The following is a 72,089-nucleotide window of genomic DNA, read 5'->3' on the forward strand; positions in this document are numbered from 1 at the left end:
GCCACTCCCACCGGCGTGACAGTACAGCCTTGTCACGCCACCCCGCTGGCGTGACAAGGTCTGATCTTAGAAAAATCATATTTTTTCATACGAACTCGGATGGAGATGAATTTTATACGAAAATTGTATCTCTCAATGAGATCTACAACTTTATAGTTTTGAGTTTTTTCATTTGAAGTCATTAATATGCTAAAATAATTAATTTAAACTTTTGACAGCATATTAAGCACTTTAACTCTATCGGATCATCTCTAACTTGACATGTTTATCATGGTTCTACAAATTAAATTATATATAATATTTGATATATGAAATAATATGAACTAAATAATAATAATTTGATAAGAAATACAATGAGAAATCAAACTATATCATCCTTGTGTATGAAATTTAATGTAACACCCTAGATATTAATTATAGCTATAAGCTAGATCAAGTTTTTTTTTTGAAAGATTAAGATCTTAAAAATATGATAACAGTTTGAAAAAAGTACAAATGTGTAAGTTTTATACTAGTACTTTAGTGGTTTAGATAAAATGAGTATTTTCAGTTGTTCTCCATCCTATATTCCTATGTCCTTCTTTTCACCGTACCTCCTTTGGTCAGCGCAACGCTTATCGATTGCACTGCTTGCTTTGGCTAGACAAGACCATCGCTCAGAATTAAAGAATTAAAAAATTAGAATGTAATCATAGAGTCCATGCCGAATACAAAAATTAGTCAGACTTTCCCACCCAACCAAGACTACGCCGTAGGGCATGGCTAATGGGGATCAAAACAGGTTGATCCGAATAGATGGAAGTAAAATGATGGGGCACGACGATGGGATCAAAACAACCTAATATATGGATGCAAAAGGATGACAAAATTATTGATTGTTTTGTACGCTTATCTGTATATGGGCTTCCAACAACATCAGGGATCGTAAGAAATTCGGCACAAGGTAGTTGAGAAGTCTCCGTGCAGGTGGTGGCAGCAAAATTTTCCTCTATGAGCTAAGAACCCTCGAGTTTTTCTCATGTAATTACGAGCGTATGATGTTGTACATATGCACATGTAACTTCGGAGTTGATTTGTACAAAATAATGTATATGCACGTAATTTGATAGACAATGTGAAAATATGTATAATAAGACTTAGTGATGTATAGTGGTTGAAGAACAAACTGTAGTGGAATAAACAAAATAGCGTGCTACAACAAAGTATTTATAATAAAAAGACAAAATGTAGCAAAACTAGCCACGCTATTAGCGTGGACCAACTCGCAAGTTAAAGCTATAAGTAATAATACCTGGAGTGTTACATTATATTCCGTACTCAATGATGATATAGTTTTATTTCTCATTGTATTTCTTATAGAACTATTATTATTTAGTCCATATTATTTCATATATCAACCATTATATAGAACTTAATTTGTGCCCATGATAAACATGTCAAGTTAGAAACGATCTGATAGAGGTAAAAGTGCTTAATATGCTGTAAAAAGTTTAAATCAATTATTTTATCATCTTAATGACTTTAAATGAAAAACTCAAAACTACAAAGTTGTAGATCTCATTGAGAGTTACAATTTTCGTATAAAATTCATCTCCATTCGAGTTCGTATCAAAAAGATATGAGTTTTCTAAGATCAGACCTTGTCACGCCAGCGGGGTGGCGTGACAAGACTGTACTGTCGCGCCGGTGGGGGTGGCGTGACAAGCTTAATACGTGGAATATGCGCTGGCAGACCCCTTCTGAGACATGGCACACCTTGTCACGCCAATGCATGTGGCGCGACAGTGTGTTTTTGTCACGCCACGCGGACCGGCGCGACCAATAGGATTAGAACTGCAAATATATGTCCGGATGGGTTATTTTTAAAATAAAATTGAAAAATAGGTTAAAAAAAATATTCCTTTGCCGAAACGGGTCTGGTCCCGGCCAGTCCTCAGTGCAATGTCCGCGTCACTTGGCTGCTGCCTGCCTCCTCAACTGCAGTCGACGCCCGTCGGCTTCTTGCGATGGCTCGTAAGCGTCCGGCAGCATCTGGCCGGCATTGATCGACCAGCTGAGCTAGCAACGAAAAAGCTCTAGCACTCATCGAGACGTACAGGAACGCAAGGCAGCAATGCGTGGCAGACGACGGGCACGACGACGGGCACGGAGGCCGGCCAGTGTCGCCGCCGCGAGCGGCGCGCCTTCAACAAGAGTGGTAAAAGTGAGGTTTCCACTACACGCAGAATGATGACGCTGCAGCACAAAAGACGACACTGTCCACAACAACACTGGCTCTAAAAACGAAAATGTGGCCGAAGAATGAGCCCAAAAGGGGGGGTTCTTCACTTCTTCATCAGTGGTAATTGCACTACTAGAAAACAGGCCAAAGGTCCTGGCTAAAGATAGCAGCTACTTTTGCAACCAGTACTGATGCCACGCATCAGTACCGGTTGCAAAAGCAGCTGGTACCTTTGGCCAGCGGCGATCAAATGTATGGGGTTTGGTACCGGGTTAAAGTATTACCCGATACCAAAACCCCAGTATAGGCACCAGTTAGTGCCACCAATCGGTACCAAAAGAACAAAGAGGAATAGATACCGGTTGGTGGCACCAACCGGTGCCCAAAGGGCGGACAATGGCACCGGGTTTTGCCATGACCCGGTGCCGCCACGTGCCCACAACAAACGCACCGGTTGGTAACTTCAACCGGTGTCTATGCCTATTGTTTGGCACCGGTTGTTGAGCACCAACCGGTGCCTTTGAGCCACGCCTATAAATACCCCAACCCCTCCCCCCTCCAAGCTGTCGTAAACTCACTGTTCATGGCAGCTGAGTGAGGGGAGGCGAGACGAATTTTTGTTTTTTTTTCTTCAAAAAAGGTTAGTTATTTTTCTCCATAACTTAGCAATTGGTTTTTAGAAGCAGTTATCACTTAATTTAGTTTATACACGTGATAATTATTTTTAGTTATAGCATTTTATTGTAGTTATATGCGTTATCAATTTATTTGATATGTGAATACTATCAAATTATTGTATTTATATGTTTTATCAATTTATTTGATAAGTGAATATTATCTGTTTATTATAGTTATATGCATTATCAATTATATATTTTAATTCAACTTTTGTATGGAAATATTATCAATTACATATGCAAGGGTGCTTTATTTAGTTCCCTTCAAAATTCCAAAATTTTACAAGATTCCACATTCGAGATGCATGCTGCGCCAATTCGAGACCCGCACCTCAACTAGGCCAGAAGGCCACATGCGTCGTTTTTTGTACAAAAATATAAAGTTCCATATAGAAAATAAAGTTTTTACACAGTCATGCAGTCAGAAGGCCATATGCATCGTTATAATTTTGTAGTTCAGTTTTATTAATAGCGTATTCAATATTAGTTATAAATTAGTAGTATGAATGAACTATTTGTACACTACAATGATGTATATAAATGTATTGTGGACTCAGATGAGTCGGCAATGGATGTACCTGGCCGACCGGCATTCAAAGGAGTTCATTGATGGCGTGCATGAATACATTTGTACACTACAATGATGTATATAAGAGCCCAAGATAACAAGAGCACCAATCAAAAAAGTGGTGTCCGTATAGATGCCACCGACTCTAGTGGCCAAACGAACTCATATTTTGGTTACATTGAAGAGATCTGAGAACTCGACTATGGGCCGTTGAAGATACCTCTATTTCGTTGTCAATGGGTTAAACTCACAGGAAAAGGTGTCGATATCGACGAGTACGGAATGACAACGGTAGACCTCAAAGAGTTTGGCTATCGAGACGAACCATTCGTCCTAGCTAAAAATGTCACTCAAGTTTTCTATGTGCAGGACATGTCTAGCAATCCGAGAAAGGACAAGTCCAGGAATAAATCAAGTTTTGTAGGTGCCGGAGATGAGTCAAATCGCCATATTGTTCTGGCAGGAAAAAGGAAAATTGTGGGAGTCGACGATGTCACAGATGAAGAAGAATACAATAAGGTTGAAGATATGACTCCATTCGCAGTGGAGGTTGACACAAGTATTCTTTTAGCCGAAGAGGAGGTTCCGTACGCACGTCATGATCATAATGAAGGGACGATTGTAAAGCGAACCATCGTTAATATTCCCTTAGTTGAATGATTATGTCTTGTAATATTTCCCGTGAACATGATATTAATAATTATCTATGATTGTTATGGCAATTATCAGATTTATTATGCAATTATCCGCTTTATTGTACATTTAAATCATTTATTATGCAATTATCAGATTTATTATGCATTTAAATTATTTATTATGTAACTAATAGAATTATTATGCATTTATACTATTTATTATGCATTTAAATGATTTATTATGCAATTATCTGATTTATTATGCATTTAAATGATTTATTATGCAATTATTTGATTTATTATGTATTTAAATGATTTATTATGCACTAAAATGATTTATTATGCAATTAACTGATTTATTATGCATTGAAATGATTTATTATGTAATTAAAAGAATTATTATGCAATTATCAGATTTATTATGCATTTAAATGATTTATTATGCAATTATCTGATTTATTATGTATTTAAATGATTTATTATGGACTGAAATAATTTATTATGTAATTAAAAGAATTATTATGCAATTATCAGATTTATTATGCATTTAAATGATTTATTTTGCAATTATCTGATTTATTATGAATTTAAATGATTTATTATGTAATCAAAAGAATTATTATGTAATTATCTGATTTATTATGTATGTAAATAATTTTTTGTGCATTTAAAAGATGTATTATGCAATTTTCAGTAAAACCTATTGGCACCGGTTGATATTTTCAACCGGTGCCAATGTCTTTGGACAAAAGAAAATAGGTGACCTAGAGTCGAACCCGGGCCGCGGCGAATAAATATCTTTGGCAGCTATGTTGTGATTTCAAGTTTCAAGGCGGCAAAACATCTAAAGTACTTCTGAATAGAGCCTAAGGCACCGGTTTTCTGATTCCAACCGGTGCATTAGGCCCTTTTCATTTTCCGCCCGTTGAGGCTTTTGGCACCGGATGATATCTCCATCCGGTGCCTATGGCTCTCCATTGGCACCGGGTGGTCTTCCAACCGGTGCCTTAGGACATTTTTGGCACCGGGTGGTGTTTTCACCCGGTGCCAAAGGCTCGATAGTATAAAAAGTGTGCCATGTTCTCTCTTCTTCCTCACTTCTCCCTTCCACTGCCGGCCCTCTCGACGCCCCCGATCCTCGACGCCGTCGTCGCCCCCTCCGACGATCATCCACCGCCGCCGCCCGGTCGTCCACCACCGCACATCCTCGACGCCGCCGCCGCCCACTCCTCCACCGAAGCGCCTCCTCCTCGACGCCCTCTCCTCGACGCCCCCGCGCGGCTGCGCCCGTACAGGTGCGCCGCCGCCCCTCCACCTTAATGCCGCCGCCACCTCCACCTCAACGCCGCCCGCCCTCTCCGCCTGGAACGACGCGTCCCAGCTGCATTCGACGACCCCGCGCCTCCTCCTCAATGGTGCCGAACCCGCCCTGCGCCGCCGCCCCTTCGCCGCCGTCTACCTCGACGCCGCCGCCCCTACCCTGCGCGCCGCCTCGTCGTCACCGTGAGATCGTCCCCTGCGCGCCACCACCGCCAAGACCCTCGACGCTGACGCCGCCAAGTCATCCCGAGCCACCGGAGCAGCTTCGCCGTCAACTCCGCCGCCGGTGCGCCGCCGCCCGACGTCGAGCCGCTGTTCCTATCCTCCCCGACCTCAACCCCGAGCACCAGAAGGTGCGCTTGGAGTCCCTCTTGTGTATCCCCTACCCAGAACACGCCGCCAAGGCCTATCCTCGCCGGAACATCGCTGGCAATGGAAGCTCTGCTCGAGCTCCGGCGACCAAGGGCATATCTGCAAATAAAAAGGACCCAAGTGTTAGATCTAGGGGCTGAAATGTAAAGATTTCAAAAAACTTTCTAAATTCAAACCTGTGAACTTGTAAAATCGATATCAAATGGAGGAAAAATCAGAAAAATACAAACTCAAATGTTTTGGACTCTCTGAAAAGATTCTACAACTTTGTAAATATCCACTTTGGCTGAAAAATCAAATATTTTTAATTGTATATTAAATGAAAGAATAAATAAGGGATAAATGTTCTAGGAGTTCTACTTGTGAACTATAACTGATTTTTTGATATGTTATGCTCCATGCTAAGAATAGCTCTGGGCAAAATTTGGATCACCAATGGACAGCTCTAGCTAGATGAAAACCCACACCTTGTTAGACCTAGTCATAAACTTAAGGATATTTGTTATAGATATATTTCTTAGAATTATATAGTGAATTATAGAGAATTATAGAACTAGAATTATAGAGAATTATAGAGAATACTTGTTATAGATATATTTCTTAGAATTATATAGTGAATTATAGAACTAGAATTATAGAGAATTATAGAGAATATTTCTTATAGAAATATTTCTTAGAATTCAATTATGGATATTCTTAGAATTGAATTATGGATATAGTTTTTCCTTTAATTACTTTTTCTTTACATATGTATTTCTATGTCAATTATGAGATGTAAATATTTATGTCCTTATTCAATGTAAATGTCAATTATGTAATTCTGAATTCTTAATTCAAATGTGTCAATTATGAGATGTACATGTCCTTATATAGTGAATTTTTGTACTTTCATTTCAACTAACGCAAACACGCGCAAACTCTCGCAGTCTCCTTCGATCACACACCCGACCTCTCGCTTCTTCTCTCACACCCGACTTCTCGCTATCTCCTCTCACACACTCGGTCTCTCGCTCTCTCCCTGCTATAAAACACTTGCTCCTCTCGTTGTCTCCTTGTCACCGACGCTCACACACACGCACACACACACACACTTTCTCTCTCACACACACACTCACTCACTCACACACACACACTCGCTCTCTCTCTCTCCCACTAACACACACAGACACACACACACACTCTCTCTCTCTCTTTCTCTGTCCCTCTAACATACACACACTCTCTCTCTCTCTCTCAAACACGCATATTTGTTCAAAGAATTGAATTCTCCTACTTCATTTAAGGATGGACACATACTCTAACACATTTTTACGGTTTCAGTTAAGGATGGACCCCTTCGGTGATGACGAGGTCGCCGAGCAATACATGTTGGACGCAATAAACGAAGATACGATGGCCAACACCACCCAGCCAATCGCTGAAGAAGATGCTCAGATAGCTGATTTGTTCTTGAATATGTCTGGAGATGCCGATGAAGAAGATGATGACTTTGCGTCGCCGTCCAATCAACAGCAGCATGTTCCAGTACGAATCTTAAAACTATATGCATGGTGACTTCGGTAGATTAGTTTTGCGATTAACATATCTTTTCTGTAATTTAGTCGACCTCCGCATCGACTTCGTTGAGCCAGTCAAAAGGGAGACGCCGGCCAACCAAGAAAATGGAGGGAAGACAGGTCGTCACAGAAAGTGGATGCAGAGGGCTGTCCAAGTGCTCCAGAGGCTGCTAGCACAAAATTTGTCAACCAATGTGGAGTTATTGTTCAGGCAAGAATTCCGATCACCACAAGACTATAGAAAATGAGCAAACCCGAAGAAAAGCAACACGCCATGCCTGCACATCAGAAGGAAATGCTATGGGCAGATGTCAAGGATATGTTCACTCTTCCTAAAGGAGTTGACCAAGAACTTGTGAAGAAATGTGCCTTGAAAAAGATGGCCCTTGCCTTTGCAACTTTCAAGAAGAAGTTGTACATCAATTACATCAAGAAGGATGAGGAGCCGAACTGGGACGATCTTCCTCAGGTTAAACCATACTGGGAGGAGTTCAAACAATACAAACTATCAGAGGAAGCCCAAGAAAAATCCGAACAGGCCAAGGAGAATGCAGCAAATAAGAAGTACAGCCAACACCTTGGGGCTGCCGGGTACAAGAAGTCAGTTAAAAATGGTAGAAGATGGAGCAGGACCTTATGGATAGAGGCATCAGGCCGACGACTTGGGATTGGCCGGATAGATCCAAGTGGTGGTTATTTGCTAATGGCGTGACACTAAACCAGTTGGATGGAAGTTTGGTCGTGCCCGAGCATATGCAAGAAGTGTCCCGCGATCTAGTCGCTGCAATAGATGAGACCCAACAAAGAATATTCCAGCCTCAAAGGGAGAATGATGAGCTGACAAGGGCATTAAAGAATCCGAAACACCCTGGACGAGCTCGCGGCATCGGCATGGTCCCATGGAAAGTTGCTTGGGCCAGAGATTCCTCTTACAAGACTCATCGAAAGAGCAAAGCCGAATAGGAAGAGAAATTTTGTGCCATACAAGAAGAGATGAACAGGAAGAATGCGTCCTTGGAATCTAAGATGGACGCCAGGGTCAATGAGGCAGTGCAGCTAGCTCTGAGCCAAAGGGCCACTGCTGGGTCACACCCGGATATTGTGATAAGCCCGGCCTCTCAGTGACGCAGCAGCTGTGCATCCACGGCGGCGCCCGACGTACAAGAGGAACAGCAACCCCAAATTGAGCCAACGGTGGTACATGACCAGAGGTATCCGGTGGATGATGTCACCATGCCGACACCGTGCGAGCTTCATGTGCGAGCAAGAAATATATCCATTCATGTCGCATACGGGTCAGCCCTGCCCCTGAATCCTTCTACTACAATTCATGGAAGGCCGATACCCCCTGGCTACACCTCCGTCATAGTCGAGCAGATAGTTGGAAACAATAAGGATCTTGAGCTCGACTTCGTTGGAGGGGATGGAGGGAAGACATTGGGAGACGCACTGCACGGGGTCGTTCTATGGCGCAAGGCTGACATCAAACTTACTGCAAGCACAACGGCTCCTATGCAGACCGATCGCCCGTCTCCGCGGCCTCCCTCACCGCCGTCCCCACAACCACCTCCTTCACCACCGTCTCCGCTGGCGCAAAGGGCCACGAGTACTCCAACTCCTCCTGCACCAGAAAAAGGAAAGAAAAAGACAGCATCCCTCCCAGTGGCTGGACCCTCGAAGAAGAAGCAGAAAACGGTTGAAAGAAAATTAACCTACGAGAAAACCGCTGAGGAGTTGGAAGAGGAGACTACTCGATATATAAAAGAAAAATTGAAGCCTAAAGTCCCCCCGCCGACGGAAAAGGTACCTCTAGAACTAGGGAAAAAGCTTCTCGCAAACCTAGACAACCCACCAATACCAAAAAGCTTACCCTCGGACAATGATCGTACTCTAACAAAGGCACACAAGGTGAGAAATCTAAAGAAAAAATATGGCAAGACCATTCCTCAGCTTGGCACACAACAAAAAGAACTCGAGCCCCTATGGGTGCCAGGGTTGCCACTCCTACACCCGACGGACGTACAACTCCAGGCGGACCTACAGGCCATGATATTTCTTTCTGAAACTGGATTAACGCTAGAGGAGGCAACGGGGCAAGTGGAGGCGAAAATCCCTGTCACTCCCGTTCTTACTCCATTCCAGCATGGAAAACCTTTTGTCACTAAGAAAGAGAAGAAAAGTCTAGGCACGCAGATGTTCAATTTGCATAGATGGTACCTGCGAATGTGAATGACGAAGGGAAAATGTTTGGAGTCAAGTATCGTGACCATGATTTCTTCCGCGGGGAGGATGACTGCTGGGTGTACTTCAAAAATTTATATCACATTTACCATCGACAAGCCCTCGACGCCTCTATCATCACCTTTTGGGTTTTGTAAGTATCACTTACCTCTACATTAATACTTTTTGTTAACAAGAACATAATTATATGTGTGCATTATAAAATTTCTATTGTATCGTTTAGATAGGAGACCCAAAGAAGCCGAAAACATGGATGGCACCATCAGATCGGCTTCATGTCTCCTTTGCTAGTCAACTAGAAAGTGCTCAACGAAAATTACAAGGAAACGTGCCAAAACATGTACGATTCGTTGACTAGGCAAAATTACAAATCCTATATATTCATACCATACAACTTTGGGTAAGCCTTAGTCGACTCAATCCTCTGTTATAATACTAAATAAATACTAAGTCGTCTAATGCATGTATGTATATATCCTATCTATATCTGCAGTTATCATTGGATTTTACTCATACTTTCCGTAGAGACCGGCAATCTTATAGTCTTTGACTCAATGAGAAATCCAAAGTCCGCAATCCAACATATTCTAGACCCCTTGAATAGGTAAGTTCAGTTTGCACAATCAAATCTTTTTTCTGTTAATAACAATTCCTGAATATCAAACTTAACTTTGAGCGCAGGGTTTGGAAAAAATTTGTGAAAAATAACAAAGGACGTGGTCAATGGAGGTCCGAACTGAATGTTAACATGGATTATCCGGTATGTTGATTCATAAAGATTTGTCTAGTTAAGTATATAATCCCAAATTGTTCTAAATTGAGTAATTTATTTGTTTCTCCTTAAGTGTGCGAGACAACAATAAGGAACTGATTGGTGCGGGTACTACGTATGCGACTACTTGCACATCATGACTCCATGCGGGAAGGCTACTGATGAAGATACGAGAGTACGTCCAAACCGTCCACTAGTACATTTTCATATTTGTACTAACGCACATGATGTTAATCCTTTTTTTTCTAAATGATAGATGTCTCAAATGGGAGATGAATGTTACTCTACTGATCGGATCAACGTCGTGTGAGAGTAGCTCGCCGGATTCATTTTGAACGAGATCTTGGATCCTAGAGGCGAGTTCTACCACGACGGTCACATCCATAGAGGACTTCCATCGAGCTCCTGAGGGGACCAGTAGTTGGACTACAAACATGACTTATACATTTATAAATATTTTTAAACGTTACGCCTTGATGTTTGTAAATTTGTAAATATATTAGTTCATCTAATTAGCTTAATTATATGCTCGCATTTCACTTTTAGTTAGTTTCAAATATTCTCTGAAAACAAACACGAACGACCAATGAACGTATAGTACTGTAGAGCTTGAGTGCGTTTAGCAATTATAAAAGAATAAACAGTAATAAATATAACAAACAAAACTGGATTCGGGAAAAAAGGGGAAAAGTCATTGGTACCGGTTGGAAAGACCAACCGGTACCAAAGGGGCTGCCACCTTGCATCAGCGTGGCAGCCTCTTTGGTACCGGTTGGTCTTTCCAACCGGTACCAATGGAAGCCTAAGGCACCGGTTGAAAACCCCGGTGTCTAAAGGCGAGGCCATTGGTCTCGGTTTGCGGAAACCGGTTTTTAAAATCGGTGCCCAAGGGTGTTTCCAACCGATTCCCATGGCGTGTTTTCTAGTAGTGTTGATAAACAAAAAGGTTTTTGTACTATGCAAATTAGGGCACCAAAAAGGAGGAGGCAAAGGATAGGAGTGCAGGGTGCAGGGGCGTAGGGCTCTTCTCCCTCACACGCATCGCAAAAACTCACTGTTACCTTTGTTTTTAAACGAACCGGCACAAGATGGTGCCCATTTCATTGATAATGAAGGAATAAATACAAATACATAGTCATGGAAGACTACATACAGGAAAAACAAAGAACACATCCAGAATGAAAGACAACATTAAGGCGCACGACGTCCACCAACATACACTCTTCAAAAGCCGCCGCCGAACTCCCGACGTGACCTCGGGTCAACGGAGAACCTAGAGAAGAAGACCGCACCGCACCAAAAGGCCACCACCGTACGGGACCCATCGCCAAAGTACTGCTGCAGAACCATATTCCACCTGATAGGATGATAACACCAGATCCGGACCTCTCGCAGGCTGCCTCGCAGTCTCGCAAAGGCACAAATGCACGGGGGCCTCGCCACATCCGCAGTTGGACTCCACCTCACTCTCATGGCTTCGAAGAAACTCTGTGCGGGGGGGCCTCGCCATGTGCCCAACCATCCACATAGGCTATATCTGCAAGTGCTCCTCTCTCTCTCTCTCTTTTGATGGAAAGCCTCCTCTTTTTCGTAGCACAAAGCATTAGATGAGCTCATCAGTTGGCCCGGTGACCGAGTTCACGATCGAGGATTTGTTTGTCTGGAACAGACAGACACGAATTGACACAATTGCTTATTGTTAGATTCATAAGTTCAAGGTTTCTGCACAAGATCTCTTCTAGCTATACAAATCGAGTATCGGCTTTACATTCTGAGTAGAATTTACAAGTAGTTTATCCCTGATCTACTTCAAGAGAGAGAAACAGAGGGAGAAAGAGAGAGAGGGGGAAGTGGGAGTTGCAGACCATCGGCGAAGATGGGCGACGCGGGTAGCGGTTGCCTTCGGGATTCCTGTGGGATTGGCCGGGGACGGGAGTGCCGGATCCGGTCGTGGTGGTGGACGTCACGTTGTTGACGGAGCTTCCCGTCGGCTTCGCGCTTCCCGAGATCGGATCGGGATGTGGGAGAGGGAAGTAGCGGCGTTCCAACTTCCGCATCTGTGTCACGACTCCTCTCCCGTTCTTTATAGCGCGGGCGACGGGGGCCCACCAGCCATATGGGCTGGGCACCCCCGATCAGGGCACGTTCAAGAGGTACAACCCGATCTTTGGATCGGGCCTTGGAGATCAACTCCAACATTCTCCCCCTTGATCTCTCATTGTTCTTATTCTTGTTCTGTATCTGAGTTTGGTCCATCTCATTGCAGATAAGTGTATAGGGCGTGCCTCGCCATGATAGTTATTACCATCAGATTAACAGCCACAATCACCTTTCCAGTCTGAAACATAGTCTTATTCTAGGGCCCTCTTTGTCCAGGAGTTATAGGCTAAGTGTTCTCTGAACACATTGGGTTGTAGGCCTTTTGTAAGTGGATCCGCTAACATCTTGCTTGTTCTGACATGTTCTAGACAAATCATTTGATCCTGGACCTGCTCCTTAACAACATCAAACTTAATGTCGATGTGTTTGGCAGCACCACTCGACTTATTATGAGCACAAAATACTGCTGGCTCGTTGTCGCAGTATAATTTCAGTGGTTTTTCTATGTTGTCGACCACTTTCTATCTGGGTACTAATTTCTTAAGCCATGTGACCTGCCCTGAGGCCCCATAACTTTTAGCATACACCGTTGATGATGCTGTGACTGACTGCTTCGAGCTTTTCCACGATATCGCTCCTTTTTGCAAGAGTGAAGATATATCCAGACGTGAATTTTCTATCATTCGCATCTCCTGCAAAGTCTAATTCTGAATATCTTTCTATTTCTAAAGATTCTGATTTTCTATATGTCAGCATAAGACCTGTTGTACCCAGGGTTAACCAAACCGGTGGGAACCGGTCCGGTTTGACCGGTTACCGGTCAAACCAGTCCGGCCCGGTTTAGGTTTGGGCCGGTACCAAATCGGTCCAAATTCAAAAATCAAATTTCAATTCAAAAAAATGAAAAAATACCCAAAAATTTTCAAAAAATACTTCAAGGTGAGACGAATCTAATGGTGTCAAATTTTCTCAAAAATTCGTCCCTTTAGTATAGTTTGCGGGCATATGAAGTTAAATCAAAAAAGAAAAAGAAAAAAATGGGCCGGCCCATTAAGGCCCACCGCATATGGCGACCGGTAAACCGGTCAAACCGGGAAACCACTTTTAAATCATTGGATTTTTTGGTTAAAACACCGGTAACCGGTCAGACCGGACCGGAAAACCGGTCAAACCGGTCGGTATACCGGTCGGAACCGGTTACACATGTACTTTTGAATTTGGATTTGAATTCAACCGGTTTCCGGTCAAACCGGTCCGGTAAACCGCTACCGGAGGTCGGCGGTTTGACCAGACCGGTCGGTTTTGTAAACCCTGGTTGTACCCCTCACATGACGTAAAGCTTTCTTTACCATTTTCCAGTGATCTATGCCTGGATTACTCTGGTATCTGCCAAGTATCCCGGTAACAAAACTCAAGTCAGGGCGTGTGCACACTTGTGCATACTATAAGCTTCTGATAGCTGAAGCATAAGGCACTGCCTTTATCTGCTCGAGCTCATACTGGTTCTTGGGACACTGATGTTTCCCGAAACTGTCGCCCTTGACTATTGGAGCAGGTGTGGACTTGCTCGCATGCATACCGTATTTTTTTAATATCTTTTCTAAGTATGCCTTCTGCGATAATCCTAAAATCCCTTTTCTTCTATCTCGGTGAATCTCAATTCCTAGAGCGAATGAAGCTTCACCAAGTTCTTTCATGTCAAATTTCAAGGTCGAAAATTTCTTTGTCTCCAGTAGTAGATTAACATCACTGTTAGTCATCAGAATGTCATCCACATATAGGATTAAGAAAATGAATTGCAATTATCCTCTTCATTTTCTTTAAATCCAAACTTTCTAATTGTTTCATCAAATTTCAAGTACCACTGCCTTGAGGTTTGCTTCAAGCCATAAATCGATTTCTTCAGGCGGCACCCTAGATTTTCTTTGCTTTCCATGACAAAACTTTTTGGCTGTGCCATGTAGACATTTTCATATAAATCCCCATTCAGGAATGTCGTCTTCACATCCATCTGATATAATTCTAGATCATAATGTGCCACTAAGGCCATGATTATTCTGAAAGAATCTTTACATGAGACCGGGAAAAATGTCTCATTGTAATCTATCCCTTCTCCTTGCATAAAGCCTTTTGCCATAAGTTACACTTCAGATCTTTCTACGTTCCCTTTCGAGTCACATTTTGTCTTGTAGACCCATTTACAGCCTACTATTTTGGCTCCTTTAGGAATTTCTTCTAAGTCCCAAACTTTATTGGCACTCATAGATTTTATTTCATCTTCCATGGATGCAGTCCACTTGGATGAATTCACTCTTCTCATAGCTTCTTCAAAAGAGGTGGGATCATCCTCCATTTGAATTTCTTCGCTATTATAGATTTCATAGTCATCAGAAATAGCTGGTCTTCTAATTCTTTGTGGCCTACTCGAGTCCACTGCAACTGGCATTTCTTGAATAGGAGGCTACTGCTGCTCCACCTCATCCGTGGCAACGGGTCCTATTGGATCTTGAGGAACAGGTTCCTCATTTCCATTTGCTGCCACGTCAGGAGAACTAACAACAAGCGTTGGCACTGCAGTTTTCTGCGCTATCGATGCCACAACAATAGGCAACGAGAAATAAGGCTCTTGAGTCATCGGAGTGGGAATGAATACCCGCTTCTCTTCAAGATCAATTTTTCAGGCTACCACGCTCTCCCTGAACATCTGATCTTCTAAGAAGGCAGCATGTCTTGTTTCTATAAACTTCGTGTGTCTGTCGGGACAGTAGAAGTGATATCCCTTAGACTTTTCTAGATAGCCAATAAAATAGCAACTGACTGTCTTGAGATCTAATTTTCCAATTTTTGGATTAAATACCTTAGTCTCAGCTGAATAGCCCACACACGAAAGTGATTAATCGGGGTTCTCTTCCTGTCCATATTTCATACTTCTGACCATATCCATCAGGGTATGGTTTCTTCTTCTACTACTCCGTTTTGCTGAGGCTTGCCTGATGTTGAATACTGGACAACTATGCCATTTTTCTAAAGAACCTCGCAAAAGGTTCAAGAACTTGGCCATAAGGGGTGTGCCGACCGTAGTACCCCCGGTCGGATCTTACTATCTTAATCTTTAAATCATGTTGATTTTCTACTTCTCTTTTAAATATCTTGAATTTATCCAATGCTTCTGGACATTCTTTAATTGGATAAATGTAGCCATAACGTGAATAATCGTCTGTGAATGTTATGAATGAATCATAATCATCCACAGTAGTGACATGAAAGGGTCCACATACATATGTGTGGATTATTTCTAAAATTTCCACACTACATTTGTTATCTTTCTTTATTCTTAGCAAATTTTCCTTTAATGCAATCGATACATTGTTCTAATTCTGAAGATTCTAATGGCGGAAGAATTGATGCTTTCACTAAGCGCTCTATTCTCCTCCTCGAAATATAGTCTAAACGACAGTACCATAATTTTGACGAGATTGCATCAATTCATTTGTGTTTCTTAGTAACATTCTCATATAAGGAGACATTCTTATTCTCTGGCAGTGATAGCAAATATAACTTGTCTTGTCAACAGGCAAGACCAATGCATTCTTTATTAAACTGTATTGCACACTTGCCATCACCAAAACGACAATCAATAGAGTCATCATCTGATCGTGACACACTAATCATATTCCTTCTGATTTATACTAGGTGGGAAAAGTTTCTTATTGTTCTGATAGTTCTTGTTTATCGCACATGGTAAACAGTTTCTTAACGTTCCTATTTTCTGGCTGAGTGTTCTAATTGACATAAAAAGTCGAATAGTCCTTGGGAATAGACTTGAACACCAACTGAACAACGAAGGGATCTGGAAGAGGAATGTTCATTGTCTTAAGCTTGTTTGCCATGTGGCTTATTTCTAGAATCTATTATCTTATTCCACCACCAGCATATTTCATGGTCATATACTGCTCAACCAAAGTGGCAGCATAAGCTTGGAAGAATCAGTGAACTGACTCTTCACCATTGCTAGATACTCAGTAGCGGTGGCTCATTCTGGAATTGCCATTCTTATACCATCTGAAATGGAATCTCTGATGATCATCAGGCACTTGCGCTTTGAAATATGCCAACGTGCCTGCTGAATTTCCCATTTGGTCCAAGCAATGTCAAGGGCTTTCTGTTGAATAGCCCTTGCATTGTTTGCTTCGTTCTGAGCCCTTACGGGATTTTCTGGAGCTGGCATCATGATGGCTAAATCTATATTAGTCATCGCCAGAGCAATTTGTAACTTCTGAGAACCATTTCCCATAGTTCTGGCAATTTAATTCTGGAATGGCATTCACAGATGACAGCATTGGACCCCAAAATCGAAAATTTGAGTACAATATCAAGATAACAATAACGTCATGTTTAAATTTAACTTTGGTCAAAATTCAAACATACAACATTCTGTGCATTAAGTCTAAATCAATTTTGGGCAGAGATAGAAAAAATACATAAAATTTCTGGACAAGATTATAATATTGTAACATCAACTTTGGTCAGAAATTACAATATCATAATTCACAAAAATTCTGAATTCAAAAACAAAATTCTATATGCCTCCATATTAATTATCCCATTGGTTTAAATTAACATAGAGAGACAAATTAAAATTCTTCGCAGCGGAAACATGTCAAAAATTCTAAAATTCAGAAGCAAAATTTTGTGTCCTTGATTCTAATTAATTTACACTTTGGTGCAAATTCAAAATTCAAGACAACATATTGTCAAATTCAAACTGAAAAAGCTTTTGAATAAAGAAAAAAACTTGATAAATTTTCAGACTTCTTTTTGGCCCATGGCCGATTTTGGCCCGCGGCCTGCCTGGCGCCACTGCCCGCCCCGCGCTTGGGCCTTCGGCCCAGCAGCGGATGGTCGGGCCATCGATTCGGCCCGGCGCGGCAGTCCCTCCTGGGGCCAAAGCGGTCTGTTCTACCGGCGGTTGCCCCCGACTGTCGGATCGAATCCGACGGCTCAGCGCTGATTGCGGGGAAAAAAATGGCGGGGCACCGGCCCCTAACACTAGCCGGGCATTCTTCCCCCCTTCCCTTGTCTGGTCCGGGTCCGTCGGCCGTGCTGCCGCCAGCGACGGTCGCCGGAGCGCAGCCAAGCCAGGACGCCCGGCCTGGAGCGCGACCCCCTTTTTTTTTCTTTTCTTCCCCATCCTCCCCCGTCCTTTCTCGGATCTGAGCGAGCGGCAGCCGCCATGGCCGGCTGGAGGCCGCCGCCGGCCCCCTCGCCGGCGTGCGCGCTCACCCGAGCGGGAGCGCGCCGCCGTCGAGCGGCCTGACGGCGGTGCTCGACCCCGCGCACCAGATCTGCGACGGATCCCGGTGAGCGGCGGCCCGGTCTGGTTCTTTCGCGCCACCGGTCCAGACTTCTGAGCGCGCGGTGATGGCCGGCGTGCGCATTGGCGGGAGGCCCAGGTAAGCCCCGCCGCCACTTTCTTGGCTAGGGTTAGGGTTTGGGGATTTCTAGGGTTAGGGTTCTTGGCGTTCTTGGTCGATAAGAGATCAATTTGGGTTTTTTTTGTTCTCGGGTTCATCGATTCGAGATCGATTGTTCTTCGTTTCTTTGATTGTTACATAAACCGAACCCGATCTATGCACTGGATCGGCGTGATACCAATGTTAGATTCATAAGTTCAAGGTTTCTGCACAAGATCTCTTCTAGCCATAGAAATCGAGTATCAAATTTACATTCTGAGTAGAATATACAAGTAGTTCATCCCTGATCTACTACAAGAGAGAAAAACAGAGGGAGAGAGGGGGAAGTGGGAGGCGCGGACCGTCGGCGGCGATGGGCGACGTGGGTAGCGATCGCCTTCGGGCTTCCTGTGGGATTGGACTGGGACAGGAGTGCCGGATCCGGTCGTGGTGGTGGATGTCACGTTGCTGGTGGAGCTTCCCGTCGGCCTCGCGCTTCCCGAGATCGGATCGGGATGTGGGAGAGGAAAGTAGCGGCGTTCCAACTTCCGCATCTGTGCCACGGCCCCTCTCCCGTTCTTTATAGCGCGGGCGATGGGGGCCCACCATCCATATGGGCTGGACAACCCCGATCAGGGCACGTTCAAGAGGCATGGCCCAATCTTTGGATCGGGCCCTGGAGATCAACTCCAACACTTATATCCGTTCAAGCTTTACTTTCAGGCTGCAATGAAGTGATGCACAGTTGTTTAGCTTCAAATTTTGTTTTGCGTGTCCAGGTGAACACTGCACCACTCATCTCTGCACCGTCTATATAATTGTTCTTGAGCAATTCGTTATATATTAGCTACAAGAAATGAAGAATTCAGAAAAGTTGTTTCATTTCATAAAATAAAATAAAATAGAAGAACTAGATATCGGCGTCCTCTATATATCCAGAAATGGTAATGGATGTACAGTAATGGATGTAAACTCGACAGGAAAACGAAAATGAATATGGAAGGAAATGATGTTGGAGAAGCAAGTAAGAAAAAACATAGTACAAGGCTACAAGCAGTAAAAAACGCGCCCACCGTGGGGCTTGAACCCATTGACCACAAGGTTAAAAGCAGTGCGCTCTACCGACTGAGCTAGACGGACTTTGTGGTATTCAAAGACTTTTATAAGGTACATATTTGCATGAAAATCTTTCTAATAAGGCCTTGCGCTCTTTAACTTTTTTAAAATAGTGAACCCGAACTCCAGCGACCAGCCCCTCGAACATGTCAAGGTGATGAAGAAAATTAGTTAGCTCCTACGGAATACTGATAGTCATTCATCAATCGAATCTAATAGTACACTATCTGGAAAAGAACTCTCATCCTGCTGCACTGTCTGGCCAGAAGCACCTCGTTTTCGACCGCACGTCCAGAGGGAAATGCATGAACCCCATGGGAATCGAATCGGCCTCGTAGAACGATGGAGGCATATCGAGAGCACGTTTGTAGCTAGCTGTGCCGAGCCACGGCACCCCATCCACAGACGACGGCCGGGTCACCACCAACGCGGCGTGCCGGCGTCCGATCCGGCGAGCGCCAGAACGCCTCGCCGTCGGCCCCGCCGTGTGTGTGTATATATATATATATAGGAGACGGTAGAGCCTGATTCTTGTGTACGCGTGGCCGGGGTTAGTTCTGGAGAAGACCGGGTAGGCCTGGTTCTGAAGCAAGCTAGCGATGCATGCGGTGAGTACCGAGTAGGATTTACACAAGCATAAGACACTCCACCGGTTGAAATTTTGGTTTCGCCAACCTGCCAAGATCCTGAGAATCACGCATTACCCATACCCTGCATATTCATTAATCACGCACTCGTCCACCATCCACGAAGGTCGCTATCGTTGAATAGCATCACACACCCATACTGCATCCACTCATTGTAATCAAGTGCCACATATTTTGCATAATCGCAAGAAGTGCTCTGCATAGTGCAAAGAATAGTAAGTGAATTTGGGTGCCTGAGCCACTCAGTTGAAGTGCTCGTGCGCTATTCATATTCCGAATTTGAATAGTACCTGATATTTTGAATAGTGCCGCGAATTTGAATAGTAACTGCTGAATTTGAATAGTGTCGTGAATAGTAACTCGTGATTTTGAATTTGAAATTTAAATTTTCGAATTTTTGTGCTAGTTCCGCGCCGTTCCCCTTGTATATATATATATATATATATATATATATATATATATATATATATATATATATATATATATATATATATATATATATATATATATATATATATATATATATATATATACACCAGCCTGCACCTATGCGGGCCGTTGCAGCGCAACCACACTTTGTACACCACACGGGCAGGCATGGCGGAGGATGTTCCCCGGACGTCGTGTGAGTCGTTCAGCAGGTGCTCCTTCGCCTCGACGGGCGGCAGCATTGCCGGCGCACAGCACATACAAACAGGCCTATGCACCAGGAACACCAATCTCCTGCGCGCGCTAGCTAGTGCCCCAACGAGCCGACGTCGACCATGAGATTCAAAATTCATTAGCTATTTATTGGGCGTAAAAAAGATACTTCACATTGAGTACGCCCAATAAATAGCTAAATTCAGCCATGTGGATTTAGCTATTTATTAAGATACTTCACGTGAAGTATCTTTTTTACGCCCAATAAAAAGCTAAATTCAGCGATGAGGATTAAGTTAGAATAAATATGTCCAATGTGCTTATTATTATAAATTGGAAACAAAAGGAAAAATGATCATTCTTTGAAAGTTAAATAGTTTAGAAAAATATGATATGCAAGTTTGGTCACATGAAATTTAGGAAGAGCTGATCTATTAAATGAAATTTGTAATATTATTAGCATGGCACTAGGTTTGTGTTAGCTGGAGTTGAAGATTTGAGTTTCACTGTTCTAAACTTTTAATGGGGCTTCCTAGGGTGAAGCCTTCAGTAAAAAATTAATTTCGATGTTTTTCCCAGTCTTGTCACTATGTTTTAACCAACTTGACAGGAGAGTGTCCATCGTCATCATTGCCCTATACATTCAGACTCTAGTTTGCATTGTTGATTGATGGTAAAGACATAGATGGTAGAGAACACCAGCCAAACAGGCTAGTTAGACTTAACCATACCATTTTGTAAATATGCATAGCTGAACTAAATTGGGATTCCCCTAAAGTCTGGACTAAATTATAGTTTTGCTAACCAGTTCTCCAATGCCAGTCCCTCCTTGATATTTTGGCAGAAGCACAGGTGCAGTCAAGTAGCTTTGTTCATGATCCTCACACCCTCTCTATTCTAGAAAAACACTCCTCTCAATTCATCAATAGCTTCTACCAATCATCAGATCCAGCATCCTAATTTTTTTTTGGAAAAGAGAAATTTTATTAATTTCAAGAAGTAACATCAAGATGATACAACGACTTGAAACTTTCCCGACCTATGCCAAATGGCACAAAGCCTAAAAAAAAGCCTGAGCCAAATGGACATACTAATGATTGTCAATCATAAGACTAGACCTCCACCCATATGCCCAGGTAAAAAAATCTTTGGCCACCCGCTCCAAGAATCGAGATGCCGCCACAAGCACCTTCTGGATAGTAGGCTGTTGAAAGATAGCCCATGTACGGAGCCAGTGTATAGTCGAGTATATTACCTGCAAAAAAGAAGAGTGTTTATTCTAAAAAAACAACAGCATTTCTGCAGAGCCAAACAGACCATCACAATTCTGCAAGGACTAGTTTTTTTTGTAATTTTTTGATATTTCATTGAGCCAGCTTCCAAAAATATTTGCAATATTGCGGGGTTTGGATAGACCCTATGCTGCATACACCATAGCCCATGTCAACTGTGTAAACCGACAATCAATAAATAGATGTTGTGTCATTTCATTTTATGACAGAAACAACACTATTGATTGCCATGCTAGTTTCATTTCGCAAGATTATCCTTTGTGAGAATTACACTGCTTTTAAGATACCATAGAAATTTTTTAATTTTGAGTGGGATTTTCAGCTTCCAAAGAGTTTTATTTACATTTGGAACATTCTGATTGATTAGACACCGATAGTGTGATTTCACAAAAAAAACACCCGTCGAGTCTAGATTCCACCTAAATTCATCCTCATCGTGTGTAAGGGCAACCATTGCAAGACGTGAAGCCAGATTGTTCCACATCACTAACTTGCTGCCAATTAGATCTCTACGCCAGGTTAGATTGGGAGTAGGTGTACTAAGCACCTCACCCACCATATCCTGTTTTTTTCCTAACTATGTTATACAGTTGAGGATATTGATGTTGTAGAGGTCTATTACCAAGCAAGTATCCTTCCAAAATCTCACTTGTGGTCCATTTTTTTGTGGAATATTCCAAATTTAAGGAACTCCCTCTTAACTTTCATTAGACTTTCCCATAAATGAGAGTCTCCGCTCCTCCTCTGGACTTGCACCAGGGGTTTGGTCCCCAGATATTTGTTGCGTAGAATCTGCTGCCATGTACCATCTGTTGTGATCAGTCGGTATAACCACTTACTGAGCAATGCGATGTTTTTAAGTTCTAAGTTTTGTATCCCTAGTCCTCCTTGTTCTTTCGGTTGGCACAGGATATCCCATTTGGCTAGCTAATATTTCCTTTTGTGTTCATCACTTTGCCAGAAAAAGCGTGATCAAAAGTAATCCAGCTTTTTACAGACCTCTTGTGGGATCTCAAAGAAGGACATCATATACATAGGTAATCTACTAAGAACAGAACTGATGGGAGTTAAATTGCCTCCGGTGGAAAGATCTTTGCCTTTCCAGCTACTGAGACGTTTTTCAAACCGCTCTTTCACTTTCAACCAATCGTTATTTGGCAACCGCCGATAGTGAATCGGGATACCCAAATATCGAATTGGGAAAGCACCTAGATTACATCCAAATAGCTCCTTGTACTGATTTTCGAAGTTTTTTTGCTTCACCGAAACAGAAAATTTCACCCTTGTGAAAATTTATTTTTAATCCTGATAACTGTTCAAAAGCACAAAGAATTAACTTCATGATGTGAGCCTATTCCAGGTTATGTTCTAAGAAAAGATTAGTGTTTATTGTAAGATGGATAAGTCATCATCTACAAGATGTGGCACCACTCCATGCAGCTGGTTCTCTGTTTTTGCTCTATTTATGAAAAATGCGAGCATATCAGCCATAATATTAAATAGTATCGGCAAGAGGATCCCCTTGGCGAAGACCTTTTTTTGTTTTGAAGAAAGGTCCTACTTCGTCATTGACATTGATCGCTATACTCCCGCCAGAAATGAAGGATTTAATCCATCCAATCCACTTGAGTGAAAATCCCTTCATTCTCAGCGTTGGCATTAAGAAATCCCACCGAACTTTGTCATAAGCCTTTTCAAAGTCTATTTTGAAAATAACCCCACTCTGATTTCTGCAGTGAAACTCATGGATTGTTTCCTGAAGAATGACCACCCCTTCTAGTATGTTACGGCCTCGCACAAAGGCAGTTTGCGTGGGGCTGATCAGATGATCTGCCACTAAGTTAATGCGAATAGTCGTGACCTTCGTGAAGATTTTAAATCTTACATTTAGTAAGAAGATGGGTCTGTACTGCTAGATTTTACTTGCATCTTATCTTTTGGGTAGCAGCGTAATGACCCCAAAATTCAAGCTGAACAAAGGAATATCACCACTATGTAAATCATGGAACATTTGCAGCAGATCCCCTTTGATGAGATCCCAAAAATGCTGGTAAAATTCAGTCGGGAAACCATCTGGACCTAGAGCTTTGTTGTGTTCCATGTCGAAAATTGCATTTCGAATCTCCTCTTCAGTGAAAGGAGCCGTAAGAAATTCATTTTCAGATTGACTGGCTTGTGGTATATTATCAATTCTACTATCATCGAAAGAGAAATTATTATCCTTAGAAGGGCCAAATAAATCTTTATAGAATTGAGTAATATAATCTTTGAGATTATTTTGGCCCTCAACCTTAGCTCCATCGTGGTCCGGTGAAAAGATACGTTTCTTACGATGTTTGACATTTGCAACCATCTGAAAGTACCTTGTGTTGTTATCTCCTAGGAGAACATCAGTCACCATAGCCCGTTGATAGAACTTGAGCTCTTCTTCACGTAAGAGCTTAATCAAGCCATCACGTGCATTTTCCAGCTGTTCCCATTCTTCATCGGTTAGTACCCTGGTCTCTGCCAATGTATCCAAGGTCGATACAATCGTCTGAAAATTGTGTTTTTGCAATTTGTACTCCCCATGATTGTGTCTAGCCCAACCCCTTAGGTATTTTCTCAATGCCCCAAGTTTCCGGTTCCAGCGTTGTACTGCATTTTCCCGTTCCCGTTCCCCAGGGGAGGGGGGGGGGGTCTCTAGCCCCTCTACCCTCCATGTTATCTCCAATCAGCACGATTGTAGGTGTTATTTTGGCACAGCCATCGTCGGATGCACAAGCAATAGAACAAGTGCCCACATTCTAGGATGATCGAGCGCTCCCCATCGTGGCCGGCGCGGCACACATCATTGCTTAGTGGTGCTAGAAAGGCCTGCCGCATCCAGAAGAGTGCCCTAGGACGTCACGGCCTGCTCGCGCGGCACTCATGCACTTCTCCAGCACCCACTATCACCCCACTTCAAAATGGCTACCACCACCGGTGGGGGTGAGGGGGTGTTGGATTTAATAGTTGATTTATTTTAGAGATTGAAAGTAATGCTAAAACTATTTATCCTTTGCTCTAAAAATTCTGAGAAAATCATAAAAAATAATTCAACTCTAGGTTATTTAGAGATCTTACTTAGTCCCTTTTTAGTAGTACGAAATATATGGTAGCAGGTTTGAGGAGGAGGATGATGAACGAAAAAAGTCTTACTTATAGTCCCTTGTTAGCAGTAGAGATGGAGGCACCACACCTATTGGGAGGGAATATACTGATTATTTTTAAGGAAAATATAGTGATTATTAATACCTAACCTAGCCATCATTATTTGCTAGAAATAGATATTATCTGATCTACAGCTTGATAATTAAAAACCTTTCGATATAGTTGTACTGTTTCTTATTTATCAAGTAAAGCAAACAAACAAGATCTTGAAGAACGAATACAATCCGTACCTGAGAGATGACTATTCGAACTAATTGACCATAAACAGGATCTTAACTTAGCCTAACCATGATCACTAATCAAATGTAATGTGGAAATCATAAAACTTAGAACTAACCAGAGCCTTGCAATGCCATTGATGTCTCTGTTCTTGCGGATGTGTTGATAGGGTGAAGTAGACTTGAATCTTCACCAGATTTAGAGCTTGTAGCCCTAGTAGGGCAAAATCTTGTGCTCCCCTCCAACGCACTTAGCAATCAGATTTAGGTTGGCTAATCACATTTAGGGTTTTGGATATAAAAAAGCCAGCCACACCCTTCGATTTTTAGTGCTGCGGGTGCTGGGTCTTACCCTTAGTTTGGAAAATAATCTGGGCTTACAGTACAATAATTTGCCTTAATCACATATAGGTGGTAAATCATACTATTAGTTTTTTTATTTCATTAACTGTGAAGATCTCATTCTAAAAATATTTCAAACAATGACACCGAGGACTCCGAACGATACCTTCTTGGGTCCTTGGCCGCATCGAGGTCCGGGTGGCCAGTGCTGAGCTCCCTCACCGTGGTGAAGACGTGACTCGCCGGTGCCGGTGTCACAATCCTCAGCCCCACGATGTCCTCATGCACGGCAGCCCCCTTGCCCCCATAACTGTTAGTTTTCAGCATGTTTTACATTTCACTTTCTTGTTCATGTTTGTAATCCAGTTGTAAACGTTGCATAGTTGGTTTGTTAGCGTGTATAACCACGTGTCTGGACGGAGATGTGCCCAGTCCCGAGTGTGGCCGCGCAAGTTGGGTGTGTGGTTACCGCCACTGCATGGTCGCCATGCATGTCGCTCGGCATAGTGTAAGAACCGGATCGAGTAACGATCGTGTGGTGGCGGGGGACGGCCTCAGGGCCATGTATCCTGCATTGTATAAAGGCAATGAAACAACCAGAAAAGCTGTGCGATTGCGCAATGACATATTGTTTTCGCTTTCCAGTTCATCGCGTGTGTGTGCCTAGTGACCGCGCTCCGGCGATCACCGGCGTTCCAACAGCAGCAGGAGCTCGACGGCCACCGTCGGCTCCAACAATAAGAAGCTACCGCGCGCCTGCCGCCAGGAGGCCGTACCAGTAGCCAGCAGGGCGAGTGAGGCAGCGAGAGCCCCGCCGCAGTGGCCGCGTGGATGAGGTCCCTGAGGACCACCGTACCACCGTCATGAGCGGCTTCTTGGCGTCGACACACACGGTCCGGTTGAGCCACCAAATGCTGATGATGGCGTCGTTGCTGTCGCCGGGGCAGGCCAGCTTCGGGAAGCTGTGGGAGTACCTCGTGGCGACGTTCACCTTACGCCTAGCCGCTACTGCTGCTCTGCCCAGGAATGCTCGCTCTCTCTCTCTCTCATTCGCGACGGCAAACGCAAGGGAGAAGAAGCTCAGTAGTATTCCAGTGATGAACACCGCGGCGACGAACGCCTGTATCTTGGCCTGTTATTCACTGGACTAGGCTCATTCTGAACACACGGGTTGCATCTAGCTTTATAGCCATGGCAGCACACCACCCACGCAACCACTAAGCTGATCACCATGCGCACGAACGCGAGATCCTCGCCGAGCCGCTGCTCTCCATAGGACTCGGTCTCCAGCTTGATTGCGCCCCCTTGTGCATGCTGCATCCCGCCGCCATTGCCGCACGCACGAAGATTTGGCTTTCCCTGCAACTGCCTGCCGCACTAATAGCACGCACCGCCCGCCATGATTCTAGATTGATCCGGACACACAACGCGAGCACACACACGTGCATGCTGCCGTCCTAGCTAACTGACTGGACCTGAAACTACACACACGACATCATGTAGCACATATACTCCCTGGACTCCCATCCTCGATGCACACACGACGGACTTGACATTGGACGCAAACACGAGCACGCACTCGTTCACCAACAAGACTCGACACACACCATGGCGTGGTTTATTCTAACAGCTGTGTGGGTAGGCGGCGCCGGCCGCGCGGCAGATGCTGCAGTCCGGGAAGGAGGCGTATGTGTCTGTTTATCTCGTGACCTCATTCTTATCTCATACATCAGTGCCATGTAAAACTGCGTCAAGAACTGATGGAAGGAAATTTGTCCCAAAAACTGTGTAAAATAAGGAACTTCTGCTGAACTTCATTTACTTTTTATTCTTTTAACCAAACCCTTAAGTTTTCTCAGCCAAGCCAAGAAGTTGGTAACATCTGATGAAATGGCTCTACTTTTCAAGTATAGGAATGAAATGCTTGCTGAAACTCCTCATCAGAAAGATTATGCAGTAGAATATAAGTTATAAGGCCATGATCAGTAGAACTATAAAAACTGAAAACGCCACAGTACAAGGATTCAAGCATCAATGCTCACCTTATCTTAGCTTCAACATCTGATGAATCAACAGACTCCTCCCTTGGTCCAAATGCCAAACTCTCAATGGCGAGTTCATCTGGGTAAGATCTACAACTGATCTCCAGCCATGAAGTCGCCTTTTTGTAAACTTTCACCACCAGCGGGATATAGTATTGATTTGCAGCAACAATGCTAGCATGACCCTGACGATTGTGTCATCTTCATTCTTCATCCTGGTCCTTCATTTCAAGCTGACAATGGTTTGGGCTGCACCCAATTTGAACGGTTTGGTTTCGCTATTTGGGCTCATTTGGTTTAGTGTTAACGGGGCCGAGATACCTATTGGTCTGGTTAGGTTTGCTTTTCTTCCACAATGGGTTGGTTTGGTACGGATTGAGATTTTATTTCGAGTTCATTTGTTGGCTAGTGATCGTTCTGGCCAATTAGTGCAGCTGGACAGGACTGCAGCGCGCACAGACGAATGTGAACATCAGCTGCATGTCTGCACCATGCACAAACATGGCTAGTTGGTGGAGTTAGCTGGTTGTATGATGCATGTGGTCTAGTTTAATTTGGTTTTGAAAGATGATAGTTTGGAATGGTGTGGTGTACTGGTGTGGGATAATATATATTAATAAAATGGTTTGGTGCAGTTAATAACAAGATGGTCTTACAATGTTCAATGCATTATTGAAGTGCTTAAAGGATTGGCATTTGGAACATAAAGTTTTCATTATTACATTGGATAATGCAAAGAATAATAACAAGATGGTTGGTTATTTGAGGACAAATCTTTCGGAAAGGCATCTGCTTCTTGGAAATGGAGCTATGCTTCACATGCGTTGCGGAGCCCATGTTTTGAACCTCATTATCAAAGAAGGATTCAAGATAATTGATTCGGCTACTACTCACATTAGAGAGAGTGTTAAGTATATTTGGAGTTCTCAAGCGCGTAAGCAGATATTTGAGGAGATAATTGTACAAGTTGGTATATCATGTAACAAAAGGCCACCCCTTGACATTCCGACCCTTTGGAAATCTACTTTTATGCTTGAGTGCTCAATGTAGTATAGAACAGATTTTGAAGCTTTGGACACACAAGATCTCAGTTATGTGGACATGCCTTCTATGATGCTACAAATGTGATTTCGGGCTCATTGTACTTGACCGCCCACCTATATTATCATGTGCTCTGGATAGTAAAAGAAAAGATAGAAAAGGAGTCTTCAAATGGAGATCATTTTATTGCAGCAATGGCAGTTAAAATGGAAGAGAAGTTTATGAAGTATTGGGATTTATCCTTGCTGCAGATATGTGTGCCTGTTGTTCTAGATCCTATATTCAAGTTCAATTTCATAGCCTTTCGCTTGGAGGCAAGATTTGGCAACAAAGGTCTCACATACACTGCAAAAGTGAAGTCAGCATTGGAGGATTTATTTTCTGCATATTCATCACAAACACCTGATTCAAACAACAACTATTAGCCACAATCCAATGATGAGAGCATCCATGAAGATGACCCCTTGGCAGACTGGGAACAACACCTTACAACACAAAAAAAGAGCACTGTAAAAAATGAGCTTCAAGTATATTTGCAAGATGACCTTTTTCCTCGGCAAAAGGATTTTGACATTCTACAATGGTGGCGGATGCACTCTGCTAAATACCCTATACTTTCATGTATGGCAAGGGATCTATTTGCAGCACCTGCATCAATAGTAGTTTCTGAGTCTGCGTTATCTACTAGTGGGAGAGTTATTAGCAAATATAGAAGCCGGTTGACAAGCAAGAATGTAGAAGCATTAATTTGCCTCGAGGACCGGTTGAGAGTAGAAGGTAACCTTTTGTTAATTGGTTTTAATAACATGTTTGTTCAAGATTGTAATTCTAAAATATATGTTGACCTCTTAGGCCATTCAAATTTCAAGATTGCAGAAGGTGATAGGAACGATGATGAGGGTCGGTTAGAATAAAAGCTAATAGGTATTTTTTTTCTTGACTCTATTATCACTGTTTGGTTTTTGTCTCGATGAACACTAGATTTGTATGTTGCTCTCGTTAGTATGATTGATACAGGCATGCGTCGATACCACAATGTACTATACATGACTGAGATTTCTTTGGTAGGATGGAATATCCGAATATGATCAAAGTTCTAGTGCCAGCTCAGGAATTTTCCTGCTTTAATTGGTGACTTACCGCCTCTGTGCTTGGTTCCTCTGTCTACAGCTGACTACCAGAATGAAACCGAAGTTGGTGATGCGCTTGCTGAGGCATTCCAAACCGGACTTGTCAAGAGGGATGATCTGTTCATCATAACCAAGGTTATTTGAATTGCAAAGCCCTACTCTCTGTATTCTGGAAATCACCACTTCAGAATTGTGCACGATGGCAACTGATGTTTCTGTTTTTTCATTATACTGAAATATATGTATATGTCTCACTGAATAGAGCATTTTGATTTCCTTCAGGAGTTGGTACAACTTCTAGTGCTCTTGGTGATGATGGTGTGCTTGACATTGATACCACTATCTCATTGGAAACACCATGGCATTGCATATGTATAGACAGGCACTTAGACAGATAGAAGTAGCATTATGCTGGTTTAATCTTCAAAATTGATTGATAGTTGTTGTCTCAGCTCAGAGCCACAAGGTCTGAACTGAAAGAACTCATAGGCTATCTCTGATAAGTAGTTTGCACACAATGTTTGCTTACAGTTAGCAGTTCCCTAAAAAATGAATTGATTACTTCATCATGACTCATGAAGTGGAGTACTAATAATGCAAATTTGTTCAGTATTGTTGTCTGCTGTTGTCTTATTTAGGACATGAGAGAAACCATTGGCTTTCTATGGTGAGTTAATCAGTAGCACTTTTGAAATATGGTAGATCTAGTTCTGACCAAAACTTCTCTGAACATTTCAGATTTTCTTCTTGAATCTGTTATGCGGCAGAGTTCCTTCTCTGCTGCCCTGTTTTGAACATGAGAGAAACCTTGTAGCTGTTAGTTAACCTTGTAGATAATAGTAGGAGCTCTGAGCTCTGATAAGAGCTTGTTTATAATGTATATTCTGCCTTTTTTTCACATTTTTCATAAAATAGAGCTCTGAACTCTGAACAACAATGCAGTTCTAATCATAATTTTCTTTTTTCTTTGACTTACCAGATTTGAAGAAAGAATGGAGGAGAGCTTGTAGTATGAATATTCTTACTTTTACTTGTTTCCATTGTTATTGTCAAAAGATTCAGACTATAGGCTTCAAGCAGTTTTGATGAACTTCTATTGATGTAATGTGTAAGGAACATGTCCCCATTAGGCCATTGTTTGTGATTTTGGTGATTGAGTGACAACATAATTAATGGGACTAATAAGTTTATCAAGTGAATCATATTAGGTCCCAAGGATGAATACAAAGCCCTAGCAAAATAAGAATCAAAGAAAGAACTCAGAGAAATGCTGAATTGGTTGAAGTTTCACATGGAATAGTAACACTGGTTAAACTGATGCATTAAATTGATGCTCAAAAATTGATCTAATGACATGGACTTATGGATATCCTTGTAGATATTTTCATAAGATTTCCATAAATTTCAAGATCATCAAAATCGGAGTTCGGAGCAAAAAGTTATGACCAAAACATGAGAAAACTTATTTCTGTGTGGCACCGGTTACACCAGTGTTCTATCACTGGTTACACCGGTGCTCAAACTTTGGTCAAATGAGTTGATCTTAAGTAGAATCTTGTAGAGCATTTCACAAGATTTCCATAGAGTACAAGATCGTCGAAATCGGAGTTCGGAGTAAAGAGTTATGACCAAAATACGAAGCACTATGAAAGCTGATTTCTGGAAGCACCGGTTCAACTGAGGATCACCGGTTACACCGGTGCTCAAAATTTGTTCAAATGAGATGATCTTTAGTAGAATCTTGTAGATAATTTCACAAGCTTTCCATAAAGTACAAGATCATCGAAATCGGAGTTTGAAGTAAAGAGTTATGGCCAAAATACGAAGCACTGTGAAACTGATTTCTATAAGCACCGGTTAGACCGGTGCTAACAAAAAAAGCACCGGTGCAATCACTATAGTATTGACCAGAGAGCATGTTTTTGGGTCGAGAAAGTTTCTTTAGCACCGGTTAGACTGACGCTATCACCAGATACACTGGTGGTACCATATTTCAGCTGCAGAACTTGTCAGAAAGGGCCAACGGCTAGTTCAAGCTATTAGTGACTGGTTAGACTGGTGACTAGGCACCGGTTAGACCGGTGCTTATGCAGAAATGTCCCCAACGGCAACAAATGGCTACTTAAAGTTTGTGGGCTATATATATGGCTTCCCCCCCGGCTATTTTGGAGTTGCTGGAGTTCCTGGAAGTCACATTCACACCCAAGAACACCTCCAAGCCATCCAAGAGCATAGTGATCAAATCTTTAGTCCTTAGCACAATTTTATGAGTGTTAGTGTTAGGTTAGCTCTTAAGTGAGTGAGAGAGCAAGGTGTTGTGCCTTGTGCTGTGGTTTTAGAGTGAACCAACATTGTATCTCGGTGTGCCGGCCCCTTGGAGCATTGGTGGCTCGCCGGCACGTCAACGACCCTCCGACTTGGTGTGTAGTGGCGTCGACATCCTTGTGCGGGGAACGTGGAGACCCCCACCCTTCTTGGTGAAGCTCCTTAGTGGAAATCGGGATCAAGGTGACCGTGGTGACTCGGTGTCCCCGGGAGAGACTTGATTGCCGAGAAGCAATACTGTTTGTGAGTGCTTCAACAACGTGGATGTAGGTGTGCCTTTGTGGCTAACCGAACCACGGGATAAATCCCCGTGTCAAAGAGTTTGCTTCCTCTCATCCCTCTTTTAAGCTTTCGCATTTACGTATTGCAATCTTTGTGTGCTTTTACTTTCATAGAGTAGTTTCTTGATAGGATTGGGTATAGGTTGCTAAACTCTTTTGGGATGGGAGTTTCACACTAGAAAAACAGTAGTTGCACATTTAGATAGCACGTTTTAGTTTAAGTTTTGTGCAAAGTAGTTGGAGCATAGGTTAAGGTTTTAAGTTGCCTAATTCACCCTCTCCACCTCTTAGGCTAGAGCACCCGATCACTTTCATAATATGATGATCTGATGAAAGCTTCACATTGATCAATCCCAATTTGATTACCTGATGCTTATTGGGTTATCAAAAGAGCTGTACTGTGATGATGTAAAACAGTATCACTTTAGCACTGCCATCATTTTCATTGTAATTTCTGAACTTCAGTTGTCCTGTTTTTCTGTCGAGTATTAAGTTGATGTGCTGAAGGAAGCTTATAGTTCTAGTTCGTCTTTGATGATGTATTTGATCCAATATTTTTCGTAGTAGTATGGAGTGAATTAATTCATACAATCAGGCAGAATCAATATGATTGGTACGGCTGAATTAGCAGTAGATAAACACGTTGGATACAGATATGCCCATGTTTGCGGGATTCTGCGGGTTTTGCCATGGAGGCCGCAAAGACCATGGACCGCAAACCCGCGACATAGTTGAATTAGTGGCCAGCTGCTAACCCACAAAATATATTTTGCGGCGATCTTTGTGGGCTGGCCGCTGGCCACAACCCACCCCGCCTGCAAGCCGAGCAGTTATGATCCAGTTCTCGGACCATTAGCACCTTGAGGTCCCTTTGCACACCATTCTGATCCCACTATCCGCAGGCCTCGGCAAGAACACCTCCACTTCAATTCGCTTGTAAGAGTTATCCTATTGGTACCCTCGTTGTCCTGGATCTCAAAAGGGAACCTTTCCCTTTATTCAGTCGCTTGTGCCAAAAAAAAAAAAATCAAACATTACATTCTTTGCCTTTCACTTACAGTTCTAATCCTATCTCTTTTTTATTTCGTTCTAATCCTATAAAAAACATTACATCACGGAGGAGGTGTGCATCGCCCGGCTGTCGAGCGGAGAGGGAAAAGAGAAGAGCGAAGCACTCGGCACGGTAGGGCTAGGGAGGATGGACACGAGAAGACCGTGCGCCGCCACCGCCCAGGGCACGTGGCAAGGGCAGAGATGACGGGTTCCTTCTTTGGCCCGGCTGTTTGGCCGTCGGTTTCTACTCAGTTTGGTGAAGCCTCTCCGTAGGGTCGGAGATGCCTGCCATGCTAAGATTGCTAGGCGGAAACTAGGGGTACAAATCATTTTGAGAATTTAGTACAAATCCCCCCCCCCCTAAATTTGTACTAGATTCTTAAAATGAGAGCTCGTTTTGAAAATCTAGTATAAAAGTTTCGACTAAAGGGAGACGGTGGACGACATTTCAGAGAACGTCAACGAAGCTGGAGGGCTCGTTGCCGACGAACGCGCAAACCCTCGCTTCGGTGTACACCTTCCCCGGCCGGCAGAGGTAGCCTTTCTCTGGCGCGCAGTGCCAGTCATCGGAGCAGACACAGAGCCCTTCAATGGCGCAGCCTTTCCCCACTATGCTTGGGCTTCCTTTGACGCCCAGCACCTGATCGCTCCACTCGCTCGAAAATATCCCCTCCGGATCGTACCTGTCCTTCACCTTGAGGAACTCGCTGGCCCTGGGGAACCTGGCGATGGCGCCGTCGAAGGCGAAGTTGCGGCTCTTGCCCCAGTGCGGGACGCCGCCGTACTTGAGCAGCCCCATCTGCTCCATCTCGTCGATCAAGTCGGCGTGCGCCCGTGGCGTGCCGCTCGTGTAGCTCCGGTAGTAAGTGAGGTCGATGTCGATGGAGTCCTCAGGCTTCCCGAGGTAGGCGGTGGAGGCCCTGACGTAGCGCATGATCACGCCTGAGATTCCGAGCACACAGAACGCCTGCGGGTTGAGGTCCCGGAGCCTCTGCACGTCGGCGACGAACGCGGCTGCTCGGGAGAGCGGGACGCTGAAGCCGGAGTTGTAGAAGAAGGCCCCCCGGATGCGCGGGTCCCAGGGGCACACGGACTGGAGCCCGTCGTCCTCCGTGCCGTCGAGGCATGTCCCGGACGCCTGGATCCGGTGCTGGTACCCTACCACCGGGTACCCCGTGAAGGAGACGCCGTCGTTAGTCAGGCCGTAGGCCAGCATCTCCATCTGCGCCACCGCCGTCCGCGTTGCCGAGCACCGGGCGGCGTCTGAGCCGTTCTCCTCCAGAAGCTCCTCTACAAACGCATACAACGCAGTAAACTCTCTGTTAGTAAACGTGTGTGCACGACTGCACGGTGCGGGCGGTACGCCGGTGCGCGTGAGCAGTTACCTTGGACCCTGTCGGTGACGAGTTCGGCAATTGAGTAGGGCCGCAAGCCGACTATGTCGTTTTGAGGCCGTTGCCCGGCGCCGAAACGTCCACACGGTCGTCCTGGCGGTAGACCACCTTGCCGTCCTGCGGCAGCCACAGAATGTCGGCGAACTCGTGGAGGTAACCCCACGCGGCCACTTGCTCCGCCAGGTCGGAATCCACTCGGTTCGCGTGTGAGACCGACCGCTTGAACAGTGGCTGCAGAGCAAGAGTAGCCTGCACACGCAAAGCTAGTACGTGTTCGGTGAGTGAAGCTGCGTAGCTTTTTTTATTTTTTTTGGAAGGAGCTGCGTAGTTGTCTAATTATCTCTGTTGTTCAGTCTTTTCGCAGAACATTTCGAATTCATCCACACGGCCTACTACGAAAATTTGAGCTTTACCATTCTGCAGCTAAATCTATACTCGATCATCTGTGTTAGCAAAAATATTGAACTAAAAATACCTGCAAATTTTGTCCATCAATAACTCAATATTACTGGTTGTGATGAAATTGATCCATAAGTGAAGTCTTCGAGACTTTTTGGATCGGATTGAGATTATTTTGTTATTACAATTTAATATTTAAAAGCAGGTTGATGCAAGCTAGGGAGTTGTTTGATCCATGGATTATTTATGGAGGCACCGCACCTGTTGGGAGGAAATACAGTGATCCTAACCTAGCTAGCATTATTACCTGGCAATAGTTGGATGGAGGTAGCTAGTCGAGTACAGTTCCGATAACTCGGCATCAATAGATCGCCATGTTTTCATGGCGCAGTCGGAAGGAGAAGCCAATGATCCTCGCCCTAATGAACGACCGGAAGACATAGAGGAAGACAAACTCTCAGCTAATACAGGGCAAGAAGACGAAGCCCAGTGTGCGGTACGAAGACAAAGAAACATCGAGCGTCAAAAATGCAGAAGGCAAGTAGCATCAGCATCCTCCGCAACGCAATCTGCAATGCGTATTCCAAGAAGCCGCCGAATAGGGTTTTCACACCTCGGTGGCCAACATAATGCATGCCGCACAACTATTTGGGAACCTGCAAGACCCAGCGGTGCAGCAATTCGTGTGACTACTACAGCATATTGATGTCCATCTCAATAAGGAAAACCCAATGTTCTTGCTTTCACGAGGCCAAGGCCAACCATCCGGGAGGAATCGAGAAGAAAGAAATGACGGAAAAGAAAAGGACGTTCTAGATCAAGAAATGGCGGCAGACAGGAATCTAAAACAGTAAACTAAAGAGGAAACCCTAACCCACTGCCCAGTTAAATACTCGGCGGGAGTGTAATTTTTTAAAACAATGGATGCCGAACCGACTCCTTACTCGAACAGATGTAATCCCGAACAATAAGGGATAAATCTAAATCATATAGTCATTTTTCAGGAATCGGTCCCAAAGAAAGAGGCATTTCAAAATTTAGCACAAATATGAGTATGGCACGATCTTTTGGACCCTTTCCCTAAATCTGGGAATTTGGATACAAGGCTTGAGGGCTACTGGGTACGTGTCATCAGAGATTTATTTTTTAAAAATATTTGAAGGATAAGTCGACTTAATTCAAAATTCAAAGTTGCCCCTCAGTCTAATTTTTTGATTCAACCTAAGGCTCGGGGACTACTCCATATGTAGCACGGCTATTCATGGCACCCCATATATGAAGATCTTCTCTGGAGATTTCAAGACTACTCGAGCAAGAGCAACACGTAGCCTCAGTATAACTCTTGAAGTACTCAGAAGGCCTAGGCACATTCTATGCAAAGTCTAGGAACCACTCGATAACGGATTTAGAAGTACTTGAAGACCTGCAACTACTCGGCTATGAAGAGCTCGGAGACTTGTCAGATCTGGGGCCACGAGATACCTTACGTGACAAGGTCCTGTAAAAGATATAGGATAGAGCATGTCTTGTATGAATATATCACGTAACTACTCGCATATAAGGGCGGGCAGAGACCCCCCCTCCCAACGCATTTTACTCCCCGCAGGCAATACAAACCATCACATAGGACTTAGGGTATTACGCAACTCGCGGTCCGAACCTGTCTAAACCCTCGTGTTACATGCACCATCGTGTTCCAGATCTCGGCGATCCCCTACGAACAATCTACTACCTTAAGGTATTCCTAAATAGGCTCGCCGGTAAAACTCCGACAGAGTAGTATCCGGATAACCCCTTAACTATCTGTTGGTTCAATTTTACTATAAAACTATTTCATTTGATTCAATTTACCTTCTAATACGATTCATCTTTTTTCTATTTCTCTACGTACAAGTAGAACATTAATTCAAGATTTTGTAGGGTTGCAGTGGACGTCAGAATGTATTTCAAAATATATATTATGTTTTTTCATTATTAGCTTTTCTATAATTTTGTATTACAACTTTACAAGGGTTAATATTAAATATGATGCTCTATCAAAATAATGATGAAAAATTAGTGACATATTTTTACAAAATGTGTTATGATCTCCGCTATCATCTTGCAAAATTTTAACTCAAGATTTATCTTGTGCATGGATAAATAAAAAAGATTAATCCTATTATGGGTAAATTGGATCAAATAACATAGGGGGCAAATTGAACCAAGAAATTGTTTAGTGGGTTATACGAACTTTGACGCTAGGTGAGAGAAGTAATATGGACCTTTTCCTTGTCATATCTGACCAGCTTGACGATTAAAGGAAAGCTTTCCAATATATAGTTGGACTATTTTGATCAGCTAAACCAAATAAACGAGATCTTGAAGAACCTATACACAATTCGTACCTGAGAGATGACGCCGAGGACTCCGAGCGATACCTTGGCCGCGTCGAGGTCCGGGTGGCCTGTGCCAAGCTCTCTCACCGTGGCGAAGCCCTGGCTCGCCGGTGCTGGCGTCACAATCCTCAGCCCCACGACGTACTCGTGGACGGCGCCCCCTTTGCCCCATAACGAGCTGCCGTGGGCGCCGGTGCCCACGACGCCGCCGATGGTGAGGCCGTACCAGTAGGGCGAGTGAGGCAGCGCGAGCCCTGCCGCGGCGGCTGCGTAGATGAGGTCCCTGAGGAGCATGCCGCTCTCTACCGTCATGAGCCGCTTCTCGGCGTCGATCCGTACGGTGCGGTTGAGCCACCGCGTGCTGATGATGGTTCCGTCGCTGCCGCCCGGGCAGGCCAGCTTGGGGAAGCTGTGAGAGCACCTCGTGGCGATCTTCACCTTACGCTTGGCCGCCACCGCCGCAGCCACGGCCGCCACGAGCTCCTGCTCGCTGCGCGGGTAGGCGACGCTGGCCGCGCGGCAGATGCTGCGGTCCGGGAAGGAGCCATATGCGTTGCTGATGGTGCAGTTGGAGGTGCCGTCGATGCAGGCTACTGGATCACGCGGAGGGCTGGAGCCGGTGAGGCTTATCTGGGAAAGGACGAGGAGCACAAGGATCTGCAGTCCTTCCATTATTGCTAGCGATGATCGAGCTACTAACTCGTGAGGGAAGGAGACAGGGAGACGTAGTGTATATATACATACATTCATACAGGATCGTGGGCAGGAACTTTGCAGCATTTTCGTAACCCGTTTGGCCAGTCGGATTCCACGCGGTTCACGAACGAGATCGACCGCTTGAACAGTGGCTGCAGAGTGCAGAGCCAAGGAGTAACCTGCACATGCAGAGCAAGCACGTGTTCCGTGAGTGAAAGCTGCGTAGTTATTATTATTATTTTTTGAAAGAAGCTGCGTGCTCCCTCTTCCCTTCTTGACCCATCGCTCACAGCCACGGTTCTCTAGCGACCAATAAAAAGGAACGAAGTGAGTAGTTGGTTATCTATGTGCGTAGTCTTTTCCCAGCATATTTCGAGTTTATCGAATGAATTTCATCCACACGACCTACAACGGGATTTTGAGCTTTACAATTCTGCAGCTAAATCTACTCGATTGTCTAGCTCATCAAAAATATTGAACTAAAAATACATGCCAATTTCAATATGGTTAGTGAGGAACATTATAAAAAAATTACTGTAGGAACACTCAGTTTTTTTTTTACAACTGACTGTTCCTACAATATAATTTAAGCTCAATATTTTTTTATATTTGTTACAGAACCTCCTAAACTAAACCAGGTTAAGTGTGCTAACTATCATTTTAAGCGTCAATCAAATTATAGCGCACTTAAAACGGTATAATCGGGCAGTCTGTTGGGTTAAGGATCGAAAACTCGGGAAGTCTCGCACAAAGACGAGTATAGATGATTATGAGCAGACGAAAGTTTTCAGTATTAAATTACAAAGAAGAACTTTACAAGATAAGTTTAAATAAGATAATTAGAGTTTATAATTTGCAGTGGAAATTTAAATAAAAGCTCAGTTTGAAAACAATGATATCTACGAAGTCGGGAGGATGTCACATCGAGCCCACCGACATGAATCCTGGTCAGCTACCACCAGCAGCAGCTAACTGAAAAGATTGTAACAACAAGCCCTGAGTATACTAATACTCAGCAAGACTTACCCGACTAGTGGTATATACTTAGCTGACTCCTAGACATGCAACATTGTTTGGCTCTGGAGTTATTTTTCTCAAAACCTACTAATAGTGAATCCTTTTCAGTATTTTAGCTCAAGTTTAATATACAATTACCATCTAGGTTTGCCTGAGCATCTAGAGCATGCATGTTGTATCACATTATCTTTTCAGAGAATCACAATTATATTTCGCAGCCTCAACATTCCATTCTCACTTCCAAATCTTTACTACGATGCGACGCAGTGACCAAGGCTCTCATATCCGCGAGTCACGGCGAATCGATCCGATTTAACTTTGCAAGGTGGACCTAACTCACACGACATATGCAAGCCACACTGGACCACACATGTCAACTATTCTCATCATTACCACGACATCTGAACCACTCCTGCCAAAACTCGGGTGAAGGGCCCCTCGCTGCGAACTCCCAGAGAACCTAGAGGCGACATACTATCCAACACCCACCATCATCCCACGCCCAGAGTAGAAGGTAGCGATTCAAAGTATCGTTGTAACTCAGGTCTATAGCTTACCAGTTTTGACTACCTCCTACTCCCGACATGTGGTTAGTACTGTTCAATCCTCGGCCAGCAGGGCCAACAAGGGTACGGTCCTCAATCGACACAAGCGGAGACTCACTTTCCATTCAATCCATGCCCATAACCAATTCCTCTCCGCCTGGTCTCCAGTTTCCCTTTCTTTTCTGAATGATTCATTCTCCAGTAACTTTGCCATAAGAACAAAATCTTATATCTCGCGAGTGACAGGAAATTACTCGACTTCTACCGAATCCTAATTAAGCATGGCAGTACTATCGACTTGCACATACTAGTAGAGACACTGAGGTAACCTAGGGATCATGTATCTAGGGTTCCAAGCAATTCATAGCAACTTAATGCACAAGTACTTAATTAAGAACATAGCATAAGTTTAAGACAAGTGTTATGCTCCGGGGCTTGCCTGGGGGTAACACTAAGTTAGTGTTAATACTAGCACGGTCTTGGGCCCTTCCGACCTTGGGCTAGGTCTTCACGAGTTCCTTCCAAATCGTGCTTCGCTGATCATGAGCTTCATGATCCATTTGTAGGCGACGTTCTCGCTATGAGCTCTAAGTGCACATGATATGAGTGAATGCAGATACGATTTTACAATTACAAAGTAACCATTGCCTGAGTATAAACACTATGGTTTACATAGAATTACGTCTATCAGCTCTAATACTACCGGTCAGACCGGTTTGCCTAACCGGTTGGACCGGTTAGGACCGGTCAGACCGGTCCTTGCACCGGTCAGATCGGCTGACTGAGCACAATAGCAACGACACTTATCTTGTATGTAACATTTTCTCATTGACTCCCTAAAATGATACAACTCAACATACTATGTGACCTAGCATTAACCCTAGCGATATATTTTTAATATAAACCAGCTAACTTCGCCTTGAACAAAATAAATTCATTGAAGTAGATCATGAGTACATTCTAGGGATGAGCAAAATCTAATATGATGCAGCTACTGGTATAGTGTTCTAACTTAATTCACAAGACTCTTCTCAAATATAAACTATTCCTTAACTCAGATATACTAACATATGGAGAATATTGTTTACACGGATAGTGGATTAGTTAATACAAATAAGTTGGATGGAGGTAGATAGTGGATTAGTTAATACAAATAAGTCCAAATTACTCCCCTCAAGCATGGCTAAAGTCCCACTACTACTAAAAGAGTTTGTATGTGCAGGTAAAAACCTATTTGTAGCTGCAGGTTTCTGCACCCGACCCTACTTTTTACTACTAAAAATATTGTTTACCGGGTGGGTAACACACCACTGCAAAATATTGTTTACTGTTAAAAATATTGTTTACACGGGAAGGAATCTAGGAAAGATAGGTGGCTGCGGCAAGCAAGGGGAGGGGAGGTTGCTACAACATGGGAGGTGTGGGGAGGAGAGAGGAAGAGATAGGGGACCAACCGAAGAGATAAGATAAGGAAGAGAGAGAGAGAGAGCGGCTGCGCAAGTGCCGCTACTGTCTTTCTAAAGATAAGGAAGAGCTGCCACCCTGGGCTACTATATTTTATTTTTCTTTTTTCAGGGTGGATGATGGGGTCACTCACCCCTAGAAATCATTTCCAGTAGCAGGTCAACTGCTACAGTACCCTCACTCCTTTCGTAGGAGATGGTTACATTTTGACTGGCTCTTAAAAAACTGAGACATTGCTACAAATCATTTTTGCATTATGTCAGAACAAGGGCCACGAGATATCTGACGTGACACGATCATGTACGTCATATAGGGTAGGGCATGTCTTGTATGCATATGTCATGTAACTACACGTATCAATCTTGTACTAGTCGGATCAGATAGAAACCAACCAAGTTGTACTCGGAAGGGACTCTAGGCACCGCACTGACCTAGGGTTCCATGTGACCCTACTCCCCCAACCTATATAAGGGCGGGCAGGGACCCCACCAATGTATTCTACTCCCCATAGGCAATAAAAATTATCACACAGGACGTAGGGTATTACGCAACTTGCGGTCCGAACGTGTCTAAATCCCTGTGTTGCTTTCGCTATCGTGTTCCTGATCTCGGTGATTCCCTACGAACAATCTACTACCATAGAGTATCCCTAGGTAGGCTCGCCAGTAAAACACCGACAGCCGGCGCCTACCATGGGGCTGATCTCCGACGATCCCGTGGTGAACTCGATGGCGTTCATCAACTCCGCACACATCCCCGAAGAAGGTACTATTTTCGTTTTTGGATCTTGGATATGCATGACCGATGGTAAGAGAGGCTTCGGCAGCCATGCCGACTCTCAAGATCACAGGATGAATGCTCTACCCTCTTCGGGTAACCCCGATGATCTTGCTGATCATCTCCGTAAGATTCAACTTTCCAATCCAATCGGAAAACCAATCTCTGATCCTGAGCCAGCTTCAGCAGGACACGATCATCATGGAGCAAGATGAGACCACCACCTTTGGGACGGCATTGATCCACGACGCGTATCCTGGCAACCAGTCGGTAACAATCATGAGGCAACAATTAGGCTTCATAATCGCTTCAACACCCAATGGCCATTACCTATATTTGGAGGTTATGGAACCCCAAACTACTAGGGTACGATTCACGACTGGTCGCATAGCTACCAGATCTTCCCTACCAGGAGGGAATTCAACTATCTCTGATCTGTGAGGAAGGCCCTGAGGGCACAGAGCTAGTCGAGTACACTTCCGATAACTCGGCATCAATAGATCGCCATGTTTTCATGGTGCAATTGGGAGGAGGAGCCAGTGGCCCTCTCCCTATTGAACGACCGGGAAACATAGAGGAAGATGAACTCTCAGTCAATGCAGGCCAAGAAGATGAAGCCCAGCATGCGGTACAGGGACAAAGAAACGCCGAGTGTCAAGAATGCAGAAGGCAAGCGGAGCAGCATTAGCATCCTCCGCGATGCAACCTGTAATGCTAATTCCAGGAAGCTCCTGAACAGGGTTTTCACACCCCGGTGGCCAACATAATGCACACCGTGCAACTATTGGGAAACTTGCAAGACCCAGCGGTGCAGCAAAGCGTGCGACTGCTACATCATGTTGTTGTCCAGCTCAATAGGGAAAATCAAATGGCCTCGCTCTCAGGAGGCCAAGGCCAGCCATTTGGGAGCAGACAAAAGGAGGAATCATGAAGAAGGAAATGATGGAGAAGAAAAGGATATTCTAGATCTAGAAATGGCAGCGAACGGGAGCAGGAATCTGAAACAGTAAAGTGAAGAGATAACCCTAATCCACTATCTAGTTAAATACTCAGCGGGAAGATAATTTTGTAAAATAGTGGAAGCCGAACCGACCCCTTACTTGAACAGATGTAATCCCGAACAATTAGTGACAAATCTACTGAATCATATAGTTATTTTTTCAGGGATCGGTCCTGAATAAAGAGGCATTGCAAAATTTAGTACAAATCTGAGTATGCCACAATCTTTCGGATCCTTTTCCTAAATTTTGGAATTTTGGTACAAGGCTCGGGGGCTACTAGGTACATGTCATCAGGGATTTATTTTTCAAAAAATATTTGAAGGATAAAGTGACTGAGTTCAAGATTCAAAGTTGACCCTCATCCTGATTTTTCGATTCAACCTAAAACTTGGGGGCTACTCCATATGGAGTGCGACTATTCGTCACAACCCATATATGAAGATCTTCTCTGGAGATTTCAAGACAACTCGAGCAAGAGCACCACATAGCCTCAGTATAGCTCTTTAAGTACTAGGAAATCACATTCTACGCGAAGTCCAGGAACTACTTGATAACGGCTTCAGAAGTACTCGAAGACCTGCAACTACTCGGCTACGAAGAGCTTGGGGACATGTCAGACCCGGAGCCACGGGATACCTAAAGTGACATGGTCCTGTACGAGGTATAGGGTAGGGCATGTCTTGTATGCATATATCACGTAACTACTCGTATAAAATCTTTTACTAGTCGGATCGGACAGAAACCACCCGAGTAGTACTCGGAAGGGATTCTAGGTGCCGCACTGACCTAGGGTTCCATGTAACCCTGCTCCCCTAGCCTGTATAAGAGCAGGATGGGACCCCTCCAACGTATTCTACTCCTCAAAGGCAATACAAACCATAACACTGGATGTAGTGTATTACGCAGCTCGCGACCCGAACCTGTCTAAACCCTCATGTTGCTTGCACCATCGTATTCCTGATCTTGGCAATCCCATATGAACAATCTACTACATTAGGCTATTCCTAGAATCAGGATAACCCCTTAACTATCTGTTGGTCAACTTTGAACCCTCAAAAAATATTTGAAGGCTAGCCAGTAAAACACCGAGAACCCCTTAACTATCTGTTGGTTCAAATTTACTAAAAAACTATCACTACTAGAAAGCATACCTTTCGTAACACCAATTTGTGTTACCATAGCTTAATAAATGTGGTACTACGTATCTTAGTAACACATATTCGTTAGTGTTCCTATTGTTGATGTCACTACTGTATTGATCTATTGTAACACAAGATATGTGTTCCTCTACATCCAAAAAAAGTGTTACTATTTGATACTCCCTCCATTCATCTATGCAAGGCCTATTTTTGCTTGGCTCAAAGACCAAGGGAAGCACTCCCGTCATTAGTTTTTCTTGGGAAAAAACAACTAGCATTTATTGCGGATTCGATTACTCTCTGCATGTACTTTCACTCCCGAGGCATGCATGCGATGAATTATTGCCGCGCTGATTCCCGAAGCATCACTACTGAGGAAAAACCAGAATAGGCCTTGCATATCTGGATTTTTCAGATTTCCTAATGGGCCTTGGATAGTTGGATGGAGGGAGTATATAGTAACACAAGACATATGTTCCTTTACATCAAAAAAATGTTACTACCTGATGTATTGTAACACAATACATGTGTTCGTTTACAACAAAAAAAAGTGTTACTACTCTATATAGTACACAATTAATAGATATAAATTTTTTATCCACGTGCCATACATGGGATTCGAACTTGCAACCTTCTTTTTGCACATGGCCTCTCTTACCATCCCACCACAATGTGTTTCTTGTCAAAAACAATATAGGTTTTTCTTTTAATTATTCTTTGCTAAATAGATGATGAATATTTGGACAACCTAAATGACTTCAAATAAAATAATCTTGAATTGCAACATTGTAGATCTTGTTGAGACCTAAAATTTTGATATAAATATTTTTTCTCATCCAAGAAGTTGTATAATTTTTTAATTTTCTTGTATCTCACTATAAACATGAAAATTGACACTTATTTTTCAACAAACCAACTTACATGTTGCATATGTTATCTTAGTGATCACGATATTTTTGTTAGTGGAGTTCATCATTCCTCTCTAGTTTACACTTGCATCATAAATATTTCATCTGATATAGAAATAGTGCCTTTCACTTGAACATAATGAGCATGAAGAGTTTGTTTTGTATAAACAACATGTGTTAATATTTATTTTGTGTTAAGAATTAATATAGTTACTGAGCCATGATATCGTATTGTTTATCCTTTTGAAGTAATTTAGGAATGTTTACCCTTGTTTATCCTTTTGAAGTAATTTAGGAATGTTTACCCTTTTCCCATAATGTAATGTCTATTGTGCCTTCGGTAAAATTTGCGCTGCTCGTAGTAATAAAGTTTTGATAAACATATTTATGTGTTACAACATTAACGCCACTGAATAAATAAATATTTTTTTGTTTACTTTCTTTATTTTGAAAACTGGAACCATATTTTTTTATCAACATTAAATAAAAAAGTATCAAGTATAAAGAATATATAAAAGTTAATCTCTGCTAATAAAAAATATGAATAGCTAGAGCAATTGCCTAGAACATATCATAGGATTAATTCTTATTTGTATAATTTTTATTCCAATATCAATATTATTTCTTCACAAGAATTAATAATTTTGAAGGAAAACATTGGACACAAAGATATGAAATTTTATGAATAAATTGTTTTCATTCAATCAAAACAAAAATAATATCTTACTTTATAATATTTTAGTTTCAATGTTGTTTGTATGTGTTAAAAAATATTACCACTTTGTAACATTTTAGGTGTAACATTAATTTTGTGTTACTATTTTAGTTGTTTGTAACACAATTTTATAGAACAAGATATATATGTTACATGTTTGCTTTAACACAAAGTTTTGTGTTCCCATGCTTGGTAACACATTAATGAATGTGTTATAAGAGTGTGTTACAATATCTATGTTTTCTAGTAGTGAATGTCATTCGGTTCAATTTACCTGCTAATACGATTCATTCATATTTTTTTATTTCTCTACGTACAAGTAGAACATTAATTCAAGATTTTTTAGGGTTGCAGTGCACGTTAGATATTGTATTACGTTATACTTTTTTCATTATTAGCTTTTCTATAATTTTGTATTACAACTTTACAAGGGTTAATATTAAATACGATGCTCTATCAAAATAATGATGAAACATTCTTAATGATGAAACATTCTTGACGTATTTTTACAAAATGTGTTATGATCTCTGCTATCATCTTGCAAAATTTTAACTCGAGATTTAGCTTGTGCATGGATCAATAAAAAAGATTAATTCTATATAGGTAAATTGGACCAAATGACAGTTTAGGGGCAAATTGAACTAAGAAATAGTTTAGTGAGTCATACGAACTTTGAAGATACTTGTTAATATCTTACCTTCACCTTGCGCTTGGCCGCCACGGCCGCCACGAGCTCCTGCTCGCTGCGCGGGTAGGCGACCCTGGCCGCGCGGCAGATGCTGCGGTCCGGGAAGGAGCCATATGCGTTGCTGATGGTGCAGTTGGAGGTGCCGTCGATGCAGGCTACCGGTTCACGCGGAGGGCTGGAGCCGGTGAGGCTTATCTGGGTGCAACTCCAGCCGGGCCCTTAAATGGGACTTTATCTCTTATTTTAGTCTTCCAGTAGAAAAAACATCTCCAACCGGGCCCCTATACGAGCCCCCATTTTGGAGAGGCCACTAAATTTTGGTCCAGAGTCCCTAGAACTGGAGGCCCTCTAAATTTAGTCACCCTGCTGGAGTTTGAAGCCCCTAAATTTTTATAGGCTGGCTCCTAAAAGCAACATAGGGGCTCAAATTTAGTCTCTCCGCTGGAGTTGCTCTAAATTTGAGCCCCTATATTGCTTTTAGGAGCCAGCCTATAAAAATTTAGTGGCTTCAAACTCCAGCAGGGTGACTAAATTTAGAGGGCCTCCAGTTCTAGGGACTCTGGACCAAAATTTAGTGGCCTCTCCAAAATGGGGGCTCGTATAGGGGCCCGGTTGGAGATGTTTTTTCTATTGGGAGACTAAAACAAGAGATAGAATCCCATTTAAGGGCCCGGCTGGAGTTGCTCTAAGGACGAGGAGCACAAGGATCTGCAGTCCTTCCATTGTCGCGATGATCGAGCTAACTCGTGAGGGCAGGAGACAGGCAGACGTATTGTGTATAACTATATATACATACAGGATCGTGGGCAGGAACTTTGGAGCATTTTCGTAACCCGTTTGGCCAGTCGGATTCCACGCGGTTCACGAACGAGATCGACCGCTTGAACAGTTGAACAGTGGCTGCAGAGTGCAGAGCCAAGGAGTAACCTGCTCAAGCAGAGCAAGCACGTGTTCCGTGAGTGAAAGCTGCGTAGTTATTTATTATTTTTTTGGAAGAAGCTGCGTGCTCCCTCTGTCCCTTCTTGACCCCTCGCTCACAGCCACGGTTCTCTAGCGACCCATAAAAAGGTGAGTAGTTGGTTATCTCTGTGCGTAGTCTTTTCCCAGCATATTTCGAGTTTATCGAATGAATTTCATCCACACGACCTACAACGGAATTTTGAGCTTTACAATTCTGCAGCTAAATTTACTCGATTGTCTAGCTCATAAAAAATATTGAACTAAAAATACATGCCAATTTCAATATGGTTAGTGAGGAACATTATAAAAAAATTATTGTAGGAACACTCAGTTTTTTTTACAACTGACTGTTCCTACAATATAATTTTAGCTCAATATTTTTTTTATATTTGTCACAGAACCACCTAAATTAAACTGGGTTAAGTGCGCTAACTATCATTTTAAGCGTCAATCAAGTTACAGCGCACTTAAAACGGTATAATCGGGCAGTCTGTTGGGTTAAGGATCGAAAACATCGGAAATCTCGCACAAAGACGAGTACAGATGATTACGAGCAGACTAAAGTTTTTAGTGTTAAATTACAAAGCAGGGCTTTACAAGATAAGTTTAAATAAAATAATTAGAGTTTATAATTTGCAGTAGAAATTTAAATAAAATCTCAGTTTGAAAACAATGATATCCATGAAGTCGGGAGGATGTCAAATCAAGCCCACCGACATGAATTCTGGTCAGCTTCCACCAGCAGCAGCTACCTACAAACAGGTAACAATAAATCCTGAGTATACTAATACTCAGCAAGACTTACCCGACTAGTGGTATATACTTAGATGACTCCTAGACATGCAACGCTGTTTGGCTCTAGAGTTATTTTGCTGAAAACCTACTAATAGTGGATCCTTACATTCAATATTTTAGCTCAAGTTTACTATACAATTACTATCTAGGTTTGCCTGAGCATCTAGGGCATGCATGTTGTATCACATTATCTTTCCAGAGAATCATAATTATATTTCGTAACCTCAACCTTCCATTCTCACTTCCAAATCTTTACTACGAAGCGACGCAGTGACCAAGGCTCTCGTATCCGCAAGTCACGGCGAATCAATCCGATTTAACCTTGAAAGGTGGACCTAACTCACACGACATATGCAAGCCACACTGGACCACACATGTCAACTGTTCTCTTCATTACCACGACATCTGAACCACTCCTGCCAAAACCTAGGTGAATTGCCCCTCGCTGCGAACTCCCAGAGAACCTAGAGGCGACATACTATATCCAACACCCGCCATCATCCCACGCTAAGAGTAGCAGGTAGCAATTCAAAGTATCGTTATAACTCAGGTCTACAGCTTACCGGTTTTGACTACCTCCTACTTCCGGCATGTGGTTAGTACTGTTCAATCCTCGGCCAGCAAGGCCAACAATGGTACGGTCCTCAATCGATACAGGCGGAGACTCACTTTCCATTCATCCCATGCCCATAACCAATTCCTCTCCGCCTGGTCTCTAGTTTCTCTTTCTTTTCTCAATGATTCATTCTCCAGTAACTTTGCCAAAAGAACAAAATCTTATATCTCGTGAGTGACAGGAAATGACTCGACTTCTACCGAATCCTAATTAAGCATGGCAGTACTATTGACCTGCACATACTAGTAGAGACACTGAGGTAACCTAGGGATCATGCATCTAGGGTTCCAAGCAACTCCTAGAAACTTAATGCACAAGTACTTAATTAAGAACATAGCATAAGTTTAAGATAAGGGTTATGCTCCGCGGCTTATCTGGGGTAACACTAAGTTAGTGTTAATACTAGCAAGGTCTTGGGCCCTTCCGACCTTGGGCCGGGTCTTCACGAGTTCCTTCCAAATCCTGCTTCGCCAATCCTGAGCTTCATGATCCATTTGTAGGCGACATTCTCGCTACGAGCTCTACATGTATGCACTTGATATGAGTGAATGCAGATAAGATTTTACAATTACAAACTAACCATTGCCTGAGTATAAACACTATGGTTTACATAGAATTACGTTTATCAGCTCTAATACTACCGGTCAGACCGGTTTACCTAACCGGTTGGACTGGTTATGACCGGTCAGACTGGTCCTTGCACCGGTCAGACTGGCTGACCGAGCACAATACATCGACACTTATCTTGTATGTAACATTTTCTCATTGACTCCCTAAAATGATACAACTCAACATACTATGTGACCTAGCATTAACCCTAGCGAATGTGACCTAGCATTAACCCTAGCGATATATTTTTAATATAAACCAGCTAACTTCGCCTTGAACAAAATAAATTCATTGAAGTAGATCATGAGTACATTCTAGGGATGAGCAAAATCTAATATGATGCAGCTACTGGTACAGTGTTCCAACTTAATTCACAAGATTCTTCTCAAATATAAAATATTCCTTAACTCAGATATACTAACATATGGAGAAACCAACTAACATATCAAACTATGTTTTCTGGATATGAAACTTTTATAGTGGGCTATCCACGCCTAAATTAAAATACTGTCTAAGTTTCATAATTTTTGGACTAATAGATTTGCCAAAACTAATTAACTAAGTCTAAACACAACTTAAACTCTAACAGGGGTAAGAAGGACATTTCACAAGAATAAACATTTTTCCTTGTAGATACAGATGTAACTGATCTATCATAACTAATTTTGTATTTTTACCATTTTTCCTTGATTTGTTATGTAACCTACAAGTTTTTGCCGAAATAAACAAAAAACAGAAAATTCCTAATACTACTAGTGGTCAGACTGGCTGACCCCAAATGGTCATACCGGTCATGGCCGGCCAGGCCATGGTGTATGGCGTCCCGGGTGGCTTGGCTCCGGAATCCATGGCGAAAGAGGCCGAGGAGGATGAGGAGCTCACCACGAACCCATTTTGGGGGTTTATTTGGGCGGAGGACGACCGGAGAGGCGGATCGGCGCGAGGGGGTGGAGCTCGGTGTTGTTATTTCTTAACTCTCACAGAGAAGTCCGCAAGCACACGGAAATACCGTTGTACCACTTCACCCGGAAGTATTCAGGGTATTCACGAGGAACGGAGGTGTAACGGTTTTCTAACTAGTTTACCCGAGGAAGAGAGAAGGGTGGCCTTTGGGTAGTGTGTGTGTCTAAGAGAAGAGATACTTAGCAGAGATAAACCAGCTCTCACTTGATTGCTTCGAGCACCGGCTTACTCCTGGTCTGCCAAGAGTATCCGGCTATTAGCTCTACACCCAACCCTCACGTGGGGGACTACAAAGGACGGGCAGGGCTGTCACCACCTGCCGCCTACCACGACTCGAGCCTTTAGACTAGAGCAACCATCACGAGGACGGACGATGATCCCGCAAGCAAAAGATAACAAAAGCTTAACTCAGATAAGAACTCAACAAGTGGACAAACTCGGATACTTACTCGAAAGAGGCTCGTATCCGCTGAGGTACAAGCAGACGGAAGCCGACAACTCTTGCACTCCTCCCGAACTTTTCCTCGCACACTCCCTAGCCTACTCTCTACAATATAGCTCTAAGGTGGACTCTCCCCTTCTCCTTCTTCTCTCCAAAGTGTGTTCTCCATGAGAGGGTCTTCCCACCTCCTTTTATAGCTTGGATAGGTCGGTTCCCACGGGAAACAAATATGGGAACATAGAGCACCACCTTAGAGTGGATAAGAATGAGCTTCCCGCCAAAACTGAGGCCGATTGGCGCCGACATGGGGCCGGCCGACCCTGTGGTTCGGCCGGCCCATGGGTGGTGCTTCTCACGCCGCCTTTCGTCCTAGACACTACAGGTGGGCCCCCAACTTGTGTATGTCGGTGCCGGGGCTTTGTTCATCAGTTTTCTCTGTCAAATGGGCCCATTTTGTAGGTGAGACACAGGATGAAGTCTTTTGTGTGTTTCTGTTGCGTCTTGTGCTTGTTTTCTCCTTATTCCGAGTGTGGGTGCCTGCAAACGAAGAATCACCAAAACTCATGGAATTGATTAGCATTAAGTCCTACAGCTATGTTTGGTGGTTGAATATTATGAAAAGATGCAGGAGATGATGGTCTTATTTCTGACTTAAGGACCATCAACAACACCCCCACACTTAGCCTTTGCTCGTCCTCGAGTAAAGAGGCGAAGACTAAGGTGGATGCAACTCCTTTTGAAGAAACCTGCATACAAGTTATTCCAAGTTTCTCCTGACTTGTGAACTTTTTTAAGTGTCTACCATGCTTATCTTGATGATTGAAACTTGGAACGGTTTACACTTCAGGTTCCTTAGTCTTCCATACTCAGATACTTGGGTTTTATGAATTTTTAGAATCAAGCATAGCCTATCTCCTCAGTTTGTTCTCTCGGATCTCTCTTTTTGCTTTTTGAATTCCTCACCAAGGCAAAGTGTTGCCTTCTTTTCACCTATCTCTAGAAAAGCTTATGTGGAGCTTAGGGTATGGAAAGAGTTGAAGGCATACATGTTCCTCATATGTTGCTAAGTCAAAGACCGGATCCAAAGGAGAAACAAGTCATAAACCTTGAACAAGATGTGCATGTGTGTGAATATTTGGGTGGATGGTGTATGAATTCCTTTCATGAACCATCTCTCTCCTTTATTCCTTTTTCTTTGGACATGGGCAATCTCTCTCTCTCTCTCTCTCTCTTTTGAATACTTGGACTTTCAAGTGTCCAACTCTCTCTTTTTTTCTTTTGAATACTTGGACCTTCATGTGTCCAACATTTTTTCATCATGCTTTCTTGAGCATGTCTCTTCTTTTTTTAAATAGCCCATGTCCTTTTTCTTGGAATGACAACATGGTGAGAGTAGTCATGAATATCATGGAGTTTTATTTCGTAGGATGATATGGAAGGATGGGTGAAATGTTCTTGTGCAACTTCCAGTGTAAAAGTTGGCAAATCTCTGCCGGTTTGAAAAATCGGGGAGTGCAACAATTTATTGGATTATATATTTTTTTTTTATTTTTATTTTTTTATTTATATATTTTTAAGGAAGAAGATTGAAATCAATTAAATTAATTACGTCTACTTCTTCCTTTGGATTTAAGGGCTCAAGGAAAACTTTTAAGCGTTGACCATTTACTTTGAAAACCTTACCGTTGTCATCCTGGATTGTGATTGCTCCATGTGAAGATGCATGGATGATGGTGTATGGCCCATCCCATTTGCTTCGAAGTTTTCTTTGCCCAAAGAGCTTGACCCTGGAATTAAAAAGTAATACCTTATCTCCTATCTTGAATTCCTTGGGTCTGATTCTCTTGTCGTGCCATCCCTTAGTTCTATCCTTGTAGATCTTGGCACTGTGGTAGGCTTTTTCCCTCCATTCTTCCAGCTGGGATAGTTGGATCTTCCTGTTTCTTCCTGCCATCTTACTGTCCATGTTCCATGTTCGGATAGCCTAATGAGCTCTGTGTCCTAGCTCGACTGGTAGATGGCAGGTTTTACCATAAACCAGCTGGTACGGTGACATGCCTATGGGGTTTTTGTAAGCTGTTCTGTATGCCCAGAGTGCATCAGGCAGCTTATTTTTCCATCCCTTCCCCATTTCATTCACCGTTTTCTGTAGGATGTTCTTGATCTGTTTGTTGGAGGTTTCTGCCTGCCCGCTGGTCTGTGGGTGATACGGAGTTGCGATGTCATGCTTTACTCCAAGCTCTTTCAGGAAGTTTCGGAAGGTCTTATTAATGAAATGAGACCCTCCGTCACTTATGACCATCCTTGGAGTCCCGAAGCATGGGAAGATGATCTCATGAAACATCTTACGGGCATGCTTGGCATCGGCAGCTCTGCATGGTAGAGCCTCAACCCACTTCGACATATAGTCGACGGCGACCAGGATGTATTCGCAATCTTTTGACTTTGGGAATGGCCCCATGAAGTCAATGCCCCAGACATCAAACAGCTCAACTTGAAAAATGGAGTTGAGGGGCATTGCATCTCGGGAGGTGATACCACCTTGCAACTGGCCGTTTCTGCACCTCATGATGGTATTTCGGGTATCCTCATACATTGATGGCCAGTAGAAACCACTTTGCCATATTTTTGCCTGGGTGCGAAATATACCATAGTGGTCTCCATATGGTGCGGAGTGGCACTTCTCAATGATTTGGATCCCTTCGGCTTTTGGTACACATCTTCTGAGCAGGACATCTGAGCATACCCTGTACAGGTATGGATTGTCCCACAATTGCCGTCTGCTCTCGTACAATAGCTTCTTTTTGTTTTCCCCGGGTGGTACGTATCCTGAAACCATGAAGTTTACAATGTTCGCGTACCACGGGTTTGAATCTGTTACCTTCAGCAGCATGTCGTCGCGTAGGAAATCGTTGATAGGAAGATCCTGCAAGTTAGTGATAGCCATACGCGACAAATGATCGGCAACAATATTTTCTACTCCATTTTTACCTTTTATTTCCAAATCGAATTCTTGGAGTAGTAAGATCCACCTTAGCAAGCGTGGTTTAGCATCTTTCTTGGTGAGCAAGTATTTTAAAGCAGCATGATCGGTGAACACAATAACTTTTGCTCCAAGTAAGATCTAAACTTATCAATTGCAAATACAACAGCCAGTAGTTCTTTTTCAGTTGTTGCATAATTCAATTGAGCTCCTGACAAAGTTTTACTTGCATTTGCGATTGCATGATGCCTTTTATCTTTGGTTTGCCCAAGGACCGCCCCAACAGCATAATCACTAGCATCACACATTATTTCAAAAGGCAGCGTCCTATCAGGGGGTTGAATGATTGGAGCTGAGATGAGTGCTTGAAATCTTTTCACACCCTTAAGCAAAGCACTCATCGGTGAACTCGAAAGGTGCATCCTTAGCCAGAAGGTTGGTGAGGGGCCTAGCGATTTGAGAAAAGTCTTTAATGAGCCGCCTGTAGAACCCCGCATGACCTAAGAAGCTATGGATCCCTTTTACGTTCACCGGAGGTGGGAGCTTCTCTATGACCTCGATTTTAGCTTTGTCCACCTCGATCCCTCTCTCGGACACAAGATGCCCAAGTACGATGCCTTCATGGACCATGAAATGGCATTTTCCCCAATTTAGTATGAGGTCCTTCTCTTGGCATCGCTGCAAGATTTTATCTAAACTCTCAAGACAATAATTGAAAGTTTTCCCATAGACGGAAAAGTCGTCCATGAAAACTTCCATGATTTCCTCGATCATATCTGAGAAGATAGACATCATGCATCTTTGGAACGATGCAGGGGCATTGCAAAGCCCAAATGACATCCTTCGGTATGCATACGTTCCATAAGGGCATGTGAATGTTGTCTTGCTTTGATCATCGGGGTGGATGGGGATTTGGTGGTAACCTGAATACCCATCAAGGAAATAGAAGAAAGAATGCTTCGCTAGCAGCTCTAACATTTCATCAATGAAAGGCAGCGGGAAGTGATCTTTCTTTGTTGCCGAGTTGAGTTTCCGGTAGTCAATGCACATCCTCCACCCCGTGACAGGTCGTTGTGGGATTAGCTCGTTTTTTGTGTTTTCAACGACCGTCATCCCTCCTTTCTTTGGCACAACCTGGACGGGACTCACCCACTCACTGTGAGGCAAGGGATAGATTATCCTAGCGTGCAGGAGCTTTAGGACCTCCGTCTTGACCACCTATCTCATCGCATTATTTAGCCTACGCTGAGGCTCCCTAGAAGGTGTTCAGGATGGGTCTATAGGGATGCGATGAGTACAGAGGGTAGGGCTGATTCCCTTAAGGTCCTGGAGTGAGTAACCGAAAATAGGCCTATGCTTTTCTAGAATGGCTAGGAGTTTGGCTGTCTCCTCGTCAGAATGCTTATTACTGATGATGACGGGAGATTCATTGTTGCCATTTAAGAAAGCGTAGCGAAGGCCAGAAGGAAGGGGTTTTAGCTCGATTGGTGGTCGTGATGGCCGTTCATCAGTGGGAATCTCAAGGGTTTCTCCAGAGTCGTCTTCTTCTCGAATGAAGAATTTAGCATCTTGTTCTAAGGACGACTCGAAAGGCTCCAAAGGGAAAATGGCCATCACTTCTTCAACCGGCTCTGGCTGGGGAAGAAGTTCAACGGGAGAATTCTTCACTCGAGAAATTGGGAGCGAGAATGTTTCTCTTCCTATCTTAAAGTCGATGGTTCCTAGAAGAGGAGCTTCTAGGAACAATTTTTCAACGGGATGCCCGATTAAAATGTCGAAGTCATAGACATCGAAGATATGAAAATCAAGGGCAACCTCGAAGTCATCATGACGTACATGGACTATTCCAACTCCCTCTAGGATGGATCTTGGTGCAATCCTGAGGGTTTTCTCGGTTGGAACCAAAGCGTTCTCCAAATGCGTTAACGCATAGGAGGCCGACATGATGTTTGCTCCAACCGTGGGATTGTATAAGACCTCTTCCAGGGTTCCTTGGATAAAGCAGCGAATGTTCAAAGAGGGGGCAATAATCTGAAGTGGTTCAGAAGATAACTCTCCGTCTTCTACCCACTCACTACTCATGATAGAGGTTAGGTCCCTAACCATCTCTTTAAGGAAAGCCTTATCGAGAGGTTGGGTAGGACCAACTGGAACTGGGGGTCTTTTTTGGTAAAGGTAATTCGAGGTATTTCCGTAATCTTTGAATAAAACATCCTCGAATTCAAAGGGAAGAGCCGAAGGTTGAATTTTTTCTTCCTTCGGCATTCCTGGTTCGGGGGAAGGTTCGGTGGTTGAGTCTGGGTTGGTCAATGGTAAAGATTCTGACTCAATCAGCAGGACTTCCTCACAGCTTGAAGGTTCTACTAACGAGAATGTTTCGGTGAAGGAGGTGTTTTCCAGAATACGATTTAGAAGGGCCTCTTCTTCGGAATTGGTTTTGCACATGAACGACCCACCGGTAGTGATATCATGCTGTTGGGCAGACTCCTTGCTAAGCCCCTCCCAGAAGTGTGGAAGTAACACGTGGTCGGGGATAGACAAGTTTGGGCCGGCATGAGTTAGCTTGGAAAACCTGGCCCAGGCTACACCTATAGACTCCTTCTCATCCTGACGAAAGTCAAGGATCTCTTTTCATAGGGAAGTAATGCGAGAAATCGGGAAGAACGCAAGACAGAATCTGTCTCTTAGTTCTTCCCATTCTCCGTTTACTTTCCCTACGTTATGGGCGTACCATTGTTTCACTCTCTCGGCAAGGGAAAAAGGAAACAACTTTCCACCGAAGTGTTTCTTGTGCCATGCCTGCAATTGACAGACATGAGCACAGCTGCTCGAACTCTCATAGGTGGTCGTAGGGATTTTCATCGTCAAATCCTGAGAAGGATTGTTCCCGAACCTTGGCTATGAAGCCAGGGCGGAGTTCAAAGCTGGAAGCTATGATTGGCTTCGAAGATTGAGGTGGCTCTAAGAACTCACCCTTGGGAGCAGAGAAGAAAGGGAATCCATGGAAAAAGGATAAAATAAAGAGAAAGGTAAAAGAAAGGATACACGGGCAAACTATGTTCGAAGATAACTACAGCAACTGTTCCCCGGTAACGGCGCCAGAAATGCTTGTGGGTATTTCTTAACTCTCACAGAGAAGTCCGCAAGCACACGGAAATACCATTGTAGCACTTCACCCAGAAATATTCAAGGTATCTTAATTTCCACGAGGAACGGAGGTGTAACGGTCTTCTAACTAGTTTACCCGGAGGAAGAGAGAAGGGTGGCCTTTGGGTAGTGTGGCTGTCTAAGAGAAGAGATACTTAGCAGTGATAAACCAGATCTCACTTGCTTGCTTCGGGCACCGGCTTACTCCTGGTCTGCCAAGAGTATCCGGCTATTAGCTCTACACCCAACCCTCACGTGGGGGACTACAAGGGACGGGCATGGCTGTCACCACCTGCCGCCTACCATGACTCGAGCCTTTAGACTAGAGCAACCATCACGAGGACGGTCGATGATCCCGCAACCGTCAAAATCTTTGTGAATTCAAACTTCTATTTTTAATTCCAAAACCATAGTGTTTTGGAAGATAATTCATCATCACATGTGGTTAAAGTACTCGAAAATGAAATTTAGCTAACAGTTTTATTCATGCAAGCTTCATGCTAATGACCTTGTTAATTATGTTGTTAATCTTAATTACAAGTAATTAACACCTGGAGTGTTACAATATTGTAGGCCATGATCTATCCCTGAAAATAGCATTTCTACGGGCGGGTGACATCATCACCCGTTCCTAGTAATTGTGGCCATTTTTAGGGGCGGGTGCTATCATCACCCACCCCTATAAATGGTCCAATGCAAAACAAAACAATATAATTTTTCCATATGTCTCGGATAAAGTCAAACTTTATATAAAATTGCAGAGATTTACAAAACCTAAAAATTTGTAGTTGATAATTTTTTATGTAAGGCTATTTTATAGTTTAAAAAATATTTTAAATTCTCTAATTTTAAAATCTTGAAGTTTTGATTTTTTTTAAACAACCTCGGATCTAGAGTAGCTCCATATCGATGTTGTGGTGGTAAGACCGAAAATTTTATAGTTTATACATCATTTATTTAATACCATTTAGAATCATAAGATCATTTAATAGTCATGCCCTGCACATGGCTATGACTATATAGTATCTCATAGAACTCAAATCATACTTTGAGGTTTCCACAATGTTTACCTTTATATATATACTTGGCCTATTTTTTCTGAATCTATAGTGTGGAGTTTCACTTTTTTATTTAATTTTTTATATTTAAAGATTTAAATGAATTTAATAAACTAGAAAAAATTAAGTGCAGGTGATGGGGTCACCCATTCCTAAAAATGGATTTATAGGTGTAGGTGATGGCGTCACCCGCTCCTACGAATCGATTTCAGAATTAATATAAAAAAATAGCATACCTCGTAAAGTCACAAATGACTGTGTAGTGTAGTGGAGAAAAGGGTACAAGCAAAGTTTGAGGTAAGCGGTTCGAAACTCGGTTGATGCAAGTGTATATATTCTCCGGCTAATGCATTAGTACATATTTTAACAAAAAATTATACCACTATAGTAGAGGGGCTTGTGGTGGTGATTAGTTGGCTGAGATATTTTTCTTTTTCTTTTTTTTTATTTTTCACAATTATTTATTTTCTGGAAATTGATTTGTAGGAACGGGACATGACATGATTTGTTCCTACAAATCGATTTCTAGGGATGGTGATGGCGTTCGTAGGGATGAGTTACACCATCACTCGTCTATAGAAATTGATTTGTCACTACCAAAAAATGGAAAATTCTGATGGCTAAAAACCGTGAGGAAAGCCTGGAACACCATCAAGAATATAATTGACAGCTCAGCATTAAGATCTTACCGATAGGAACCTGTTGTCAAGAAAGGTGGACTTCTCCTGATATACACACATGCAGAGCTGCATAAAAGATTTCAATTTCTCAGTTCACATTGCCTTTACAATTTGTACATACAGATCAGATTGCCATCTAACAAGTTATTTCCATAAATACGACTACTACAATGCATATATGTCTTTTCAGATTGAAGAGAACTTAATATATCATAATGCTTAAAATTCTATATACAACTCATTGTATCTCTGACTACCAGCTAGTTTTATGAACTTGTAAACAGCTCAAATAAGTCTTAAGTCAAACAAAAGGTAACTGAAGTTAACCTTGAAGTTGAACTGTTGTGATATTAAGGATGATAGTTCATGCTAGCTCCATCCTATCATATTTTTGTACTTGATGAAGAACAAAATTAACTCAATCAGATTGCAGCCATGTTCAAGTTGTCAAAACTGAAAAGAACTAGTATTTATGAAATTAACTTGGATACATAACTGGCAGCTAGTTTTGAAAATTTGTAGACAGCTCGATATAATGCTAAGTCGAGTATAGTGAAGGTCTGTTTACCTTGATAATTGAATAACAAACATAAGTGATGGAACTCTGCATATCATATGTTGAGGCAAATGCAACACTCCTACGTTGACCAAGAGCAACAAATTGATTAGCAGTAGAAGATAGAATTTGGCAACAATGTGCATACATTACCACAGCAAAATGTAAGATAATGGAAAAGAGATAATGTGCAGACCTTAGTAACAATCCTAATATGACTAACATACAGTAATAGAGTGGAAAAGATAATGGTCGTTGTAGTTACTACCGGATTCCGCCGCTTTGCTGAGTGCCAGAAACACTCGGCAAAGCCCATATTACACTCGGCAAAGTTCACACGGTGAAAAAAGTGACAGCAAAGAGAACTTCGCCGAGTGCTTTTCATCGCGCACTCGGCAAAGAGCTTACCGTGTGTGAAACAGACACTCGGCAAACATTCTTGGAAAACATAACAAATAGAATAAAATCGGTTAGCCCCACCGCCGCGTTGCGCCGCTCCGACCCCTGGTCCGCGCCACCGTGCTCTGGCTCGCCCGCACCCACGTGGCACCGCGCCGCGAGCTGCTCTGCTCCGCCATCACGCACATGTAGCGCCGAGCCATCGCGTGCACGCTGTGCCGAGCCATGCTGCACTGCTCTGCCACGCGCTCCTGCTATAGCTAGCTGGCCGCGGCCGCTGCTCCTCGCCTCGCCGCCCCTCCTCACCAGTCGATTTATTCTGGTGAGGGGTGAGAAGAGGGGGAGGAGAGGAGCCATGAGAGGGAGGTTGAGGGATAGGGTCGAGGAGGGAGGTGGCCGGGGAGGAGCTCTCGCCGGCCTAGGGCCCGACACTGCCACTGCCGCCCACATCGCCATCGTCGAGGACGCAGAGAGAGAGAGATGAGAGACACAGGAGGAGGAAGAGGAGGGCCGGCGCCTTTGACTTGGGAGAGAGAGGGGGGGATGATCCGGCGCATGATGCTTGGACCAATGGGAGAGCTCCATTTTGAAGCCTTGGATTGATGATGTGGCAAGTGTGTTTCTTTAACTGCCTTCCAATATATTTTAATACTGGTAAATGAGCTCAAATGAAAAACTTGTAAACTACAAAGTTTTATATCTCGTCGAGCTCTACAACTTTAGTATAGAACTTATTTACATCCGAAGTCATTTGGAAGTTTTAAAATTTATAATTTGAAATTAGATAACTTATAATGATATTTTGAAGTATTAAACAATCTCAAATATAAAAGTTGAAAACTACAAAATTTTATATTTCGTCGGGTTGTACGACTTTGGTATTAAGTTTTTCTCACATGAGATCAAATAAAAAAGTTTGTATTCAAAAAATGAATCCATTAACTCCCTCACATACAATCACACATATACTTCTTGTGACATGTTTTGATTTTATAAACATCGTTATGACAAAATGTGCTTAATCTTCTCAACATTTTCTCACAGCCTCCACATGTGATACCATCACATCATGAAAAATCTCATAATTTTTAGACTTCATTTGCTTTTTTAGAATTTACTAACATGAATATAATTGTTTTGCGGAGTGCCAAAAATAATACACTCGATAAAGACCTCTTTGCTGAGTGTAAAAAGAACACTCGGCAAACTCGCGTCTTTGACGAGTGCCAAAAATAAAACACTCAGCAAAGAACTCTTTGCCAAGTGTTTTTTGTATGACACCCAGCAAAAACCTTATTTGCCGTGTGCCCGAAAAAATACACACTACTACAGAAATGATTTCTAGCAATGCACGTTTTTTTTCAGGGGCGGGTGCAAATGTACCCCACTCCTACAACAGGAGCTGGGTACTGTAGCATTTCACCCGCCCCTAGAAATACATCTTTAGGGGTGGGTGGTGGCATTAGCCGCCCCTGAAAATGAGCCCTATTTTCAGGGGTGGCTGATGCCGTCACCCGCCCCTGAAAAACAATATCTAGGGGCGGCTAATAAGGCCACCCGCCTCTGAAAACCGCCGTAAATATCTAGGCGCACCATCTTCCTCCTTCTGACAGAACAATACTCTCTCTCGGGGGAGGTGCTGTCCGAAAATTCCATGAATCATAAATAGGGGAGGGAAGGTTTTAAACTCGATTTCCTTGGAGTTGGAGGCTCTAGGAGGTAAGTAGCACCTAATTCTACATTTTTTCTACGCTTTTGGGTTAATTTTAATGCTCAAATTGTGCTCTCATCCCTCTAGCTAGATGTAGATCTCCATTAGGCGGATTTAACATTTAAGCCACAAATTGCTTTAATTTTTTGGATAAAGTTACACTATTTTAGTTGGAGCACATGATTATGTAATTATTTGGGCCCAATCTTCAAGTTTTAGCCTCATTTCTAAGTAAACAAATTCCTAGATATCTAGAGAAGAGAGAAAATGATTTGATTTCCCTCCTATATTTACACATGCGTGATAATTTTTCCATGCTATGTTTTCATACAAATTAATATTTCCCTTGCTTTAAATTATATTAAATCTGAAAGGTCTAAATACTTTCAAAAAACGTAAAACTTTAACCCTAGGATTATTGTGAGGAATAGAACAAGATAAAAATACGAGAACAATTATTTTCATGCTAATGAATAAGACAAAATTATTCTAATACAAATTGATATTTCCCTTGTTCAAAGTTGTATTAAATCCAATTACATAGTAAATTGATTTTTTCCAATATTTACGCTTAGGTGTAGATTTACTTAGCATTTATTTCGCAAATTATTTAAGAGCTTGTTTTAATTCATTTAAATTATGTATTGTTTTTCTATTGTTGGTGTTTAGAGATGGATAGAACTTGAATGTACAAAGCACGAAGGACAGATGCATATTTCCGTGGAGAAGTTGATAAATTCATTCAAGCTGCGGAAAACCATTCAAGAATTGAGAAGACACAGATGATACATTGCCCATGCAGAACCCGCAAAAATATGAAAGTATTAAGCGACACAACTATAATTAGATCGCATGTGTTGATTAGTGGTTTTGTAGACAACTACATGATCTCGAATAAACATGGTGAAGAAGAACAACCTGCGAGAGAGAATTCACTCGATGAAATAATGCAATACCCCGAGTTTAATATATTGTTTGATGATTTTGATGATGAGTTTAATAACAGACACTACTTTAGGCATCTCTGAGAAGCAGAGGCGAATTCCTGCTATGGTTATGTGGTACCTCCCGGTTGCCGACCGCCTAAGACGTTTCTTCTCCAACCCAAAGGCTGCTGAACTAATGTGCTGGTGGGATTCAAATAAGCGCACGAAGGGCGACGGAAGGCTTCGACATCCAGACGTTAGGTTTGCATTGAGTACAGACGGAATGAATCCGTTTGGTGAAAGGACTAGCACTCACAGCACTTGGCCAGTGATCTTGATGATGTACAACCTGTTTACATGATTGTGCCCGAAAAGGAAATATCTTCTGTTGTCCATCCTTATACAAGGACCAAAGTATCCTGGCATCGATATTGATGTTTTCCTTGAGCCTTCGATGCAAGAGATGGAAACTCTATGGAAGGAGAGTATTGATATGTTTGACGGCTTTACACGATAGACCTTTAATCTAAGAGCTATTATCTTCACCACCATCCATGATTACCAGGCTCAATTTGTCCTTTCGGGAAAGGTCAAAGATAGGACGGGATGCACGGTCTGCATGGATGAGACCATATCATCTTTCCTGGAAGGTTCTAGAAAGTTAGTTTACCTTGGGTATAGACGCTTCTTGGTGGAAGGACATCGATACCGAAGTAAGCACTTCTACACCTTTTTTGATGGCAAGACTGAATTACATTCTGCTCCAGTAAAAAGAGACGGACACTATATTTTCAAAATGGTGAGGACCATCCAAGTTAGTTATGGGAAGGTGACAAAAGATGGAAAGAAGAAAAATAGAGATAAGTCACCAATCGAAGGTGTACCATTCAAGAAACAGTCCATCTTCTACAAGTAATTGCCGTATTGGGGTGATCTTGAAGTCCGACATGCAATCAATGGTATAAACCTAAAGAAGAATGTGTTTGGTAACACGATTGGGCTCCTTCTGGAGACATCAGCAAAGACAAAAGATACCTTAAAGTCACGTCAAGACCCGTAGCCATGAAGATAAGGGAGGATCTTCACCCTATAGATAAAAGGAAATGGAAGATATGAACTTCCCCCGGCTTGCTACAACTTGACACATGATAAGAAGAAGGCAATGTGCGAGAGCTTACGGGGGATCAGAGTCCTAAGTCATTTTTCATCCAACATAAAGAAACTAGTCTCGATGAAAGATCTCTCGCTATGCGGCTATAACAGTCACGATTGTCATGTGTTGCTGATGGTGTTCCTCCCTATCGCAATAAGAGCGATCAAGCCAGTATACGTGAAGATTGTAATCACTCGGCTGTGTTATTTCTTCAACAAAATTTCTCAAAAGGTCATCAACAAAGATGAATTGAATGATCACCTAGAATTTATTGGGGAGACTATGGCACAACTCGAGATGTGCTTCCCTCCTAATTTTTTTGATATAATGGAGCACTTAATGATTCACATGGTCGACTAGATATGTGCACTTGGTCCACTTTACTTACATAAAATGTGGACGTACGAGCAGTTCATGTCCATTCTAAACTGGTACATGCTAAATCGTGCTTACCCTAAGGGTTCCATGATCGAGGGATACAATACTGAGGAAGTAATCGAGTGTTGCCTTGGTTACCTAAATGATAAAGTATCCATTGGTTTGCCCATTTCACACTGTTTTGGGAGGTTGGAAGGGGTTGAGACAATTGGGAGAAAAACATTTATTGACAATAATTTTAAAGGAGTGCAACAAGCACATTATAGCGTCTTGTAGCATCTCGTGATAATGACACCTCTAGTCAATGAACACTTGAGCATAATTCGGGCCGAATCTAATGGACACTCAGATGATTGGATCGTGAGAGAGCACAAGTGTCGATTGACTGCATGGTTGAGAGACCTGGATCTACCAGATTGGGAGACCATGGAAGAACAAACGATTAAAAGATTTGCAGCAGGCCCATCAAGCCAGGTCACATCATGGCAAGGGTATGATATTAATGGATATTTATTTTATACTGCCGCAAAGGACAAGAAGACTAGATCCCAGAGAGAACAGACCAAAGTATTACTTACTATGGCGTCACAGATGATATATGGAAAGTGCACTATAGTTACAATATACAAATTCCGGTATTTTGGTGTCGGTGGGTCAAACACCCTAGAGGTATTGAGGTGGATGGCTATGGACTCACGATTGTTGACCTCAATAATGTTGGTTACAAAGATGACCCATGGATACTTGCTTCATAGGTCGCATAGGTACTGTACGTAGCTGACCTCGCCAAGAAAACAAAGCATGTTGTTGTTCTAGGAAAACAAGATATCATAGGGGTTGATGGTATCAACGATGTGAAAGATTATAATAAGTACAATGAAATGAACCTCTTCACATACCTATCACAAAAGATGAAGATTATAGAAGCAACCTTAAGAAAAGATGATAAGCCATGGACACGCAAGGATGGCGAATTGACAATTGTAATCGGTTAAATCATTAGCTATTTAGAATCGGATTGTATGTAATCGTATTTTTTCCCTTGTTCTTTGAATATCAGACCTATTCATGAGACTTCGAATATATAATGAACTATTGTTGTTGTATTTTTCCCTTGTTTCTTGCAAGTGTTTCATTATTTTTTGAATTTAATACAACCTAGAACAATGAAAGTATCAATTTGTAAAGGTGACCAAATATATCTTAAGTTCACAACCAAATATATCAATGATGAACAATTCGTTATTCCAATACATGTCACAAAAGTTCAATTGCATGCCTACATTACATCATTTGAGGAATATTATTCCGAAGCAATAGGTACTGAGCATAGTTAGCATCACCAATCTTGTACCCCAGGGCATCATCAAAGAAAATCAATGCACGGAAAAGTGTGTTGTCCTTTGCTTCACTTCTACGAGGAAGTGCTTTGCCGTAGATGGTGAACATTGGTTCTGCGGTAGGGTCCGACGTAGTTCAGAATTGAAAAGAACTCTGGTAGAGACCTTCCCTTGTATATACTGGTCCCTCCTCAATTTTTTTAGAATAATAACCCAACTGCTCCACGGCTTGACATACAATTTCTTCTAAGCTCATTGCTGTAAATGTGTTACCAAATATATCCTGCAATGGAGTTGGAATGCAAATATCATAAACGGCTTCACACAATCAAAGAAACTATCATAATTCTTGAAATTAACAAAATTCACATACTATGTTATGTAGATTTTCTCGTGAAAGAGTCTCACAGAGACTAACAATATCATGTTGATCCTATCGAAGTGTTTTGATTTTTGTAACATCCTGAAAAAATTCACCAAAATAAATCATTCGCTAAAGATTAGTTTCAAAATCTTTTTCGTCGTTGAGCTCAAATCGTTTGAAAATCTTTTCTGTCTGAGACCAATCTCCTGGAATCATTTTGCGGCGATCTGCCGTCCCGACACCAGAACCAATCACCATCCCGTCTCTCTGTTCTTTCTCGATCCACGTGCATCACTTCCTGGCTGAACGCTGCAGCTCACGCGCGTGGCCGACCGCCGCCACGATCCCGCCGGTGCCTCCTTTTCTTCTTTCCCTTTTTTCTTTTCTCCTTTTTCCTCTTTTTTCCTTTTCTTTTTCTCCTTTTCTTTTTCTTTCTCCTTTCTTCCTTCTTCTCTTCCTCTCTTCCTCTCCTTGTTCACGCGCGGCCCCCCCATGCGCTGCACGCGCGCACACCTTTGCCCACGCATTCCACGCGCATCCGGGATGCCCGGCGCCCCGCTCGGCCTCTGCCCGACCCATCCCGTCACCCTGTACTGCCGCTGTGAATCGCGCCGCCGCTCCGCGATGCCACGACGACTCCAAGCGCCATTAATGGCCGCCGAACTCGCCGGCCGGCCTCCACCGCGCTCCAGCACCTCTCCTCACCGCGCTCCACAACTTGCCTGCCACCTCCAGCCCTCCACTCCTGCGCCCTAGCGCCGCTGCCGCAAGCTCCACCGCCGCCTCCTGCCGACCCCCGTGGCCAGGACACCTCGCTCCACCTTAGCCCTTGGTGAGTGGGGGAAAAGGATCCCCTCATCGCTCTCCCCCTTTTCCCCCTCCTCCCGGCCGCCACCATGCCCTGGGCTGCCGGCGCCGCACCCCCCTGGCGCCCCCCTTCCCTCTGTTTTCCCTGTGTCGAGAGGAAGAAGAAGGCAATTTTGCCTTAAGCCCCCTGTCCTTTCCCCTTTTCTATTAAGAGCCCCAAACCCCTCTCTAACCCTTTTACAAAAGAAACCCCCTACAATTTATTTTCACAAAACACTCTCTTCACCATATGAAAATAATTATGAATAGACCCCTGTCCTTTCCAAAGTAGCCTCAGATATTTCAAAAAATTCCAATCAAGTCCTTTCCTTTCCAGAAGTACTTACAAATAGGCACCTGGACACCGGATTAGCCCCTAAACTTATCTTTAACTTGCCATTTCTAACATAATTTCGGCCATGCCATTAGAAAACCACCCAAAAATATTATTCCTATCTCCATATCTTAATTTTTCCTGATTCAAGCTCAACGGTAAAATCTTTATTTCCTTTTCTTTATTGTGTACTTGTTTGTGTGCGCCGTCGATCACGGTGTGGCCGAGAAAGAACCCGTCGACGAGCAGTACCGCGAGCAAGTGTGCGAGGACTAGTACCGCAACCCCGAACCCGAAGGACAGTACCTCGATCAGGACTTCCCGAAAGGCTTTGTGAACGGCAAGTTCAATCTCATCCTTTGATGCATATTTTGTCCCAGTTTTATAAACACAAATTATTGGTCTGATTTACAAAACTGTTTATGCTTTGAATGCTGAAAACATAGTTGGATAGCCACCCCTTGATTGCTTTGATCATGCCTTGACCACCTAGATTAATGTCTAAATATGATCTATTCTATTTGGATATTAATCGCTGCTAGAACGCTTAGGACCCGGTTGCTCATTGCACTTCGAATATTAATACAAAATGTTTTCAAAACAAAGGAAAGCGTGAGTATCAAAATGGGAAGAATGGGAATTTTTGGAAAATAAACAAAATACATGTTTAGATGAGATGGATGATGATTCCTGTGTGGAACGCCAAATGGTGTGCTCCTACCTGTGTGGTTGAGCAAGGTTGGGAGATATCCAACTTGTCACAATTAAGGACCGAGTTGATGTCGCATCTTGCCTAACTCAATTATCGTGCAAACCACTCGACCGTTGTATGTGGCAACGACTTAGCATAAACCCCACTAGTTCGTCTGATAACCATCGGGAGAGCTGAGAGCAACGGGTGATCAAGGAGAAGGGATAAGATCGCGGTGACTTATGCCCCGGTTAAACCTCAATGATAGGTCAATGACCCCTTGGTGGATCCCGTGGTGGCTAGTCAGGTCTAGCTAAGGTGGGTAATGGCTTTGTTGGGATCTGCACCGACACTAAGGTGATTGTGCTGTGGTACCCCGCTTGTGGGTAAAGTTGCACACCTCTGTAGAGTATAAAATCTATTCGAATAGCCATGCTCACGGTACTGGGCGAGTAACGGTTTGGTCACACAACTAGTACTCTTCTAGGAATGAATGGGTTGGCATGGGTTGTTTTGGAAAAGTGTCCGGCAGCTGTGCCGTGTGCTACTGCAGACTAGGAGTCCGGTAGCAGCCTATAAACTTGGATCCTAGGTGGATCAACCCCACATACTACTCGGTACAAAATAATTGCTCAGAAAATCTTTTTCTTTCAAACAAACCCATGCATAAAAATTAGCTTTCCACAAATTAAACCCTAGCCCTATCCTTGATTTATCCTGTGCATATATTCTGTTTATACCCCCCTCCGTGGGTGTGGTTGGACTTGCTGAGTACGTTTGTACTCACCCTTGCTTAATTTTTACAGAGGAAGACCCAAACTTTATTCCCGAGGACATTGAGTAGGGGTTCCACTCTGCACCCAGCCTTGCCTATGGATAGGGTCACCCGCAGGAAGCTTCGTATGGCGCAAGACTCTGATGACCTCTTCGTGATTCACATTTTTGTTTGGGTTTTAGTTGTTGTCCTCGCGATAGTGGCGCTTTATTGCCCATTACTGCGTAGAGTTGTACGGTGATGTACCATATGATGTAATAAATGTGTTATCAGCCTCCTGGGACTGATATTTGTATCACATTTGAGTCACCTCTTATAAGGGGACGCTTCAATTTTGAACTATAACAAATCTGGAATCAGATAACTATAATTCTCAAGTTTCAAAAGACAGGCTTCTATGGCACTTCTTTCATAAGTCATCTTAACTGGTGATTGTTTCCCACTAGCCACTATTGGAATCATGGTACCAATCTTGTATTGATGGTATCTTGAAAGATATTGTCATTTTATTGAATTGTTGGCGTTCTGTCGTTACCACCTGAAGAGGTGTACCACCTAGGTATTGTAGTACCTCAGCAAGCCATTTAAATATATTGATACGCTGCATTAGAGGCAATGTAACATTAATAAGTATTAAGCATTCTTATTAATCGATCAAAAAAGGATCATAGACAAAAGATGTTTCTTACTATGCTTGGAGCTAGACTGTTCTGTTGAGAACATCGCCTTGGTCTAGTCCTATTGACTCTGCTGAAAGTGATGCCAGGATTATGAGCTTGGGGCAAGGGGTAATCCTGATGCAGCATACAATGACCAAAGCAACCACTTGCCATATGCCTTCCAAGAATCATGTGCATTTATTGAAAATGCATCAATATCTACATCATTAGAGTTAAAATATGTAAAAAATAAAAAAATAGGGTTTCACTACTCATTATAGTGTCTCCAATATATACAAAATTATATATACATCAATATATTCATGTGTTCATTTATCGAAAATGCAACAAAAATTCACTTAATTTACTAACTAAAATTTTTAAATTACTAAATCACATTTTAAAAATTAAAATGCAACAAAAATTACTAAATCACTAACTATTCATAACGTTTGTACTAGCTAAATTTACTAAATTACTAAATCACAAACTAAATAAATGTGTTTGCATTGGAATGGAAAGAATGAAAGAAAACAAGATAAATATACCTGCCTGGTCGATGGAGGAGGCATGGGGAGGCGCGTGAGGTGGCGGCGGTGGCTCGCGCGAACAGGGAGGTGGCGGCAGTGGCAAGCGCGGGGAGGAGAGGACAACGGTGGCGATATCCACACTGGGCAGTCTGTGAAAAAGTAATGATAAGTCCCCAGCTGTTGTACATATATATAGGAGGAGTATTTGTAGGGGCGGGTGGTGGCGTCAACCGCCCCTACAAACCTTTACTAGGGGCAGGTAACGCCACCACCCGCCCCTACAAAAAATTACTAGGGCGGGTGACTTCACCACCCACCCCTGATAATAGATTTCTAGGGGCGGGTGGTAGCGTCACCCGCCCCTAGTACTAATTTTCAGTTTACTTCATAAAAAACAATTAATTCTTAGTAAATAGCAAAACAGATCTAAAAAATGTGAAACTTCAACTCTATCATTGTTGTGACCAATAGAACAAGAAGAAAATATGAAAATTATATCTCAGTGTATATTTTCCTTGAGGGTGTAAAAATGTTAAAGTATAGGCTTATGTTATAGTAGTGAGATCCATACATTGTGATTTGCACACTATGAACTATAATAAATGCTGAAATATTGTTCTCATATTTTTTTTCTTGTTCTATTGGTCAAAATAATGCTAGGGTTCAATTTTCACATTTTTTGGATCAGTTTTGCTATTTATTTTAGATATAATACACTTTGTAGTATATTTTGAAAAATACTAATAGGGGCGGGTGGTAGCAATACCCGCCCCTACAAAATGTTTTGTAAGGGCGGGTGCTTTTGTCACCCGCCCCTACAAACCAGTTTGTAAGGGCAGGTGATTTAAAGACCGACCCCTACTATTAATTTTCAATTTACTTCAGTCAATCAATTTTTAAAAAAATAGCAAAACAGATCCAAAAACCTTGAAAATTTAACCCTATCATTGTTGTGACCAATAGAACAAGAAACAATATGAAAATTATATCCCAGTGTATATTTTCCTTTAGGGTGTGAAAATCTCAAAGAATGGGCTTATGTTATAGTAGTGAGAGCCCTATATTGTGATTTGTACACTATGAATTATAATACATTCTCAAATAATGTTCTCATATTTCTCTTGTTCTATTTGTGACAATAATGCTAGGATTAAATTTTCAAAAATTTTGGGTGAGATTTGCTACTTATATGGATATAAAACATTTTTCAGAATAATTTGAAAAACATTAGTAGGGGCCGGTGATGCCACCACCCGCTCCTAGAAACCTTTTTCAGGGGCGGGTGACATCATCACCCACCCCATAAAATAGATTTCTAGGGGCGGGTGGTGATGTCACCCGCCCCTACTAATTGTTTCTAGGGGCGGGTGGTGGCGTCACACGCCCCTGGAAATCGTTCTCCTATAAATAACAGGACGCGCCCGGGGACTTAGCCATTTTTCGTAGTTGTTAACGGGCACCGGCAGGCTGCCGAAATTTGGATCTCCACCCGCGACGCCACCCGTTCTCTCCTCTTAGCGACCGCCGCGTCCTCCTCCACCCGCGCCCGCGCCGCCATCGTCCTGCCACACCGGTCCTCAAGCTCCTACGGGACCCACGCCGCCGCCGACATCCTCTCCTCCTCTGGTCCTCCGCGCCACGTCCTCCTCCACCCGCGCCAGCGCCGCCGCTGTCCCGCCACCACGCCAGTCCTCGAGCTCCTGCGGGACCCGTGGCGTCGCCGCCATCATCTCCTCCTCCGGTCCTCCGCGCCGCTGCCCCTCTCCGCCGGTGCCCTACCTGCCCCTCTCCGCCGGGACCCGAGTCCCCTCCCCGCGCCGACGTCCTCTTCTCTGGCGACCCTCCTCTGCGCCAGCGCCGTGCCACCAGCCTCCTCCGACGTCCTTCGTGCCGCGCCACGCCGCTGCCCTCCTCCGTGCTGCGCCATGCCACTGCCAAGTTTTGATTTTTTTTCATGGTTCCTAATGTATTAAATGTTTATTATTCCTATATATGTTGATAAATATATCCTATAATTTTTAGGAATGTTGAACGTTTATTATTCATATATAGGATTGTTTATTATTAGTCTAAGAAATAATTCCTATAATTATTTATTATTCTAAGAAATAATTTCTATATATTTTAATAAATATATCCTAGAATTTCTATAAATAATTCCTATATATGTTGATAAATATATCATAGAATTCCTAGAAATAATTCATATTATTTATTAGTCTAAGAAATAATTCCTAGAATTCTTGCAATAGACTCATATGTTAGTATTCTTGTTGAAGAGACAAAGTTTTTGCATACTTTTGAATAAATTCTTAGAAACATATGGTGTTAATTTTTCGAAATTTTTGTAGTACCGTGCATATTTCTGGATCACCTTTCATGCTTAATTTGTCCGACAGGCTACATCTATTATTAGTTTTTCTTTAGCAATTGATCTTGCAGGATACATTCCATACTTCAAGTTTAGCTTTAATGTTTTTTCCTTCAACAATTTATTATTGTTTACTTTAAGGACTTTCTTATCATTCACTTTGAGAACTTTATTATGGTTCATTTATTAGTTTTTATGTAATGACTCGATTTCTATATTTTTACACTAAAATTCATTACAAACTCGACTCAAAATTCCGATCAATGTCGCATGTAGACATAGGTTAACATCGCATTCCAATCAAGTGTCACTTGCCGCTTGACGGCCATCGCATGACACGACCATCGCATGATCACTTCTCCATTGGATTTCCTTGACAACACACACACAAACTCGTTTGGCCATCCTAGTTTTTCTTGTATTCAAATATGTTTCTATTGCAATAT

General features: G+C 42.8%; 2 pseudogenes; both read right to left on the bottom strand.

Annotated features, from left to right (window-relative positions):
- Window positions 1-25,497: 25,497 nt before the first annotated feature.
- Window positions 25,498-26,684, bottom strand: LOC120678106 (annotated as a pseudogene).
- A 6,565-nt stretch (window positions 26,685-33,249) lies between these two features.
- Window positions 33,250-38,100, bottom strand: LOC120677278 (annotated as a pseudogene).
- Window positions 38,101-72,089: the final 33,989 nt, after the last annotated feature.

The sequence above is a fragment of the Panicum virgatum genome, chromosome 6N (genome assembly GCF_016808335.1).
Source record: "Panicum virgatum strain AP13 chromosome 6N, P.virgatum_v5, whole genome shotgun sequence".
Taxonomy (NCBI): domain Eukaryota; kingdom Viridiplantae; phylum Streptophyta; class Magnoliopsida; order Poales; family Poaceae; genus Panicum; species Panicum virgatum.